Source organism: Desmodus rotundus, chromosome 8 (genome assembly GCF_022682495.2).
Source record: "Desmodus rotundus isolate HL8 chromosome 8, HLdesRot8A.1, whole genome shotgun sequence".
In the NCBI taxonomy this organism is placed as follows: Eukaryota; Metazoa; Chordata; class Mammalia; order Chiroptera; family Phyllostomidae; genus Desmodus; species Desmodus rotundus.
In genome coordinates, this window is record NC_071394.1 from 61007941 (window position 1) to 61080029 (window position 72089).

The 72089-nt window shown below is 40.0% G+C and overlaps 1 long non-coding RNA gene across 1 annotated transcript; it reads left to right on the plus strand.

Annotated features, from left to right (window-relative positions):
* The first annotated feature begins 310 nt into the window (after positions 1-310).
* LOC123478459 (uncharacterized) lies at positions 311-49658 on the plus strand. Its single transcript, XR_006653669.1, has 3 exons — positions 311-378; positions 46641-46756; positions 49552-49658. It is a non-coding gene; the product is annotated as an uncharacterized lncRNA (long non-coding RNA).
* The last annotated feature ends 22431 nt before the right edge of the window (positions 49659-72089 follow it).

The following is a 72089-nucleotide window of genomic DNA, read 5'->3' on the forward strand; positions in this document are numbered from 1 at the left end:
TAAAAACAATAAAAATTATTTTTACTCCTAAAGATCTGTATATCCCCTCACCTTTCTGTCTTCATGAGTTCACTATCGACTTTCCCATTCTCATCATAGGGGAGGAAAACATTTTTTTTGATCCTCTTAAAGTCCCTGGTTGGGTCCGAAAACTAAACTGACCGAGAGCAGAGTAACAGACAAAAAGCATACAAACGTTACTGAATTTTGACATGTCCCTGGAAGCCTTCACAACAGAATGAGGACTGAAGGAAGTGACCAGAGCAGGAAGTTTTAATATCTTTAAGAAAAAGAAACAATGAATTTGTGAAGACCTCACAAGACAAAGGGGTTTGGAGAAGAGGCTGAAAGTGGCAAAGAAGCAACTAGGAAGATGAGGTGAGTTTAACAAGGTTTGCAGATTCTTCTGGTGCCTTCTCTGGGCTGACAAGAATGTTTCCAGTAAAAGGAGAATTTATTTTTTGCCTTAGGAAGAAAATAGGAGTCTTTTTTTCTGCATTTACTCCTTAATTATTTTTAGCTCAAAATAATTTTTATGGCAAATAGGAACATTTGAAGGTGACATATTCTGGTGTCCTTCAGTGAATAGGTGTCCCAGAGAGACATGGAAGGCTCATTTGGTAGAAAGATCCAGGAGAAATAATTACAGATTCCTAGATTTTTTTATGGCTGGAAGGAACCTTAAACAGAAGTCAACCCCATAGCAGATATTTGAATCTCTTCAGAAGTGTGTAAAATTGATTTTAAAAACAACTTCTTGCTTTGTGAACCCTTAACTCCACAAGCCTAGTCCCTTCCCAGCCTTGAAACACTAAATTACCAGTTCCTAACTTGCAAGCCAATAATGTTTAAAAATGTCATAAATAATTATTGTGCATATCGCACAAAACTAACATTATATATTACTGCCTAAATTAAGTCTGTGATTTATTTTTCTTCAGAACAGTAATTCTTTCCCAAGATAATTGTCTGGTATACTTTTCTATTTTCACTTTCTTTATAGCAGTGAGAAAACAGACTTTATCTCTGTTTAGCTATTCCTTCCTTGGTTTAGATCTCAAAGGGCATTGAACCGGGAATTTCAGGAGCATAATTAGCAGAGAAAACAAAACAAGAAACAGCATATACAATAAGCTACTTAAAAAATCAAATTCTGAAGCCAGGTGGGACCTTAGTTAGAAACCACCTAGTAAAATACCTTCATTTTATAAGATTAAAAAAGACCGAGAGAATTTGTGTGACCTCTCCAAGGACATGCTGGTGGTCAGTGGTGGGGCCTCCGCTGGGTTCCCTCTCTTGACAGCCAGACAAGGCTGTGAGGAAGACCTCAAGAGAAACTTCAATGCATAAAAGGCACTTTGACTTTTCCTGGTTCCTGAAAACTTGTTTACTAGTCATTTGAATTCAAAGACTTGATTTCTTTTTTCTCTTTCTACTCCAATTTAAATTCTTTAATAGTAAGTATGAATCCCCTGACCCAACTCAATTCTCAGACAATTCTCAGTGTTTGGAAAGAATTGCATTGCCTCCCAGTTCTTGGCTGTTTACAATAATGAAAGGGAGTAGAAGTATAAGTAATCCAAAATAATAAATAATTCTTGAGAAATTTCAGGCTAATTTAAATATGAAAATCAATAACTAGTTTAAGTTATTAATGGGAGCATCCTTTCTAGGCAAGTCATGTATGCCAGAATGTTTAGGTCTTTGCTTTTCAAAGGAGGGAATCTATGTAACTCCCTCAAATGCCGTTCTTTCAGCTTGTAAGAGACATTTTAATAAGAGCAGCTGATGTTCTGGAATATACTTCAGATAGGAGACGTCTGAGCAATGGGTTATGGTTTATTTCAAAGGATGAAATGTATTCAGTATACATAGGGTAGTGGGTATTAGAGCTGATAAACTTTCTATGATAAAGTGCCTTAAATGGATCTCATTAGGAAATGTCAAAAAGTTGAGAGAGAAACCAAAAGGAATGATCACTTGTCACCACTTCCAGGAATATTATAAACAGAGTTGTCTCTTTGAATAATGGTGTTTATTACACCTGCCCCATCTAGTAAATTACTTTTTCAAATCCAGCCCTGGCTAGTGTGGCTCAGTTGGTTGGAGCATGGTCCTATGGACTTAAGGGTGATGGGTTTGATTCCTAGTGAGGGCACAGGCCTGGAGGATGCATGCTTGGGTTGTGGGTTGGGTTCTCAGTTGGGGTGCGTACACAAGTCGGCTGACTGATACTTCTTTCTCACATTGATGTTTCTTTTCCTCTCTCTCTCTCCCTCCCTTCTCTTCTCTAAGCATGTCCTTGAGTAAGAATTTTAAAATATGCAAACTCTATGCAACTCCTCTCTTTTTATTATTATCTTTATGGTTCTTACTGTTTGTTTTTTTTAAGAGAGTAGGAACTCTGCTGTTTCTATTGAAAAGGAACTATTGTACATCTCTTTGGAGATTTTTGCAACCTAGACTTATTGTGAATAATTGAGGATTTATTTTATTGGAAACATTTTTTTAAAGGATGCATCAATATATTGGAACTAAAAAAATGTTAATACGAAATAAAAAGATGAAGTTTCATTACCCGTCTTGAAGACCAGCGGGGATTTGTGACAGAGTCAGTGCAGACCACAGCCCTGTTTCATTTTAGTGCTGAGGGGTGGAAAGAATACAGCAGATAAAGTTCTTCCTCATTCTCTGCACATGGCATAGTTCCAGAGCCTTTAAACTCTCTTTTTAAGGATTGTTTTAGCCCTTGCATTTTCTGTTTTCTTCACATTGAATCTTAAGTAAAGCATTCCAGGATGAGACACCTTCAGGGACAGGCGTTTTCCTAAAAAGCAGTTCTTTTATCTACAGCCTTTTCTCCTCCAGGCTATTCCCACTTCCCATTTCTTAAATACCCCATTTCTCAGGTTTTGACCACTAGGTGTCATAAATTTATAAAAATGCCTCCAAAGCATAAAAATCAGCTTTCTCTTAAAATAATCCCTGAGGGTTCTGATTTTCCATCAGCAACCTTAGAATTGTGTGGGCCCACATATTACCCCCATTTATGAGTGATTCAAACTCAGAAAGTTCAGAAAAACTTACAAAATCAAGGAAAAATGTAATGGAAATCTCTGTGGTGTCTGAAAGGTTTGTCAAAGAAGAAAATCGGTGTAGGTTTGAATTCCCTCCCAACACGGCCCCCAAGGTGCCTTCAACCTCACTGCATGTGACTAATAGGCACGTCCTTCTAGGGATGGGCTTCACAAAACAAGTGCACACTTTGAACTACCTTTTAGAAATCTTTGAACTACTTTGTAACAGGGATATGTGAGACATCTGGGCCCACTCTCATTCTATGTATTTGTATTTCAGCTAAAAGAGCAAATGCATTAAAAATATTTTTAAATCATGGCGTTTTAAAGCTAGAAGGATTCTTTGAATGATTAATAACCTTTTCTTTTTATATTGGGGAGATGGTGCCTGAAGTGGTTCACTCATTGTCCAAAGATGGGTTCAACATTGGATGTCAGACACATGCCTCTCGACTCCAGGGCTTCCTACGTCTTCTCTGTACCTACTCTTCTCAGGATCGACTCTTGTATTTATCTTGGAGTTTGAAGGAAATAGAAACCAAACTATTCCTTAGACTGTATTCAACAATATAAGAAAAATCTTAGCTCAGTAAGCCTCCTTGGTAAAGATTTAATGTTAAACAAAAGCAACCTATTAGTTATTGGCACAGTGACAAGACACATATTTTTATGCTCTTGTTATACAACATTTGCAGAGTTCATCTTAATTCAGACAGATGGAATAACTCTTCTGTTTAGCTTTTCTTAATATTGCAAGTCAACCAGACCCATAGACATCTTTAATACATTTTTAAAAAGAAGATGATGATATTTAATGAAAAGATGGGATCAATCTATTGGTATTCTAAGTCAAAAAGAATATTATTGTTGTTTTCTCCAAGATGAAAAGGAAACTAGCTGAGTCATTTGGATATAAAAGCAGTAAGAACATTGTATTTTCAAAGTAGCTGTACCATCAAATAGTTGATTTTGTTTGTGTAATGTACTCCATTTCTTGGGGTGAGAGGGGCTGTCCCTGTACGACCAAAAAGCCTGGAGAGTCCATGTCCTTGGTGTTAGGACTCAGTTCCCAAGGAGAGAATCTTACATGTCCCACTGGTAAACATGGCCCTTTTCCTCATTCTGAATGAAATTTCCATGGGAAATTCGGGTGCAGATATTCTATGAGTAAGAATTTTCATGTAATTATACTAAACAATTGTTTTGGCTAAAATTCTTATAAAATTTTTGAAACACTGAATTACAAATTAATTCTATGGTTACAATGAGAGTGCATGGAAACTAGTTAAACTGGTTATTTTCAATAGGTGTTAGAGATGTTCTACAAAAAATTGTTGCAAGATCCAGAAAGTCAGGAAAATAGGTTATATACTTAACACCCTTTCTCAGACATTCATAATGCTTTTTATCATATTGCAAACTCTGAAAAATCCTGCAAATAAGAAAGTTGATCAACTGTGTTCAAGCTAATATTTTCCAAGGATAGTCAATCAGACACTATTGTAAAGTAGCAAATAACATCTTGTGAAAAGAGGTTGAGAAATATGGAGTGTCAAAATGACAAAAAATACTTCTTCACTAAATCAACCGCCTCTGTCTTGCAATATGCAAGTCTTCTATTAGACTTATATCTCATATATTGCCAGTGTCTTAACAGTATCCCCTTTGCCTCCACAGCCACTTTCTGGTTAAAAGCAATATTCAAAGTTGCAACATCCAAGACCCATACCATGTCAAGTTCATCCACATAATTTCCCAAGTATCAATGTCCTGCCAACAGAGGGATTATTCTAACTTTTGTTCTAACTATACTACTTTTGTGCATGTTATAAAACAGCTATTTCAGTTGATTTTCTTTAACCCATTTATTTTCTTTACTTAATGCGAAATTGTTTCATGTCACGGTCCAAGATTATTTACAAGAGGTCAAATAAGCCTGGACTAAAATCAGTTATTGTACTTCCTTGGAGTTGATTCTATGGTTGTTACTTGATGCTGGGAGAAGCTTGCACATTCAAGATAAAATCCTCACTTGTTGGTGTGGCATACAAAGCTGAGTGCATTTGTTTCCAAAATACCATGGATATAGTGGACCCAGAGCACCACTGGTAACAGGGATTTAGTACAAGAAATCAAGGCAGAACAAGGTAACTTGGGCTACTGTCTCACTTTCTTGTTATCAATTGGCCTGAGATCCTGGTACTTCCATAACTGGGTTGCTCCATAAGCTTCATGGAGAATCGTAACAACACTTTTGTACTATTTTGGATATAGACATAGCTAAAAACGATCTGCTCTCCCTGTGAGTATTTTCTATTTCCACATCCTGAGAGAGATGATTCAATTAGACTAGTTGTCACCATCCCCTGCCAGAAACTCTTACTAGTCAGTTTTATTACAAGCTACTGCAAAGGCCATAGACTACGCTCAAGTTCAAGTTCAATTTGGAACTTAGTGTCTCTGGAACAGCCCTATCCCTAACTCCATTTATTATGTGTAGAATATCAGCATTTTCTTCTACTGATATACATGCCATAAACCCTTGCAGAAAAGTCCATAAGAGGTACTTGCTCTTTCTGTCTTCAAAGGTGACATAATGATTATGATCTTGGGAACCTAGAGTTTCATACAATTTGTTTTGGTCCAAGACCTATTTTGATCTGGTAACCAACTGGCACTTCAACCGATCTCCCATGATCTTCTCTTTTCCTCATTAAAGATAAATAAATTGCCATTCTCCAATAAACTTTTTTCATTGTTGTTCAATTACAGTTGTCTGCATTTTCTCCCTACCCCACCACCCCACCCCAGCCAAACCCACCTCCCTCCTCTGCTTCCACCCTCCCCCTGGGTTTTGTCCATCTGTCCTTTATAGTAGTTCCTGAAAAGCCCTCTCCCCACTATCCCCTCCCCACTCCTCTTTGGCTATTGTTAGATTGCTGGTCTTTTTGGCTGCAGCCAACTCAGAGGTCCTAGCCCAGCTCTTATCCGTTCCTGACCAGCACTTGGGCAGCCTCCAGCCCAGCTCTCCAGCAGCCCCCAGACCCACAGGTTCAGGCATTCACCCTCCTGGGGCCTTCCATGGTGCACATACTCCCCAGTGCCTTGGATGTGGTCTCAGGTCCCTCTGAAGTGAGCACTCTCCCTGAAGCATCAGTTGTATGCCTGGAGGCCCTTCTTGGTGCGCACTCTCCCTGGTACTTTGGATTTGGGCTTGATGCCCCCCACACTCCTGAGGGAGCATCATGCAGCCGGGTGTGAGGAGACTGGAGCTGCTACTGCAGGAGAATTCCCCAAACTGCCCCCAAGTGTCTTTTTCTTTTTGAGAAAATCCTCCTGCTCAATCCTGCTGCTCCATACAAGGAAGGGCCTGTCCTCTCACACAGCCCACCTCTCCAGCTAGACAGGGGACTGTCTGGGTCAGGGCCCGACAAGCCCAATTCTCGGCTGTCCCTAGCTGGTGCACACAGTCTCCATGGGCTTACCACTTCGTCCTTATTCCCCTCCATGCAACTTCAAGCAGCCAGGTCTCTCTCTATGCTGCTCAAGCCATGTTTGGCAGGGAAGGGAGCTATTAACCCGGCTCTCTCCCAAGAGTCCTGTGGCAGGCCCTGCGGGCATGGGACTGGGGCTGCAGCCACGTTGGTCACCATGCTGGTCCCAGGGACCTTTTTGTCCTGAAGCAATCCCCTTATCGTCTGTTTTTTCAGTGTCCTCTATACTTTTTGGTCTCCTATCTTCATAAACACTGGGGTACTGTTGGCTGTTTGCTTTGTTCCTCAGTAGAGCAGCTAGGTGTTTCACCCGTGTGCAGGGGAAGTGGACTCTGCTCCCACCTATCTTGCTGCCATCTTCCCAATTTGGTTATTTATTTTGAAAAATCTCCTAGTAAACTCCCTTTTTTACATTCATCATCTTCAAAGTAGCAGGACAAAGAGGTAGGGTAAGGAAATCAAAACTTAGAACAATTTCATGCATGCACTGACCAAAATGGAAGAAAAAATTCTCATGGTGGAAGTCTAAATGCTTGAGTTTTAGAGATAAGTCAAATTTGTTTGGGGTCAGACATTTTCTTCAAATGTTGCTTGCGTAATGGGTTATCTTTTGGGGCAGTGGATTGTCTGGGCCCAGAGCAGCATGGAGGGTGAGGCAATGCTTGGCATTCTGGAGCCTGCCTGCCCCTGAGCCCAGGCTGTTGTGGTACACCCACTCAAAAGCTGGAAACTGTGGGAGTGAGGCTGTCATGGGGCCTACAGCTTTGGTACTGTTCCTATCTCCTCTGTGTTTCCAGAGCTGGTAAAGAGATGGTCTCTCTTCAATTTGAGCAGCAGGATGGGAAATAACCTGTCCAACAAGCGTGGTCTGTAGTGTCATCTGACACTGTAAACTAGAGTCTGAGTTAAGCCACATCTGGAAAAATCTGTTTCATTACCTTGAAAGCCTTTTTTTAACTCTAGTACCAGTAATGAGACTCTGTGGTGTGGCAGGAGAAAACTGCATGGGGCTGGTCCAGAAACCTGTAAGTAAAAAGGGGGAGTCATGAAACAAGTAGGGAATAGATCAGAACACCTAAATTTCCATCTTTAATCTTCTACTCTCCAGTTTCACAGCTTGGGACAAGATATGGAACCTGTGTGAACCTCGGTTTGAACCCTCCCGAGTAAAATCCAAATAATGACACCCAAGTTGTGGGATTGTTGTGATAGCTAAAAGTAAAGCGACAAATTAGCTCAGAGTCTGGGGCAGATGCTCAGATCTGATCATTTGTTATCACTGACACCTCGCATGCATTGAGAAAGTTTTAGTTGCAACTTGTGGGTAGAAAAATTCAGATACTGGCGTTCCTCTAGGATTTAAAGGAGATGTTTAAGGTCATTTAGAGTACATGATTTTTATAATGCCTGCTAAACAAGTAATTTAGAACTTCATTTCTAGACAAGAAGTTTAAAACTTCCTTCTTTTGGATGAAACATATATGGTAGGGACTGGAAAGCGAAAAACTACATTCCCCAGGCTTGTCCCCAAATTAGGGTATAAATGTGATTGAGGTTCTGCCTATCTAATGCACAAATACAAACTCAAATTAGTGTGAAAAGGAGTAGGGACAGAAACATAGAGGCAGTGGTGTGTAAATGTTGGGGAAACTTAAAAGCAAAATCTCTGGCAGCCCAGAAAATCTCCCCACAAAGGCAGAAAAAAAAAGAAAAGAGTTTTATTACTGAATAAGCATAAATCAGAAGTGATGTGAATTACAGGCACTCTGGTAAGAGATTGCAAAGACAGCAAGCAGTCTCTCCTCTTGGTAGAACCAAGCAGACACACCCATCCCACACATGTTCCCAAGATAAACAGTAACTACTCCCCAAAGGAAGAGGAGTGAACAGCACTATTCATCATAGTTTATCCTAAATTCACCTGGTAACTGGGGCAGCCACCTGTGTTTGTGCATTCCTTTATCCAAAGGAAGATTATATTTATAATATCAAATTGACAGGAGTTAGGTTTGCAATTTAAAGCTAGTGCTAGCTGAAAGGAGGCTCCTACTCTCTCCCTGAAATGGAGAGACAGCAATTATTAAGAGATAAACAAAGGGCTAAATATTATAAAGCTATAAATAATATTTGGACAGTTAATCTCACCTTGTGGTTGTATAAAATATTCACTTAGTGTTTTCTAAGTGTGCCTGTGTCCAAATTTCCACTTTACATAAGTGCCCATTGCTGGTGTCTGAGAATAGTTTATTGGGAACTTCCACACACACTGGGATCTCTAGAAGAACCTATTTACATGCTAAACATAAAGTCTGAAGTCCTTTCATAGAAAGGTATGGTTCTCTCATATGCTATTTAACACATTTATTTGTAGATTTTATTTGTCTATTTTATTCTTAGTTTTCCAAAACTCATTGAGGATTTAGTCACGGTTAATCATTTTTTGGCCCTGAAATATATTGCTGGTAGGGAGGTGTTATAGGTTTGGAATTTAATGATAATAGCTAACATTTACTAAAAAATTATGTACCAGGAACATAAGATCTTTATATAGATTATCTCATTTAATTTTTGAATTATTCTCATTTCACACATGAACAGGCAGAGACTGTGGGAGTTTCCATGAAAGTCAAGGTCAGTATCTAGTAATGATGAGGACAGAATTGGGATTTTGGCTGATTCTAACATCCAGGAATCACCATTATATAATTTTGCAAATCAAACAGTTTCGGTAAGCCCTGGATGGTGTGGCTCAATGGATTGAGTGCTGGCCTGCAAACCAAAAGGTCACTGGTTTGATTCCCAGTCAAGGCACATGCCTGGGTTGCAGGCCAGGTCCCCAGTCATGGGGCATGCAAGAGGCAACCACACACTAATGTTTCTCTTCCTCTCTTTCTCCCTCTCTTTCCCCACTCTCTAAAAAGAACAGATAAATAAAATCTTAAAAATAAAACAGTTTCACACCAATCCAAAAGAACCTGTGCACCCCAATGTTCATAGCAGCACACTTTACAATAGCCAAGTACTGGAAGCAACCTAAGTGCCCATCAGCAAACGAGTGGATCCAAAAACTATGGTATATTTACACAATGGAATTCTACACAGCAGAGAGAAAGAAGGAGCTTATACCCTTTGCAAAAGCATGGATGGAACTGGAGAGCATTATGCTAAGTGAAATAAGCCAGATGGTGAGGGACAAATACCATATGATCTCACCTTTAACTGGAACATAATAAATAGGGGAAAAAAAGCAAACAAAATATAACCAGAGACATTGAAGTTAAGAACAATCTAATAATGGGCAGGGGGGAAGTGAGGAGGGGACAGTGAGGAGAGGGGATTACAGGAACTACTATAAAGGACGCATGGACAAAATCAAGGGGAAGGGTGGAATTGGGGGAGGGACGGGGGTTTGGCTGGGGTGGGGTGGAGGGATGGGGAAAAAAGCCACACAACTGTAATTGAATAACAATAAAAAATTAAAATAAAAAAAAAGAACAGCTTCAGTAAATTAAGGTTGCACTAAAATTTGCCTTTCAGCTCCTTGCTTACAAATCAGTATCTTTTTTCATTTATAACTAGCAATTATCTGAAATAATTGCTGGATAGTAACAGCAACATTAGAGTTAAATGGCTGCATATCCTTGGCGAAGTTGCCAGTTCAGGAAGAGTCACAGGAAGAGGCAGAGGGTAGAAGCATAGGGACAGGTGGTCACCAATGAAGTTCTTCAGCTCACACACAACTGTGTAACTACTCTCCCTACCCCTCTTCTGAGAAACTCGGGTGGAATGGAGGGAATGGTCCTCTAATCGAGGGGACTGGAGGGACAGGCCCACTGCCTGGAGCTGACAGGCTGACAGCTGGCTCAGAAAGTCAGAGAAGTAGGACTTGGGGGAAGAGTCTAAATATTGTGTGGAAGGGACACTCTTTAGGTACAATCACTTCATTATGAAAAGGGTTATTTTTAATTTGTACTCAGATTAGTGCTCTTCTGGGTTATTTCATGCAAGACATTCAATGCTGAGAGATGTATCTGCATTGGGTTATAATTCTATTGATATAATGGGGGGAAGACATGACTGGCTCAAATAAACCTTATGTAGCTGGTAATGGATGAAAAAAGCTTCATCCTTTTCTTTCTGAAGTCCGGAGAGTGGTGAGAAGCTGGACAGGGGATATTACAGTATTCTTTGGTGAGCCGATGCTTCTGAGAACACTCCAGGCCTTACCACAACAAGAAGGCCCAGGGTAACCATGAGGAAATTCATCTGGCTATTAGTAACATTCTGCATTAGGAAATCTTCTATTTCAAAAAACATCAGCTTCCAAGAGGTTGACTGCTTTCTCAATATCTTTGAAACACCACAAACATCTTCCCTCCTATTTGAAGGGAAGGTAATTTGCTGTTTCCCTCCCTCTCTCCCTGATTGTGTGCAAATACTATGGCTTTTTAGCAATTTTTGATGGGCTTGGGAGCTATACACACCAGTCCTTTATGATCTTTTAAACTTGTTCTTTTCCTCCTGGAATGTGCTGAGGTGTTTGGGGCCCACATGTTAGATGGTAAAGTTGTTGTGTTGCTGACTGGGTAGGATGATGAATAGAGAATTATGGTCACTAGTTACATCCCAGCCAACAGGACACGGGTTTGTCCCATGGAAGCCAAAAGTTGTTTTGTGGGCCAATAAGCAAGGCTGAGAAATGGCCTGATCCCAACACGAGCATGTTCTGACTACACCCCTACTGCCTGCCCTGACAGCACCCCTGCTGCTTGCCCAGAAGCTGGGGTGACCTGCCCTCACTGCTGACACTGCACAGCCACTCACAAAGCTCCCTGTTGCCTCTTGGTACAGACCTCATATGCCTGCAGTAACACAGGGGGGTCACATGCAATAAAAACTAAGCGAATAACATAAAATATAATTCATATTTTTAAATGCTCATTTATCTGTATCCTGACTCTATTATTCACTTACAAGGTATGCAAACATGACAGCATGATATACTTTTGGTTCTGTGCAATGTACGCTAAAGGAGTCCCTTGCTTCCCTAGGCTTCACGGGCTACAGCTTATTTAGCTATCAATTCAACTATCAGGAAATATGCCACATAACTTATGGGATGAGTGGGAAGGGCACCGAGGATGAGCATTCATTCACACAAAACCTGGGGTTCTTCCTCTACTCCTGGTCCCCCGGTAACCTTATGCAAGTCTGAAGTGGGAAGTTTTGTCTTAACAACAACCAAAGACATACAGTATGGCCTAACAATGTCCCTCATGAATTGTCTACTTTACATCTTTAAATTAAAAATGCCTTCATAATCTAGTATGCTAACAAAACAATATTAAGTATTTATGCTGTAATAACTAAAAGCAAGCAGTTTGGGGTTACTAGATAAGAAGTGTTAACTACCTCAAGAATAACATCAATATTCAGTAAGTGCTGTTGAATTTTTCAATAGATTATTTTATTATCTTTCTATTATGACTGTATTCCCCCAAAAGAAAAAGACAAAACTCTAAATGTTTGTCATTATTATCTCATATGTCTGAACTTCCACATGGGAATGATTGTTATGAGTGTTTGGAGGTCAGCAAACTTAACCTCAATGTGCCTTTGCTTTCCCTTAGGAAAATGGTAATTATACCATTATATGCTAACCAACTAGTTCAAGTCCGTTCTGGAAACCAGATAGGTAGACATAATCTCAAAAGATTAATATGTAGAAAATGACATCCCTTCTACTCTGGAAAATGAGAGTGCTTTGAGCAGCCAAAGACTGGTTCTTGTACAGCTCATTTTCCTTCTGCATGGATCTATGTTCAAGTTGAGGAAGCACATTACTCCATCAAGGATAATGCAGAAAACAACGGGAAGGAGTGTGGGCGCAGAGAAATGCATGGCACTGAAGTATGAGTGTGAAAACTCTGCTCACAGGGGGAAGGGCTCTCTTTCTCTCCCTCTTATTTCTTCTGCCCCAAGAAAAGGCTTCTCTCTAAACAGTTTACACACGGCATCTCAAGACAACTATTTCTAACTCCTCTGTCTTCTGAAAAACTGCATTCTGATCCCTTCATTTTCTAAGGAAAACTTCCCAACAATTTGACTAGTTTCTAGATTCACTCCATGGAGGTGTGTTTAATACTGGGAAATCTCTTGTAATGTGTGTGTAAATCCTTAGAGAGAAATCTGTCGTGACCACAGCCTTTCTACACGTTACTCAACACAATGTACCATGGGTGTGTCAGGGGCTGGGATGTGATACTGCATTGAGAAATCTGGCCCAGATGCACTATAGATCAATGAGCTTTCTCAAGAGGTCCCCTATTTCCAGGCTAGAGATGGTCGGTAAGTGCCTACTTAAGAGGCTGAAAAAACACAAGGGAAACAAAATTCAGGGAATTTTCAAAGAACATGTCTTTTAAAATTCCTATAAGACTAGCTATTACATTCATAATGGTTTCGTAAAAAGATCTTATCTCTAGCACTGTATGTTCCAGAAATGCAACTACCTTAGAGAGTCAGATGGCTGGGCATTTGGCAGCTGGATTTTTTACTTGTTGACAACCATGACAATTGCCCTTTTCAAATAATTTTATAAATGATAAAATTTCAGTAAAATGGGAACAATTACGGAACATGAGCCAGTTTTCATGAAGTTATCAAAATAAGTAAGGAAATTTTGTTCTAATGAATGAAACAAGTTTAATCTTATCTGTGTGTCAGTTAAAAAGTAAAATATGTAAGTTCAAATGACTTAGGTAAGTGGCAAACCACAAGCACTCAAGCATATACAGCCGTGTGGAATTAACTGTAGCATTTCACTTCTTGGCTTAAAGACATCAGGTTTCTTGAAGAAAGTGTGGTAGCCCAGATATGCAGGGTAAGCAAGAACGTCTTCCCAACAAAGGATTTTTATGAGCAAGTGGCTTGCTGCCATTATTACTAAGCAGCAGCTATTTATCGAGCACTGTTCCTAGCACTTTTACATATCTGATCACACCACTCTTCTCAGCTGCTCTGTGAAGTTGGTATTATTACCTCTGTGTTTCATATGCTTGATTTGGGGGAAATTAGGTGAATTTTGCAAGGTCTCACCAATAGTACGTGACTTCAGACAATCCCAAGACATGCTGATTCCAGATCCCAAAGCCCATGCCAATGTACAAAAGAATATATTTGATTACAGGTAATAGAAAATCAATTATTTTTTTATTAAAACCACAACTTGTCAATTTTGGTAATTCTGAAAATTTATTATTTCAAGAATTCATTTTCAGTGAACTGGTTTGCCTCTCTATCCAGGACTCTAGTTAAAAATACAAACAAGACCATCGAGAATAATGGCACCATTTATTGTAAATAGACAATGAGCCAGCCTTGGGCTAAATCTGCTGCAGTAATTGTCTCCATTTAATTCAAATGATAACTGTTTGAATCAGGTATTATTATTCTCATTTTACAAAGGGGGATTTGAGGTTAATAATAGAAATTTCCTAAGGAGAAAGAATGAAGACAGCTTAGCTCAAAGGTGGCCAGGTATGGTTCCCAAGCTGTGGAATGCAAATGGAAATTACCCATCTCTGCCCTAGATCTATATAGACTGGGATGAGAAATGAGGTCACTCCAACTTCACTGCCTCAAAAGAAAGGGCTCAGTGTCACCATAGATTGCAGCATCTGGAGCAAATAGCAGGTGGACTGTGAAGATTCCCAGGCAGTGGCTCAGGGGGAGTGGTGGCAGGGAAGGTGGCACAGGTGATGAATCACATCCAGGCATCCCACTTGTAGGAGTGAGACATTGCCATCTCCTGGCAGTAGACGCAGTTCCACATTCTGTATAGTCACCTGCCTGCGGTCCCCAGTCCTCCGCACAAGTCTGCACTTTCTCTCTGTAGAGCCAGCAAGTCTGTCTGATGCAAAGCAATGCACTATGACTCCCAAAGGCAGCCTAGTGCTTTCTGGACTAATGCCACTTGCCCTGTAGGGCAGAAAGGAAAGGGAGAAGGTCTCTTGTCTTATAACCTCAAAGCATAGACCTGAAGGGCATGTGCTCAAGTCTGTTCCAGGGGCCCAGCTGTAAGGGAACAAGAGGGATACACAGGGCATGGTTTGACTGTTGTCCAGCAAACTATCATTTGGGTAGATGTTTGGGAATGTGATATCCCCAGGCTGACATGTTGTATGAGCCTTAGCTCTTTATTACTCATTAGACAAATACCCTTCTTCCACCCTTTCTGGTCATTTTCTATAACTGTCACTGACCAGCTAGGAGGGATTGCCCTGAATTTTTCTACTGCAGTGACAGATCAGGATATAACCAGTGATTGTTACATGCCCTGCCACAATTGGCACACACGTTTCCACTGTGGCTCCAGGAAGAATAGGGCTTGAGAAGAAAGGGAAAGGAACCCGGGAAGATTTCCTTTTATTTTCTGCTTGGGTTGCCATGATGCCATATCTATCAGATTGTTTTGTTCCAATTACTCATCTCAGACCTTCTCAGATCAAATGTCTGTAGTTAGTGAGATAGCAAGTATATATATAATTTTTACATTTATAATTCAGTGGTTTTTAATACATTCACAAATTTGTACAACCATCACCACTATCTAATAGGAGAACATTATCATAACCCTAAGGAATTTGTTCCCATTAATTCCCACTCTTCTTTCTCCTCAAGCCCCTGGCAACCACTCATCTCCTTTCTGTCTCTGTCTCCATAGATTTGCCTATTTTGGACACTTCATGAAAATAGAATCACAATATGTGGCCTTTCGTGTCTGGCTTCTCTCACTTAGCATAGTTTTTTCTATGTTCATCTGTGCTGCAGCATGTGTCAGGACTTTGTTCCTTTGTATGGTTGAATAATATTCCACTGTATGAATATACCACATTTGTTCATTCATTCACCAGCTGGTGGAAATTTTAGTTGTTCCGCATTTTGGCTATTATGAATAGTGTTGCTATAAACATTAATATACAGGTTTCTGTGGACATGTTTCCATTTCTCTGGGGTAACACCTTGGAGTGGAATTTCTGGATCGAATGGTAACTCTCTAGTTAACTTCCTGAAAAACTGCTAAATTGTTTTCCCCAGTCGCTGCACCATTTTGCATTCCACTAGCAATGACACAGAGTGAAGCAAGACAAAAAATTAGTGCCAAGTAAGGCAAGTAAGTTATTGAAATGAGAAATCTACAGTGTCATTAGTGTGTGAGATAAAAACAGAAAAATACTGCAGGTAATGGCTACAAGGCAAAAAACAGGATGGTGTGGCTTAAAGGAGAAATAAGAAAATATCTCAATTCATTGTGTGTCAGTGACCAAATGTGATTTATACCAATAACACTAAGCTAGGACGCTGCCTTCCACATGCAAGAATAAGAAACTAAGAGAAGAACGGATATGCTGAAATATAGCAGAAAGCTTCCTTTTTCTGTCAACCTGAGAAATAACAATAGGGGCTTGCAAGGAAGAGAGCTTTTAAATGTTTGTGGATTATTTTTGTTTTTGTCAAAATATTTTAGGCGAACAAAGGAAATCAATATAAATGATAGAGATCTCTGATACATTCAGGAAACAGAAAACAATGTCCAGCAGTAAGAGCTGGACAGATCCATACTGATTAAGACGTGGTGGAAAATTCCATCACCGGCTGAGTATTGACACCCTCTGAGACTGCACACCGCAGAATCTCCATGGCTCAGTCAGTGGATGTTCAGTCAGTGGATGCTGAGTTGGAATGATTGACTCAGTCAAATATACTAGTCAGCTTTTAGCCCTACATCCCAAAGCAGCTTCTCTCACAGGTGTTTTATGCATATACAGTACACTTGGGAAAGATGCTTTCTGAGGTGAGTATGGAGAAGGCTTGATTAAAATTACTCATAGGTATTCTGATAGTTCTGGGGCATTTGCTTAGCTATTAGGGAGGTTCTGCTTTAAGTTCCTAGACCGTTATGGGAATTAATACAACAAGTCACACCTGTGATCATCCAGGACAGAATTATATCCTCAAACCAAGGTTCTCTTGCCCATTGCCTGGCGCCAGTAGAATGAGGCTGAGTTCGGTAAGGCAGAGCAGAAACTTTATTCTTTGATCAAGGAATGGAGAAAGGTGGGCTTGCATTCTAACTTCACAGGCTGAAGGGATAGTGATTAATTTTTCAGGTGCTTAGTCATTCTTGTATTGCACTCGGCCCCTTTGCTCATGATGTCCCATCTCCACCTTGGTATTTGCACTCGACCCACCTCAGTTTCACTAGGGAACCCTTTTCAGCTCCTGTAGGCAAGCATAGCTTGTGACATAAAGTATTGAGAAACATTAAAATCCTTTAGATGATAGCCTGGTGCATTAAGACCACAGGGATGAAAAATGAACTTCTGGTCTCAACGCCACAGATGGAGAACATACTAGAACTATTCCTGGTTACTGTCAGAGCCATTTTTTGGATCTGTCTTTTTTTTTTATTGTTATTCAATTACAGTTGTATGCCTTTTCTCCCCTTCCCTCCCCCCACCCCGGCTGAACCCACCTCCCTCCCCTACCCCCACCATCCCCCCCGATTTTGTCCATGTGTCCTTTATAATAGTTCCTGCAATCCCCTCTTCCCACCGTCCCCACCTCACACCCCCCTGACCACCACCAGACAATTCCCCCCCTCAATGTCTCTGGTGGTATTTTGCTTGCTTTTTTCTTTTGTTGATTATGTTGCAGTTAAAGGTGAGATTATATGGTATTTGTCCCTCACCGCCTGGCTTATTTCACTTAGCATAATGCTCTCCAGTTTCATCCGTGCTGTTGCAAAGGGTATAAGCTCCTTCTTTCTCTCTGCTGCGTAGAATTCCATTGTGTAAATATACCACAGTTTTTGGATCCACTCGTTTGCTGATGGGCACTTAGGTTGCTTCCAGTACTTGGCTATTGTAAAGTGTGCTGCTATGAACATTGGGATGCACAGGCTCTTTTGGATTGGTGTTTCAGGGTTCTTAGGGTATAATCCCAGCAGCGGAATTGCTGGGTCAAAGGGCAGTTCCATTTTTAGTTTCTGAGGAAATTCCATACTGTTTTCCACAGTGGCCTCACCAGTCTGCATTCCCACCAACAGTGCACTAGGGTTCCCTTTTCTCCTCATCCTCTCCAACATTTGTTTGTGGATTTGTTTATGCTGGCCACTCTGACTGGTGTGAGATGGTACCTCATTGTGATTTTAATTTGCATCTCTCTGATGGCTAGTGATGCTGAGCATCTTTTCACATGTCTCTGGGACCTCTGTATGTCTTCCTTGGAGAAGTGTCTGTTCAAGTCCTTTGCCCATTTTTTAATTGGGTTGTTTGTCTTCCTGGAGTGGAGTCGTGTGAGTTCTTTATATATTTTGGAGATCAGGCCCTTGTCTGAGGTATCATTGGCAAATATGATTTCCCATACTGTTGGTTCTCTTTGTAATTTGGTGCTATTTTCTTTAGCCATGCAGAAGCTTTTGATTTTGATGAGGTCCCATTTGTTTATTCTTTCCTTTATGTCCCTTGCTTTAGGGGACATGTCTGTGAGGATGTTGCTGCGTGGAATGTCTGAGATTTTCCTGCCAATGTTTTCCTCGAGGACTTTTATGTTGTTACAACTTATATTTAAGTCTTTTATCCATCTTGAGTTTATTGTTGTGTGTGGCGTAAGTTGGTGATCAAGTTTCATTTTTTTTTGCACGTAGCTGTCCAGATCTCCCAACACCATCTGTTGAAGAGGTTGTTTTTGCTCCATTTTATGCTCCTGCCTCCTTTGCCAAATATTAATTGACCGTAAAGACTTGAGTTTATTTCTGGGCTCTCTGTTCTGTTCCATTGGTCTATGTGCCTGTTTTTGTGTCAGTACCACGCTGTTTTGATTACAGTGGCCTTGAAATACAGTTTGATATCAGGTATTGTGATCCCTCCTGCTTTGTTCTTCTTTCTCAAAATTGCTGCAGCTATTCGGGGTCGTTTATGGTTCCATATGAATTTCTGCAATGTTTGTTCTATATCTGTGAAATATGTCATGGGTACTCTAATAGGGATTGCATTGAATCTATAAATTGCTTTGGGTAGTATGGCCATTTTGATGATGTTAATTCTTCCAATCCATGAACATGGTACATGCTTCCATTTGTTTGTATCTTCCTTAATTTCTTTCTTCAGTGTTGTGTAGTTTTCTGAGTACAGGTCTTTTACCTCCTTGGTTAGGTTTATTCCTAGGTACTTTATTTTTCTTGTTGCTAAATCGAATGGGATTTTTTTCCTGATTTCTGTTTCTGCAGTTTTGTTGCTGGTGTACAGGAATGCCTTTGATTTCTGGGTATTGACTCTGTATCCAGCTGTTTTGCCAAATTCATTTCTTAGGTGGAGTAGTTTTTTGGTGGAGTCTATAGGGTTTTCCATGTACACTATCATGTCGTCTGCAAACAGTGACAGTTTCATTTCCTCCTTTCCAATCTGGATGCCTTTTATTGCTTTTTCTTGTCTGATTGCTGTGGCTAGGACTTCCAATACTATGTTGAATAGGAGTGGTGAGAGAGGGCATCCTTGTCTTGTTCCTAATCTTAGTGGGAAAGCTCTAAGTTTTTATCCATTGAGTATGATGTTGGCTGTAGGTCTCTCATATATTATGTTGAGGAATGCTCCCTCTATTCCCACTTTGCTGAGTGTTTTTATCAGAAATGGGTGCTGTACCTTATAAAATGCTTTTTCCGCATCTATTGATATGATCATGTGATTTTTATCTTTGCTGTTGTTGATGTGATGTATTATGTTTATTGATTTGCGAATATTGTACCATCCTTGCATCCCTGGGATGAATCCCACTTGGTCATGGTGGATGATCTTTTTAATGTATTGCTGGATGCGGTTTGCCAATATTTTGTTGAGAATTTTACCGTCTATGTTCATCAGCGATATTGGCCTGAAGTTTTCTTTTTTCGTTGTGTCTTTGTCTGGTTTTGGGATTAGTATGGTGCTGGCTTCATAAGAAGAGTTTGGGAGTCTTCCATCAGTTTGGATTTTTTCGAATAGTCTGTGGAGGATAGGGGTTAGCTTTTCCTTAAATGCTTTGTAGAATTCTCCTGTAAAACCATCTGGTCCAGGGCTTTTGTGTGTTGGGAGTTTTTTGATGACTGCTTCAGTTTCGTCTGCTGTTACTGGTCTGTTCAGGTTTTCTGCTTCTTCTTCATTCAGTTTTGGAAGATTATATTTTTCTAGAAATGTGTCCATTTCACCTAGGTTTTCAAATTTCTTGGCATACAGTTCTTTGTAGTAATTTCTTACGATCCTTTGTATTTCTGTGGTATCAGTTGTAATCTCTCCTCTTTCATTTCTAATTGTGTTTATTTGGATCCTCTCTCTTTTTGTCTTGATGAGCCTACTTAAAGGCTTGTCGATTTTGTTTATCTTTTCAAAGAACAAGCTCCTGGATTCATTGATCCTTACAATTGTGCTTTTAGTCTCTATGTCATTTAGTTCTGCTCTGATCTTGTTTATTTCCTTCCTTCTGCTTGCTCTGGGCTGTCTTTGTTCTTGTTCCTCCAGTTCTTGTAGGCATAGGGTTAGGTTGTTTGTTTGAACTGTTTCTATCTTCTTAAGGTAGGCCTGTATTGCTATGAACTTCCCTCTCAGGACTGCCTTTGCTGTGTCCCATAGGTTTTGGGTTGTTGTGAGTTCATTTTCATTTGTTTCCAGAAAGTTTTTGATTTCTTCCCTAATCTCGTTCTTGACCCATTCATTGTTTAATAGCATGCTATTCAGTCTCCATGATTTTGAGTGTTTTGGGTTTTTTCCTTTGGGGTTGGTTTCTAGTTTCAGCCCCTTGTGGTCAGAGAAAATGCTTGATATGATTTCAATTTTCTTGAATTTGTTGAGGCTTGCTTTGTGTCCTATCATGTGGTCTATCTTTGAAAAAGTTCCATGGACACTTGAAAAGAATGTGTATTTTGCTTCTTTGGGATGAAAAGCTCTGTATATATCAGTTAAGTCCATTTCCTCTAGGGTATTTTTAAGTGACACAATATCCTTCTTGATATTTTGTCTGGAAGACCTGTCCATTTTTGATAGTGGGGTGTTAAAGTCCCCTACTATAATTGTGTTGCTGTCAATATCTTTCTTGAAATCCTCCAAGATTTTCTTTATGTATTTGGGTGCTCCTATGTTCGGTGCATACATATTTACAATGTTTATGTCTTCTTGGTGGATTCTTCCTTTGAGTATTATGAAGTGACCTTCTGGGTCTCTCTTTATGGCCCTTCTTCTGAAGTCTATTTTGTCTGATATGAGTATTCCTACCCCTGCTTTTTTTTCCTGTCCATTTGCTTGGAAAATTTGTTTCCAGCCCTTCACTTTCAGTCTGTGTAAGTCTTTTGTCCTGAAATGGGTCTCTTGTAGGCAGCATATGTGTGGGTCATGTTTTCTTATCCATTCAGATATTCTATGTCTTTTGATTGGAGCATTTAATCCATTTACGTTTAAGGTTATTATCGATAGGAAGTTATTCATTGCCTTTAATCCTACCTGTGTTCCTCTGTCTTTCTCTTTTCCTTCCTTTCCTTAAAGCAGTCCCTGTAGCATCTCTTGCAGAGCTGGTTTGGTGGAAGTGTATTCTTTTAGACTTCTTTTGTCTGGGAAACTCTTTATCTGGCCTTCTATCTTGATTGAGAGCCTTGCTGGGTAAAGTAGTCTTGTTTGCAGGCCTCTGTTTCTCATTACTTGGAATATTTTTTGCCATTCTCTTCTGGCTTGGAGCGTTTCCATTGAGAAGTAAGTTGTTAACCTTATTGGTGCTCCCTTGTACATTACTTCCTTTTTCTCCCTTGCTGCTTTTAAGATCCTCTCTTTGTCTTGGAAATTTGCCATTTTAATTATGATGTTTCTTGCAGTGGGCCTCTTTGGGTACCTCTTGCTTGGGACTCTCTGTGTTTCCTGGATTTTGGTGACTTATTCTCACATCAGATTAGGGAAATTTTCCATCATTACTTTTTCAAACAGGTTTTCTATCCCTTGCTCTTCTTCTTCTCCTTCTGGTATTCCTATTATACGGATATTGTTACGTTTCATGTTGTCCTGCATTTCCCTTATTGCCTCTTCATTCTTTCTGAGCCTCTTTTCCTTTTCTTGCTCTTCCTGGGTGTTTTTTTCTACTTTGTCCTCCAGCTCGCTGATCCGATCTTCTGTTTCATCAAGTCTGCTTTTCATTCCTTCTACTGTGTTCTTTAATTCAGAAATTGTATTCTTTATTTCCTCTTGGACTTTGTTGATAGTTTCTATTTCCTTTTTCATGTTGATATAGTTTGCGCTGAGTTCATTGTAGTTTCCCTGTAGTTTCTGGTAGTTCTCTTTGACCTCAGAGAGCTCAGTGAGCTTCCTGATAACCATTGCTTTGAACTCAGTATCTGATAGTTGACTTGCCTCTTTTTCAGTTAGCATTCTTTCTGAGACTTCCTCCTTTCCTTTCATTTGGGAATTGTTTCTTTGTCTTCCCATTGTTTGTGAGACTCTTCTTGTTGGCCTCTGCTTCTTAAATTGCTCTATTCTGACTCCCTGGGTTTATGGTATGAACTTCTATTGTAGAATGCCAGTGGGATTCGGTGGTGCTGTCTCCTTAATCTCCTGTGCTCAGTGGTCTTGAGCTGACGTTTATGGGTGTAACACGGTCTAACTCTGGTCTTTTCAGCACTCCAGGTTTTGTTGTCTCACCTGTGGGAAAAAGAGAAAGGGGGGAAGAAAGAGAAAAAAAAAGGGGGAAGGAGGGAAGAAGGAATAAAGAAAGATCAGAGGCAAGATAAGAAGGAATTTTAACAAAAATTAAAACATAGAAATAGATAAAAGAAGGTAGGAAGAAGACATACAAAAGGTAAAGGATGGGAGGAAGAAGGAATGAAAAAAAGAAAAAAAAAGAAAGGAAGAAGGAATTCAGGGGGAAAGGAGGAAAGGAAAAAAAAATCTTCTGCTGGCTTTAAACCGGTCAGGTTAGTTCTGCTGGTCGTTCTGTCTGTGCAACAGGAGGGGGTGGTTGGAAGGATTGGTTTCAGTTTTCTCCCTTCCTGGGCCACACTCTTCGCTGTTTTTCAGCCTGCAGTCTCCCCCAGCCCTGCAGCTCCCCTCTGCTGGTTGTTCTGCCTTTGTCCTAGAGAGCTAGTAGGCCCTGCAGGGCTCTATGTGCAGGTGTTAGGTAGGCGTTGTAGGTGTGGTCCCTGGCAGGCAATCAGGCCGTTGGTCAGCCAATCCAGCCGCTTTGTGCTTGGGGGGACAATCCAGCCACCCTGGGCTTGAGTCTCTCGGGCGGGCGGGGCCGCGCTGGGACTGAATCACGTGGCACTCAGGTCCGAGGTTTTGGGCCTGTGGGTGGAGCAGCTAGCCTCTGCTCCAAATGCGTTCCTACCCGAGGTTTCAGGTATGGGCGCCCCTCCGGGGTTTCATGTGTGGGCCCCCAGTTCGCTAATCTGCGTGCGTACAACCGGGCCTCAGGTGAGCGCCGGGGCTCCGGGGCTGCTTATCCCGTGCTGGCAGTCCTGGGGCGAAGGGGGGAGGGGCGCCAGGGGCCTCGGCTGCTGGCGAGAGTTCTCTAACTAGCCCGAGTGCCTCTATTTTCTTTTTCTTTTTGAGAAATTCCTCCTATTCAAACCCCCCTGGTCCAAACAAGCACCTGGCTGCTCACAGCTCAGCCTGGCCCTCTCCCAAGACTCCTGCAGCAGCCCCTGCGCCTGGGCTGGCACTTCTGCCACCCTTGTACCGCGCAGGTCCCGGGTCCTGGGGACCTTATTGTCCTTAAGCACTCTTCTTACCGTCAGATCTTTCAATGTCCTCTATCTTTGGTCTCTGATCTTCATATATGCTGGAATACTGTTGGCTGTTCGCTCTGCTCCTCAGATCAGCTAGGTATTTCCCTGGCGTTGAGGGGAAGTGGACTCTGCTCCCACCTATGTTGCCACCATCTTCCCCTCTCCTTGGATCTGTCTTTACATAAACCTTTACACAAACCATGGCTTTACATAAACCTTTTACAAAATTACATCATATTTTGGCTTTTCCCCATGTTTTTGGAGACTGGGCTTCATGGAATGTTTCAGAGTCCAGGGGTACACAATGCAGTGTGATGTGCAACTCTGACCCATGGTGTGTGCTCAGGGGCTCAGCTACCCTGAGTCGGTGGGCAACCTTCCTTTGTGTGTGCCCTCCTCCCGAAGTGCAGCCCTCATGTCTGTGTCCAGGCAGCGGTGGGAGGGAGAGAGTAAGGGTGGCAGCAGGTGCCAGAGCTTCTTCTTTAACAGCAGGGACAAGCTGCCCAAGAAAACTTCCACTTGCATCTCATTGGCCAAAACAGAATTACAGTCTTATGGCCACAAACAACAAGGAAGTCTCGAAATGCAATTTTAATTTCTAAAACCATTTGTCCAGCAAAAAATATGGACTTTTCCAGTTTGGTAATTTATTTCAATTACCATGAAATAAAGGGAGAACAAATACTGGGGGACAGACTTCAGTATTTGCAACATTTGGGAAGTACAGGGTTAGTCTATGAAATGCCATTCTTTTTTCCCATTTCCCTACATTTGCCTCTTTTGAGCTTCAGCATTGCCTTACACTTTTAATGTAACTATCTTGATATCTTTTCAGAGTAATTTAATGCTCTGGAGAGCTCTGGCTGAGGAAATGGGAATAGATAGGGCTGCACTTAGTGGAGTTAACTTAGCACATGTTTTCCCGTTTCTGGGTGAGCCCTTTCCTCCTGGGTGCCCTGCCCTTGGGTCTTTGTTCTGCTGGGAGCTCTCCATTCTCCTGCGAGGCCCTGCTCAGGTCTGACCTGCCTCACAAGGTCTTCAAAGTTTCCTCAGCCTGAAATTACCATGTTCTCCATTTTCATCATCTCTGGTCTTTCATTACTATTTTTATTATCATGGACTTCTTTGCATTCACCTCACATACTTGTCTCCACTGCTGAACTATAAAGTCTGAAAGGGAAGGAATTGAGAAACCTGGGCTATAGACTCAGCTGTTAGTAACTGTGGGGCCCAGAGAGACAGTAATCCTCCCAGGGTCCCATTTCTCACCTGTTACAATATTTATGAAAACAAATAGGCAAGGTCTATGAGACTCATGAAGAAAGTATAACCTGTGTTACCCCTATGTTCTGAAAGTTAGAAACACACATTCTCTCTTCCCTATATGAATTAAAATGAATATCCCAAGTAAGCTGTTTATTGTCTCCCAAGAAACACAAGCCTAGTAGAAAAGTAAAAAATGTGTTCATTGAAGTATATGAGTTAAACACTGAAAATCATAAATCAGAGTGATTAATATAGAATATTAAATTCCAGGGACTGTTTAATTATTATACTAAGACCTTCCATTCTAGCAAATAACTTACAAGGTATATTCCATGAACATTTATTGTGGTCTTTCAAATTAAATAGAATCTTTTACATGTTCTTAAAGTATTCTTTATGGCATGAGCTATGTCATAACATATGTTATGATATGTTAGTAAGATTGGGAAGAGCTTGAGACTTTATTTGACCAGTTAAAATATTCAGTACATAATCACCAGATGTCCACCTAGGAAAGAATTTCATTTAAATCCAGTCAAAGTAGGTTTTACTATTCAAGAGGATACAATTGTTTTTTGAATAAATCTTTTATTCAAAGTGTTGTAGCAAGAATTAAATAAAGCCCAGGAGCTTAATATTTTAATGGAAATTTTTCTTTCAAAAACTGGAAATAAAAATAGAAATAAGTTAACCTTATAAACTCATGGAAATGAGCTTATAAAATTCTCAGACCACAAATGTTAAGGTACACTCACATAAAAAGAGGAAATAAAAAGATTCATAGGAAGTTTTAGTTTTATTTTTATTTGGTTTGGTTCTATGCAAATACCTTTTAAAAACCTGGATAAAATAAAGAATGTTGCTTTGAAGAATGTAACTTACAAAAACTCAATCAGAAGGTAAAAAAAAAGAAAAATCTAGGCATATAGAATTCCAAAGAAGAAATGGAAAAAGTAATCATAAAATTGCTTTTGTTCCTTTAAAGGTTTCCCCAGGGGAATTCGATAAAACATTTAGAAAACTTGTAATCCAATGTTATTTAAGTTGTTTCAGATCATAAAAAAAGGAAAGTCCCTAAGTACATTTTTTGAAGCAAATATAACATTGATACCAAAGGAATGCCAAAGATCACAAGCAAGGAAATCCATAGACCAATCTTACCTACTAGAAAAGTACAAAATCCAAAATAAAATATTAACCAAGAGAACTCAGTAGTTCCTTAAAATAATAGTAAATCACTACCAAGTGGATTTCTTCTAGAAGTGTAAAGTAAGTCAATATCATGAACTATAAACTATCATTTTATAGGGTCAATAAGAAAAGTATGCGACTATCATTAACAATGCTGAAAAACAGCACTGAGTCAGCATCATGTTTTATGGGAAAACTCAAGCATCATTCTGTTGATGTCAGGAAAATTTAAACAATGTCCACTGTCACATTACAGTTTAATGTTGGACTAAAATATCAACCAATGTGTTTAAGAAAAGAAAAAAATTAGAGATTCGCATATTATTGGGAGGAGTTAAGATATCTTAATTATTATTTCATACTTAGAAAACTACAGAATAATTAATAATTACTGAAATATTGCTAATTTTAGCAATATATTGACTGCTAGTATATTTAGCATATAATGACTGCTGTTATTAATATTGTTATTAATGATGGCAGTACTCAAAACTGTTAAAAACCAAATCTTTGGCTTTGTCTAGAGCTGGGTTCAAGTATCTGCTCCTTCACTAACTAGCTAGATGTCCTGAAGTTGCTTGACTTCTCTGGATCTTTTCCATCACTCTACAATGTTAATGATAATAGTGCCTACTTTTATAGGTAGTTGACTTGAGGATTAAATGAGACAATAGATGTGAATTGTTTAGTACAGTACCTGGCACATCCAAAGGACTCAAACAGTATTAACACTAAACTTTTTCTCATTTGACATCACTTTTTTGGTCTCCTATTCAATCTTATTGTGAAATATTAGTACTTTTATATTTATAGTTGTCCTTTCCTTTCCATACCACACTTCTTTTTTCTGATCTCTGTGTTCCTAGAAATTGTGTCTACAGCAAGGAAACCTCAGCTGTGGGATGCAGTGGAGTTGGAAGGATGACAGAGGACCTAGCGTTTGGGTTTCTTGGAAGAGAATTAACTGGGATGTTGATCAGGAAATGTTACCAACACTATTTGTCATGCTAGGAGGTGACCTGACCCAATGGAAGGAACCACGGGGACCAGGAAAGGAGAGCAAAGAGGTTCTGGCTGGTTCTCAATTAAGAGTTCTCATTAGCAGTCATCAGGAGCAGACATGCTGGCTGTGTTCTGAGAAACTTCCAATTTGTGTGAGAGAAAGAATCACTGAGAAAGTGTTACTTGAGATTTCCTGTCACGCCTGGGCATGTCAGCAGGTTGGTTGCTATGACTCTAAATCTGATTATAGGTTGGCACATATAAACCACCATGTGCCCTCATGATTTAGCTCAGTCTTTATGACAGTATGGATTTAGCATAGTCATTTGGATGTTTTTAGCTTAGATGAACGGTGAGTAAATTATGTCTTCGTAACATATATTATGAAGATTAGTGGTACTGAGCAGTTTATAATGTATATTGTTCCTAAAGGAAAATTCTATGGAAATTTTAATATTACATCTATTACAATGAATCTGAAATTTGCTTACTCTCCCCTTTTTCTAAAATAAGTAATGCTGAGCTCATTTTCAATAGAACAGAATGGATGGCTTTTGATCAGCTTGCCTAACAAAGCAATCTTAGACCTAACTAGTGCCTGGAAGAATCCAGCCAGCTCCCAGAAAACTTAGTAATGTTGCCAGACATTGAACACAAAACCAGTGATTTCTGGGACCATCAGGAAAGTTACCAAAAGATATAACAGCAGATTGTGGACTAAACTACTACTCAGCATCCTATTTTTTCTCAGCATCGTGTCTCTTTAGCGTCTTCTAACACATTCCTTTTCCCCTTTCAGTAACATCTGTCCAACTGCCTCAGAAAAATTCTTGCACACACATACACATGTGCACCTTGATCGTTACACATCTGCCATATTTCTCTATCATTTCCTCAGCCCTTTCCCTTTGCTTAAAAAACTGGTAAGCTTTAGGCATCACATTATTAATGTGATTTTTTCCTATTGACATCTAAACTTATTACTAGATAATTATGCATTAATTAGTATTTCAGGAAACTAGCAACCTCATATATAAGAAGTAACTCTCTTGGATTAATAAAAAGTATACAAGGCATAGGAAATGCAATGACGCTAAAGAAACACTTGTTTCTTTTTTAAGTATATTTTATTGATTATATTATTATAGTTGTCCCATTTTTTTCTCCCCAACTACCCTGCACCCCTTTCCTCCAGCATCCCCCCCTCTTAGTTCATGTCCATAGGTTGTACCTATGAGATCTTTGTCTTCTCCATTTCCTATACTTTTCTTAACCTCTCCCTGCCTATTTTGTACCTACCATTTATGCTTCTTATTCCCTGTACCTTTTCCCCTATTCTCCCCTCTCCCCCTCCCCATTGATAAGCCTCCACATGATCTCCATTTTTGTGATTCTATTGCTGTTCTAGTTGTTCACTTAGTTTATTTTTGTTTTTTAGGTTCAGTTGTTGATAGCTGTGAGTTCATTGTCATTTTAATGTTCATAGTTTTAATCTCCTTCTTTTTCTTAGGTAAGTCCCTTTAACATTTCATATAATAAAGGTTTGGTGATGATGAAATCCTTTAACTTTACCTTATCTGGGAAGCATTTTATCTGCTCTTTCATTCTAATTGATAGCTTTGCTAGATAGAGTAATCTCAGTTGTAGGACCTTGTTTTTCATGACTTTGAATACTTGTTTCCAACACCTTCTTGCCTATAAGTTTTCTCTTGAGAAATCAGCTGATAATCTTATGGAAACTCCTTTGTAGGTAACTGTCTCCTTTTCTGTTGCTGCTTTTAAGATTCTCTCCTTATCTTTTATCTTGGGTAATTTAATTATGATGTGCCTTGTTGTGTTCCTCCTCTGGTCCAACTTCTTTGGGACTCTCTGAAGTTCCTGGGCTTGTATGTCCATTTCCTTTGCCAGATTGGAGAAGTTTTCCTTCATTATTTGTTCAAATAAGTTTTCAATTTCTTGCTCTTCCTCTTCTCCTTCTGGCACCCCTATGATTCAGATGTTGGAGTACTTAAAGTTGTCCTGGAGGTTCCTAAATCTTTCCTCATTTTTTCAAACTCTTGTTTCTTCATTCTGTTCCAGTTGAACGTTTATTTCTTTCTTTGTTCCAAATAATTGATTTGAGTCCTGTTTTCCCTCCCTTCACTGTTGGTTCTCTGTATATTTTTCTTTATTTCATTTTGTATAGCCTTCACTTCTTCCTTTATTTTGCATCCATACTCAATCATTTCTGTGAGCATCCTGATTACCAGTGTTCTGAACTCTACATCTGATAGGTTGGCTATCTTCTTGTAGCTTAGTTCTTTTTTTGAAGTTTTGATGTGTTCTTTCATTTGGGCCATATTTCTTTGTCTCGGCATACCTGTCATGTTGTAAGGGAGGAACCTTGGGTATTAGCCAGAGTGGGGCAATCCATTTTGTTGCATGTGGCACTATATTTGGGGGATGGGTCAGAGAGGGAACAATGCACTTTGCTCGGCTCTTTCCTTGTTTTCCATTACTTTCCCTACTACCGACAAGCAAATTGTGCATTTCTGGTGCTGATTCCCAGGTGGATGAGGTTGTGTATGGTCTAGGATCCCATGGGTCCCTCCAACAGACTCTCCTGTGAGAATGGGAGTTTCTCCCACCACCAAAACCTCCACAGGTTTTTACAGCCATAGGTTTTGAAGCTTTATTTCCCCACAATGGAACCCTGGGTTGCATGGTCTGCCTCATTCCCCAGTTGTTCTTCCTGATTTACCTGTACATGAATGTGGGACTACCTGGTCCTCCAGCCACTGCCTTCATGTGCTTCCTTTCTGCCCCAACTGCCAGTCATTACCCCTCTTACCAGTCTGGATGAGTGTTGAACCATACAGTTCATTTTCTGACAGTTCTGGTTGATTTTTGTTTTTAAATTAGTTATTGTCCTTCTTTTGGTGTGTGAGGAAGTGAAATGTATCTACCTACACCTCCATCTTGAAAGGAAGTTGTCAAACACTTTTTTCTTTAGAGTGGTTGTCTAATTCTTCTGAAGCTACAAGCTATTTAAAGGCCAGGATTGTGTCTACTTTTCCTGCCATTGTGTAGTCCACACTTTGAATAGTGCCCCCTGTAGAGTAAGCACTTCATAAATATTTGCAAAATGGGTGGTCTCATGTAACACCCACTGTATGTCAAGCACTGAGTCAGATCCTGTATGAAATGAAATGTCAACATTGAAGGTGATCACAGTCTATAAAGGGCTGTGGGAATACCAATAGAAGCAGTTGCCTCTGCTCATGATGTTATGGTACAAAACACAGGGAACACTATGGAGAGGATTTGAATTTTAATCTGGACCTGGACCAGTGAGTAGGTATGCCCTAGATAAAATGGGAACGTGGAGAGAATATGCTAAATAAAGAGAATAGGATTACAAAAGGCACAGAAGCTTGGCAGTGCCTTTGGGAACCCTAAATGAAAAGAGTAGCCAGAGTGTAGGCTGCATGTAGAGGTGTGAAACAAAGAAGGCTTAGAAGGTGGCTAAAGAGTTTGAACTTCACCCAGTAGAGGGAGCCACCTAAGACTGTTGCAATAGAATGATAAAAGAACAAGAGTAGGGCTTCCGACCAAGATGGAGGCGTAGGTAGACACACCGCACCTCCTCGCACAACCAAAAGAAGGACAACAACAATTTAAAAACAAAAAACAACCAGAACTGACAGAAAATCAAACTGCATGGAAGTCCAACAACCAAGGAGATAAAGAAGAAACATTCATCCAGACCCGTAGGAGGGGCGGAGACAGGCAGCTGGGGCAGAGAGGACTCACGGCAAGCTGGCAGCTGGTGGACCCAGAGAGGTGGCGGATTGTGGGGGCAGGCAGTGCGACAGCTAGCAGACCCCACGGCCCCACATTAGCACATAGATAAACCAGGAGGAACAGCGGGGGAGTGAAACAGACCACGCAACCCAGGGCTCCAGTGCAGGGAAATAAAGCCTCAAACCTCTGATTGGGGACACCTGTGGGGGTTGAGGTGGTGGTGGGAGAGGCTCCTAGCCTCACAGGAGAGTTCGTTGGGGAGACCCACGGGGGTCTGGAGCATGTGCGGGCCCACCCACTCGGGAATTGGCACTAGAGGGGTCCAGTTAGATTGTGGGTGGTGGAGGGAGTGACTGAAATCCAGCAGAGAGTGTAGCAAGCACCATTGCTCCCTCTCGGCCCCTCTCCCACATACAGTGTCACAGTGCAGCAAGCGGCATTACCCCACCCCGGTGGACACCTAAGGCTCCGTCCCTTTATGTAAGAGGAGTGCCAAGACAAAAAAAAAAAAATGGCCCAAATGAAAGAACAGATCAAAGCTCCAGAAAAAATACAACTAAGCAATGAAGAGATATCCAACAAAAAGATATCCTATCAGATGTACAGTTCAAAACACTGGTAATCAGGAAGCTCACAGAATTGGTTGAATTTGGTCACAAATTAGATGAAAAAATGAAATCTATGCTAAGAGAAACAAAGGAAAATGTACAGGGAACCAATAGTGATGGGAAGGAAACTGGGACTCAAATCAATGGTGTGGACCAGAAGGAAGAAAGAAACATCCAACCAGAAAAGAATGAAGAAACAAGAATTCAGAAAAATGAGGAGAGGCTTAGGAACCTCCAGGACATCTTTAAATGTTCCAACATCCGAATCCTAGGGGTGCCAGAAGGAGAAGAGGAAGAACAAAAAATTGAAAACTTATTTGAACAAACAATGAAGTAGAACTTCCCCTATCTGGCAAAGGAAATAGACTTCCAGGAAGTCCAGGAAGCTCAGAGAGTCCCAAAGAAGCTGGACCCAAAGAGGAACACACCAAGGCACATCATAATTACATTACCCAAGATTAAGCGGAAGGTGAGAATCTTAGAAGCAGCAAGAGAAAAGGAGACAGTTACCTACAAAGGACTTCCCATAAGACTGTCAGCTGATTTCTCCAAAGAGACCTTACAGGCAAGAAGGGGTTAGCAAGAAGTATTCCAAGTCATGAAAGGCAAGGACCTATATCCAAGATTACTGTATCCAGCAAAGCTATCATTTAGAATGGAAGGGAAGATAAAGTGCTTCTCAGATAAGGTCAAGTTAAAGGAGTTCATCATCACCAAGCCCTTATTATATGAAATGTTAAAGGAATTTATCCAAGAAAAAGCAGATCAAAAATATGAACAGTAAAAATGACAGCAAACTCACAGTTATTAACAACCACACCTAAAACAAAAACAAAAGCAAACTAAGCAAACAACTAGAATAGGAACAGAACCACAGAAATGGAGATCACATGGAGGGTTATCAACAGGGGAGTTGGGGGGGAAGGTACAGAGAATAAGTAGTATAAATGGTAGGTAGAAAATAGACAGGGGGAGAGTAAGAATAGTGTAGGAAATGTAGAAGCCAAAGAAGTTATATGTATGACCCATGGACATGAACTCTAGGGGGGGAATTTGGGAGGGAGGGGGTGGGCAGGATGGAGTGGAGTGAAGTGGGGGAAATGGGACAACAGTAATAGCATAATCAATAAATATATTTTAAAAAGAGCAAAAGTAAACACTAAATGTTGGGAAATGTCTCCTTTTAATGAAGAATGGAGAAACCAAAAGAGGGAAATATCACAGAGAAAAGTAAAGTCACATGGTCAAATGTTGCAAAAGCCTGATGACTTAGTAGAACACCTTTGGTATTTAGAAGTTCAGGTGATTTTGGAAACTCTAGTTCATTGGTGGCTATGGAATTCAAATTAAAAGGAGTGAAGAAGCTACTATAAGATCACAAACAAAGCCTCTGAGCATTTTTACTATTCCATGAAGATTTAGCAATGAGAGGAAAGGAAGACACTTGAGAGCTTGATGAGGTAGTGCTCTCTGAGAATTGTCCAGTAGAATAATAATCAGAAGAAAAGACTGAACATTACAGAGAGATATTACTCATGGGACAATCCCAAGGAATGAAAGAAGGAAGTGGGGTTTACTTCCTGGTTCTCAAAATGATTAAATCCATTCCACCGCTGTTTTCAGATAATGGAAATTGTGAGTTCTTGGAGGTCCAGAAACCATAAATGTGTTCTAGAGAATGTTTATTAGGTTACGATTATAAAAGAACCATGGTGTTTTGAGGACTTTTTTAGGGGTGACACCTCAGAATACATGGGAATATGATTGGGTCTAGCCTGAATTGGGAAGTCAGCAGCCAAGACTTTGCTTTGCAGACTGCCTTTCCTCATGGACACTCCGTTTCTTAGAGAAAGGAAAGTGACTGAATATAGTTCATTGAACTTGGATCTGCAGTAGAAGGAAGTTAATTCCTGGTAATAATGTAGTTTTAAAAACACTTTTCACATGTGAATTGGGTAGGTGGTGGGCTGAGAGATTTAAAAATTCTGAAAACATTTCTTCTGGTGCTTTGAACCAAATTTGGCATGGTAATACCAGAGCATGAATGAAAACTGTGATTGAAAATTAACAATGGACCAATGAATGCACTGATGACGCTTTCAGGTAATGTGGAAGCACAGGGTGCTTCCTAGCATACTTTCCAACATACTTCCTAGGAAAAGTAAGCAAAGACAGGTTGGTGACATTTGCATTCGACTAATGTATTTGGTTGTAGAGAAAGAGCTTGTGAACTCAAGACACTAGCAACAATAACCAGGTTAAAAAAAAATGGGGTTGGGCAGTTATATGATTGGCTGTTACCTGAACTTTATGTTGGATTAAATTCTGTTCTTCAAAGCATGAAATGTACTAGATCTCATCATGCTTTTCTAAGTGGAGGTTTTGTAGAAAGAATGACTTTCAGTAATTAAAATACCTGATGAATATCAAAACCAGCATGGCAGTAAAACAGGGGAGGATAAGAACGTACAAGTTTTTCCACTTCTAAGCCAAAGGGGAGTTTCAGATTTAAAAGAGCTAAATCCTTGGCTGTTTGAACAAGCTTGGTGTCACCTAAGTTGCTAACTGAAGAATGTTTCAAAGGAGAAGAGAAAGGAAAGAGTAGATTGCTAAGTAAAATATTTTAAACTTATTTTTAAGAAAGTAGTATTTCTGAAAATAAACCAAGGAAAGAATCAATAAGTAGAAAATCAACAATATAAGATTCTGAGTGTTCCTGTGTTTTGGGTAGTATATATTATACTGACTGACCTTTAATTTCAGGCTCTTTGGGGCATGGCTTTTTTGCTACAGTGGGGTGAGGCACACAGATAATTTGGGTCAGAAAAAAGTTACTCATAACTCATATTTAATGATGAACAGAGATGTTCGGAAGAACTGAAGATCTCAAGTAAAAGACAAAACAGGGCATTAAGGCAATAAGGACACCCAGATACCTGAGGGTTGTGTCCTTTTAATCTTTTTGTTTCTAGGATTTACATCACTTTCAGGTTTTCTGTCCATACAGAATTTCCTGGAAAATTTGTTGACTAAAGGAAGACCAGGTCAAAAGTGATTTTGACAAGTAAACTACAGTGATGGGGAAATTCAGGGATAGAGGTGCTCAGAAATTCAGGCTCTTGGAATTATAACACAACATCTGTTAGTAGATAATGGAGGACAAAACTCATCAGGGGCTCAGGATCAAGCCCACGTCCTAAGAGAACAGAACTAGTCCTAGAGGTTCAGATACTAAAGGAAATTTGCCAAAGTAAGGTTAAGGCCTAGGGATTAAGGTTGAAGCCCATTCACCAGTCTCCAAAGAAATACATTTTATGTCCTATTTCTGTAGAAAACTAAAGGATTAGCCTGCTGGATTAATAGCAAGCAAGTGTTACTGAAATTATGATGAGGGCAGCCTAAAAAGTCCGTGTTAGTTAAGGAACATAATGATGGAATCAGAAATATTGGTGTTGACAGGTTTGGGCACAGAGCTGGTTATCTTAGGGTTCACTGTTAGCAACTTCCTACGTGACCACTACTGATGTCTAAACACAGCTCCTCTTTTGAGAATCACTCTTTCTATGTGTATGTAGATATATGTATTTTATACACATGTATTGTTAACTGTTGAAGTAAAATTCCTCATGTAACTTGACCTTTATATAAAGATAATTAAAGAGAAATGAAGTCTACATTTAAGAAACAAAAGTGATCTTGTATGTTGTAATTCTGGGTTGTCTACTCTCTCCACTCCCCATTTACTAAACCAGATGTAGGGCTCAAATCTTGCCCCACGTAACTACTAGAGAAAGGACAGAGGGAACTTACAGAACTGGGTACCCAATGGAGACATTTCTACACCAACCTCTATTTGCACAAAGTTACTGAGCTTGTTAATTTTTAATTATTTTTAAATCCTGAGCACCATTTAATCTTGAGCTGGGACACATTCCTGGTTCTTCTCCTACATGGAAAACTGCAGTGGAGTAATATATGGATGGTACATGTTGTTTCTATCCACCTCCTCTAGAAAACATTACCCCTTAAGTTGGGAGGGCTCAGAACTCTCTAGGAATTAATTTGCATCCTCTTTTATATTCATCATAAACCAAACCCAGGTTTCCCTGAGTGTAAGTTCAGTTGTTCAGCCCCTGCTTAGCACAGCTGGTTTATCAGACAGGGTATTGTGGTATCTAAATAGAAACAGAAAGCTTTTTGATTTGAGAAGTTTTCATGAGAAGTCATTAAATATATTGTGATATTTCTCATTATGCAGAAAAGAACCAGATTACCATCTGATAATAGATCAGCACATTTATAAATGGTGAATGCTGAACTGAAGGCAACATGTGATTGGACACAATTTATAATTGGTTTGCTTTATTGTGTTCATTGCAAGGACAGCAAAAGGTAACGAGGCTCTGATCTCCTCTGTAGGAGGCTGAGGTAGCAGGGAGACTGGTAGAGGTAGCCTGTCCCTGGGGGCACACACCAGACCCCCGAGGCGGGATCTGAGCAGTTGCTGAGAGGCTGTGTGGACAGGTGGTAGCACTGAATGTGCAGATTCAGAGAGAAAGGCGGGGGATAGAGGAAGCAGATGGCCTGGTGGGTTAATCTGCACTTGGGCTGACAGGTGTCCCTATCACCCCAGTGCATATCGATATGGTGGGGCCTATGGTGATAAAGATGGAACTACAGCTGGGAAGGAAAGATGAGCTATGGGAGTTGTTTAGGAGGAAAGTGGCAAGGCCCCTGAGTATTTACTTGAACAATCAGGTTGACAATCAGGAAGATGTAAATGCCCAGGAGACAAAGTGCTAGTTGCTCCAGAGGTAAGAGGAGGTTCACTTCCCTGGAGGTGAGTCACACCAACCATACTTTTTCTTTGTATGCTGTAATGAAAAAGTCAAACAACACACACACACATTTTTATTAAGTAGAATACACACACAGAAGAGTGAATGTAAGTGTGTGAAGAATTTATAGACAGCATCTGACAATGCACAGCTCTATAAATATTTTTAAATGAATGAATGAATGGTCCTTTGTAGAATATGATTGTGATGATGGTGATGATGCATTTATTAAAGAGAAAACTATGGACTGAAGGACAAATTGTGTCGTTTAATTACTAATTAGTAATTAAACGACACAATTGCAACAGATTCACAAGAATGTGGCTTGTTATCTTCAAAAATATTTTTAAGCAAAGAGAGGCCATGGAAGGCTGACTGAACTCAGAGTACAGGTGTATCCTACAAGTCAGAGCTGGTCCGACACTTCGTCTTCCATTTTGCAGTAACTAAAAGGAAAAAGAATGGTTAAATTCGCTCAAAAAGCAATACATACACTATTATAAAGAGTTTCCTCCATATGTTTTTTGGTGGGAAAATCATGTAATCTCTTGCTTCTCTGTCCCTCTTGGGCATAATGAATATGTTTTTGATGGCTCTGAGCCATTTTGCTTTATTCCTTATAAGGAAGAAATATGAACTAGGAAATTTTCTCAAGAATCCTGGCTGCTGTTTTAGTAGCTAAAAAAATACTTGTTTGTTTTTTCTTAAATATCTGTTACATATATTAGGTAAATCTACTGCTTTAAGAAGACAGCAACAAAGTCATTCAGAAAGGCTGACCAAAAAAGAAAGAACAAAAACAACCCAGACAAATGCCACACAATGAAACCAATGATGGTCATATTTATTTCAGTCAAGTCCAAATTCAAAGAAAAGTGAATTAAACGAGGCAAAGGAGGGGATTTTTTAGTGGTAAACATTATGACCACAGTGAAGAATATGTATGTACCAATAAGCATAATGTGACATAAATCATAAATTTAAAAGTACCAGAACTACAAGGAGAAATAGATAGAAACTCAGTAGTCATAGGCTTTTGTAGCACATGACCAAACAACTTATCAAAAAATAGTAAGGATGTGAAAAACCTAAGTTATCAAACAATTACAAAAATTGATCATTAATTTTGCTACCAAGAAAATTGTAAGTAATTCTCAAGGTAGAGGGAGCACAGAGGACATTCAGTGAGACACGGATATACCTCATTTCAATGTGGTTGAATTTATAAGGATTTTTCTGAGAATATTTGTGCTTCTGGTGTTCCATTATAGAAATCCTTTAAGATTGCAATAATAAAGGCATTCTTCTAAATTTTCTTGTAAAAGTTTTATACAGATGCTTCTCAACTTACAGTGGGGTTATGCCCTGATAAGCCCATTGTAAATAAAAATATTGATAACTTGAAAATGTATTTAGTTCACCTAACCTACTGAACATCATAACTTGTCCTAGCTGAACTTAAATATGTTCGGAGTGCCTGAATTAGCCCACAGTTGGACAAAATCTTCTATCACAATGAACACACTATAGATTATCAGGTGTTAACCCTTGTGATCTTAGGGTTAGTGGGGAGCTGTGACTCGATGCGGATGCCCAGCATCAAAAGAGTATCTAATATCTATAGCCTGCGGAAAAGATCAACATTCAAAATTCGAAGCACAGCTTCTGCTGAATGCATATAAATTTCATACCATCGTGAATTTGAAAATTGTAAGTTGAACCCTTGTAAGTCGGGGGCCATCTGTAGTTTTATCTTATATTTATGTCTTCAATCCACTTGAAATCAAGATTTTTTGCATGATGTAAGGTAGGTATTCTATCTGATCATTTGTTTATCTCACAAGGAAAATCAATTATTATAGTCCGTTTTTGCCTTCCTGATTTGCAATGCTTTTTCTGTCATAAACCAGGTTTCTGCATATGTGCAGGTCTCTTTCCTGGGTTCTCTGATCTGGCCTGTATAAATATGAAGATATGCCTACCTCATTAATCATAGAAATGCTGATTAAAACCATTTCACATCTACTAGCTTGGCAAAATTAAAAGGCCAGATAATATTGGTTATTTACACAGATATGAAACAATAGAGGTATTCACCTGTGCTGGGGCGAGAGTAAACTGATAAAGCTCTGTTAGAATAGTCTGGACTTGCCTAGTAAATTTGAACTCTGACTCAGAAACTCAATTCCTAGACATATTCTTCAAAGGAACCTTGTACATGTACAGCAGGAGGCATACATACAAATGTTCACAATAGTATTGCTTGTTAACTAAAAACCTGGAAACACTCCAAATGCCTGTGCCAGAAAGTCTGAGTAAATAATTTATGTTACAGTCATATCATGAAAGATACCCAGCAGTGAGCTGAATTAACTTCAGTTACATGCACCAGCAAGGAGAAATTTCAAAAGTACACCATGAGAGCAAGAAGCAGTCACTGAAGAATATGTAAAGTATACGATGTGTAGAATAGGTGATTTGGGGGTGTACACTGAAGTGATAACATTATAAAGAAAGGCAAGGGGATTGTTAATAGTGCAGGATGATGATTATCTCCGGAGAGGGTTGGAATGAAAGTGAGATGTGATCATGGAATTTGTAAACTGAATGGAGGGTACTTTATTTAAAAAATTATTCATTCTTTATCTTTTAAAGTATATTTTATTGATCATGCTATTACAGTTGTCCCAAGTTTTTTCCCCTTTATCCCCCTCTGCCATGCACCCCCACCCTCCAGCATTCCTCTCCCTCCTTAGTTCATGTCCATGGGTTGTACATCTAAGCTCTTTGGCTTCTCTATTTCCTATACTGTTCTTAACCTCCTCATGCCTATTTTATGCCTACCAATTATGTTTCTTATTCCCTGTAATTCCTTAAACTACACCTATAAATATACATGATTTTTCTTATACGTGATGTATTTTTCAATAAAATTACTTTAAAAAGGAATTGACTATAATACAATATGATAAATGCTATGTAAGAATTAATTTTTTAAGTTAATCATGGAAGGAGATCAGAATAATTTATCCAGTTGCTAAGAAAGCAAATCAAGGTTTGCAGTGGGCAGAGTAAGCCAGGAACCAGGGCAAAGGGAGTTGGATGGCTTTGTGGTCAGGGCCACAAGGAACCTGAGAAAGCCAAGTAACCCTCCCTAAGCTCAGACAGAGAAATAGAGAGTCAGAGGACAAATGACCCTTAAGAAACCTCTAGGTAGTGCTAAAAATGCACTGGTTCCACTTATAGGTGAGATCATATAGTATTTGTCTTTCACTGCTTGGCTTATTTCACTTAGCATAACGCTCTTGAGTTCCATATGATCTCACCTATAAGTGGAGCCTAATCAACAAAACAAACAAGAAAGCAAAATATAACCAGAGACACTGAAATTAAGAACAATCTGACAGTAGCCAGAGGGGAGGTGGGAGGGGAGAATAGGGGGGAAAGGGGGAAGAGTTTTCAGGAACATGTATAAAGGACACATGGACAAATCCAAAGAGGGATAAGATCAAGGGTGGGAAGTGGGGATGGCTGGGGTGAGGGGGGAGTAGCGGGGTGGGGAGGATGGAGACAAGTGTACTTGAACAACAATAACAAAATGTGGGAAAAATGCACTAGTAATTTTATTACCTAATTGCCATTTACCCTTTTGAGTACACTAATTATTAAAATCTCACTGCTCCTTTATTCTAACATAATTTAAAAATGCATTATAAATCCCATGTTTGCAGAATCATTCTCATTGGTTACATTTTCTGTTGGCTGCTTTAGAGAAAGCCACTTTCAACTTTTCCATAAAATTTCTCCAAATTCCTTCATAAAATTAGTTGTTTCTTATATTTCCACAAACCATGTACTGAAGAACCTTGTTTGATTTTTAAATTAACAAAAAGTTACTTCCTCAACATCCCTAAATTTAGTCATCTATTTGTGGTTCTCAGTGTGGTCGACTCCTTCCAGTAAGTAAAGTCGGCTGTGCATAATTTTCTCAAGAAGGCAGTAAAGTTAGCTTGGTCATATGGAAAAATATTTGATTGAAAGATGTTTTTGGACAAAGACAACAAGGGAGGAGGATTGAATGTGGGAGGTGGGGGTGCATAGGGCAGGGGAGAGTAATTGGGGAAAATGGGGACAAACTGTAATTGACAATAATAAAAAATTTAAAAGAAAGGTTTTTTTAGTTGTTTCTCTCCAAAGAAAGGTTAAATTTGGTACTGGATTAGTTGCTTTTACAAACAATCTGTGTGTCTTGAAGCTACAAATGAACAAATGTGTTTAGTGCTGTTGTTACTAGTATTTCCAGATCAGCTTTTCCAGGGTTCTTCAACCCTGTGCCCCGCAAAGGAGGTGATGTAGCAAGAAGTTCTCTCCCTCTTCTCATCCAAATCATTTTGTTCAACGCTGCACATATTACTTCACTTACCCTCCACCTACTTCCTGTGGAAATAGGGCAATTGTATTGGACTGAACTTATGGACTGTAGGAGGTGCAACGATCCTGGAATCATGCTGGTGGTTCAGCCTCAGATAGTTGTTGGAGTTTTTATCAATTTCGTTCAGAAGCTGGATACAGATGCCATGTATGCTCAAGGCCAGCTCCTTAGAACTCCTTTTCTCTCTCTTTTTTTTCTCTGAATTCCCTTAGTCTTAGCATTTTAGTTTTCTGGGAACTCTTCAGGATACAATGGTCAAAGTAAACAACAGGGAGTGGAACTGAGCCCACATTCTGATTCTGAGAAAACTCCACCCCCCTGGCAAGAATTCAAGCATGGAGTGGGAGGAGAAAAAAAGAGGCAAATTGTTCAACCAGCTCTCTCCAATGCTGAAGAAAATTACCTCAGTTATTGGCAGAAAGAGAGATTCCTCTAGCACTTTGGGTCCCCATAGATGTTTCTCTTTCAGCTGAGGATTTAGGCTATTTTTTCGAGGTAATTGACTGATTTATTTTTGACTTCTCAGCATTCATACTTAGCACATTTACAATAGTCCTTGTTACATGGGAATCCTTTCCAAGGAAAATCTGTAAGAGAAGTTCAAGATGGTCAAGTAACAACAATCTACTCTGAAAAAAAGACAACTTCTCTTTCACTTAGTGCTAAAAATGTGACTGGGTGATGTTAGTCCCTGGGACTATTTACAAATAGCCTATGTCAAAAGCATTTAAGGAACAATCAATGAAGGTTTTGCAGAAGTCACATAATGTTGCTAGCAGAAATTCAATAAAAATGCTTAAAATTGTATTGTTAGGAATTCCATCAAAATTGATTATGAACTGATGAGATGGGGAAAATGGAAACCAGACATAAAAATAAATTCATTCCATTTGTAGAGCCTATAATGAATCCAGAGAAGCCTAAATAAAGTCAGCAATGGATATGATGAAAAGGGGCCATATAATAAACCTGAGAAGCTCAGTGACCAAAAGTAACCTCACAGGATGGTGAGATCACAAATTCCTACCAGGGCAGGTCATGGCAGGTTGTCACGTCCCAGGCCTACAACCTCCTTAGTAAAGGCCAGTCTTTACCTTAATGAGCCTGTTCACTGTTCTTACTCTTCTAGAATAACATACCTTTGAAATGTCAGGATAATTTTCTTTTCTAGACCCCTCAGGGCACAACCACAGGCACCAGAGCATGAAACTCCTTATTGTAATCTTGTTCCCCACACACCATCCATCTCCATCTACTGTAAATGTTAATTGTTAACTATCCTGTACTCACCAATCCTAGAGATTCCTTCCCATTTGCTTTTTCCCTCCTCCATAATCTACCATCAATGGATTTCATGTACCTTCCTATGCTTTCTTCTTTGGCTCTAAATGTATAAAATAAGCTGCACAACTGCCATTCTCAAGATCATTTTTTTCATTTCATCAAGATCTTGCTTCTGGGCATATCCTCAAAATTTTAGCTCAAATAAACTCATAAAATTTTTCCATAGGTTTAGAAGTCCTTTCATTGACATTGAGAACCAAGCTGTTAGACTTCCAGAAACATGTCCAGCAACATGCAATGTGAAAGTCAATGCCTTTCTTTCTTTATCTCTCTGTCTCCCTTTTGTTTCCTCCCTCCCTCCCTCCCTCCCTCCTTCCCTCCCTCCCTCCCTCTCTCCCTCCCTCCCTTCCTTCCTTCTTCTCTTCTTTCTTTCTTTCTTTCTTTCTTTCTTTCTTTCTTTCTTTCTTTCTTTCTTTCTTTCTTTCTTTCTCTCTCTCTCTCTTTTCTTTTTTTTTATCCTTACTGAGGACATGCCCATTGATTTTAAAGAGAGGAGAAGGGAGGAGGAGAGGGAGAGAAACATCCATGTGAGAGAAAAACATCAATTGGTTGTCTTGCATACACACCTTGACCAGAGGCCAAACCCGCAATGTAGGTATGTGTCCTGACTGAATCAAACCTGAGACCTTTAGGTTTTGGGGATGATGTCCAACCAACTGAGCCACACTGGCCAGGGCCAGTGCCTTACTTTCTTAAAAGCTAGTTTTTGAGACTCTTGAAATAATAAAATAAAAGCTGATTTCATTAACTTATACTCCAGTAAATTTTAAAAATCTATCAATTTATCTGAAATTAACAAAAATGATGTCATACTCTTAACCACTTTCTTATATATTAAATACCTTAAACTAAGTTTCTTGTTTTAAAGGAGTTTTAATTCCCTTTTCACGTAGTTTTCTTGAAAGCTTGTATTTGGGGGAAATACAAAATAGGAGGCATTTGGGAAACATTTACTGCGTGGCACTTAGGCTTTCCTAGGAAAATGAAATAATTCAAAGAACTCAAGACTTTCATTGCTGGATTAGACAATGAGGTTAAAGACTAAGGGAAAGAAGTGGATGTGGTTAGAAAGGAGAGAAGCAGGGAGAAGTGGAACCTGGGAGATGCAAATTTTCTGAACTGATTATCATTTTTTGAAGCTTATTTAAACACACAAAAGGTTAAGTAATTTACAAACTGCATGAGGCCCCCCTCCATTGTATTGCCAGTTCCTTCCCTAAGGTCCCTGCCTCCTTGATAAAGTGTACTGCACACAGCCTTTTTTCCCATTTTACTATTTTTGAACAATAACAAAGAACTCTGGGGGTGTGTCTTGAGTCTGCAGCTTCCAGAGTATTGTTCTGTCTGCTGGATGTGATGGTGGACACTGGGAATTCAGCTGTGACAATGGTGAGGACTTCTGGCAGGCAGCTTATAGAGACCTCTGGGGCTTGCGTGACACAGGATATGTTTTTCTGAACGAAAGGGAAGCAAGTCAAGGTTTTATTACCTCACCTTTGAAAAGCAATCTGTCATGGATACAGACAGTGATTAGAACAAGAAAAATGATTGTATGATACAGGAGCAATGGCTGTTTGAGCAGAAGACACAAAGTAGAGATGGGGGAGTCATCAAAGGGAAGTGGAAAGGCAGAGTTGTGGCGTTGTTATTTAAAAAACGGAATGGAAATACTTTCTGATGTTACTGTAAAATGAGACAGATGAAGAGCATCTTAAAAATACTTAATAATTAGGAGGAACTTGAGGCTTCTTTTATGATTCAGAGGCAACATTGATCCATTTTCTTAAATGGTAGGAAAAGAAGAAGCATCCCCAAATTCTTCCATGTTTCTATTTCTTTGATTTATTCTTTGCAGTAGCATGAGAAATGGAACAATTTGATCAACAGTGAGAACCCTTCCCCTCCCTGAATCCAGATTCTCCAGACACAGCTGGCAGGAGAGCTCACTTCATGCCAGAAATCTCACCTCCCCCAAATATCCATGCCACCAAATGTAAACCCCCAGTATTAGTTCTAGTAAGGAATTAGGTACAACTTCTCCACATGGCCGTTGACCATCTCTTATTGTTTATCACAGGAGAATACTCTCTTAGGGGGAAATAAGACATTATCAAGCCCTGTTGGAGGGAGTGAGTCTGAGTCCAAGAGTGGTCACAATACAGGCCTGGGAAGGGAACAGACATTCCAGAGGGAGTGGGTGGGACTCTTGAATTGTTTGCACAGTTCCAGCTCCTTCATTACTCTTTGGTGAGTATAAATGTTGGAATTCTATACTGCTCCAGTCTAAGAGGTAGCCATCAACTTCAAGTGAGACATCACTAACTTTGGCTCTTGGAAAATCAAATCTGGGGATTTTTTTGGTATGGGATAGTAAAGAAATAAGTTGAACATTATTTTGTCTTCTGAAAAAGCACTGCTGAGCCCATGGTTCTGTTCAGATAAAAACTGGCCAAGAACCAATCTTTGGCTCTCCATCAGTTTCCCCAGGTCATGGAAATACTCCAGAAATGACAGCTTTCTTCCTGCATGTTATCAGGTGTGGGCTCCACCCTGCTGTTCTGGCTGAAATGGGTTAGTTACTGAGAAAGAATACAAGAAAATATATATGTGTATATATGCAGGTACTTGCCTTCTCACTAGGCCTTGATTATATATCTAAAACAAACACGAGGCATGGAAATCTCACACAAAGAAGTGATTTGGTGCAGCCAGAAGCACTGGTGAGGTCACGAAGGCACTGCCATGGTAGTGAGCATCTTATGAGTGTAAGTGCATACATATGCCCTTTCTGTATAAAAGAGTTCATATTTTTCATCAGCTTCTCAAATGAAACCATCACCCCAAAAAAGTGAAAAACCATCATGTATGTTAAGCTTTGAGATAGTGACTCTGCTCTGTGGGGAAAAGACTAGAAAGGAGGAATTTCTAATGAACACAGTTTAATAATGCCACCTGTGCAGCATTGTGTAAAACAGACACTAGAATATGCAATCATAATTATTTTGATTTGTATCACTAACATGGACAGCCACATAGCTCTGGTGTGGTATACAGAATCTCTTTACACATGAAATAGTAGGACAACTTTCCAGTAAAGACCTCATAAGTATTCTCATAAGAAAAATAAACTCTGTTTGAGAACCCAGCAGACATCCCCTCGAAATGGTCCTTTGATCTCATGGAAAGTCTGCCATCATTCCAGTCCACAGTCCTGTTCCTCTGACCTAAAATGTTTGCTTGTAGTTTCACCCAATAGGAGATAAGACATGAAAACATGGAGAGACACAGATCCTTTTGAAATGCCCAGCAGAGTTGGAGATGCTGTCTGACAAAGACAAGGTTTATGTTTAATTTTTGAATTTTTACATCTCATCTATAAAGCCTCCCCCTTCAGAGTTGATTTTGGAAATCATGTTAACAGTTCAGATTTCTCCTTGCTGTTTTAAGATGTTTGTTTCTGAAGAATTAATGAAGGTATGTTTTCTGTGTGTAACAGAGGGTTTTCTCTTTTGTCTTCCTTCTCTTGAACTGAAATATTGGAAATGACCTTCCATTCTGGTCTCTTTGAGCACAAGCTCTGACAGGAGGTTAAAGGAGAAAGAGCTCTCTCTCTGGGGGGTACCCTGTTTGGTGCCAAAAAGGACACACAGTAATTCACAGTGACAAAACACACTGGTTTTAAATGCTTTGAAACATTTAGATCCTGAAACACCAATCCAAAAGAACCTATGCATCTCAATCTTCATAGCAGCACAATTTACAATAGCCAAGTGCTGGAAGCAACCTAAGTGCCCATCAGCAAATGAGTGGATCAAAAAAACTATGCTACATTTACATGATGGAATACTATGCAACAGAAAGAAAGAAGGAGCTCCTACCCTTTGCAACAGCATGGATGGAACTGGAAAGCATTATGCTAAGTGAAATAATCCAGGCAGTGAAAGGAAATACCATATGATCTCACTTCTAAGTGGAACCTAATCAAATAAATTATTTTATTTAGAATTTTAGATAAGATAAGAAAGAGAACTCTATGAAAGCACATCACTTGGGATGTAAACTTGGCAGCTGGTGCAGCAGTGGGCTAAAGAAGATGGATAGTTATTCTCTCATGCTAAAGTCTAAGCCATAGAGCAACTGTCCTCAATGAGGACAGCAGGGCCACAGGTTCCTTCATCTCCCTGGCTCCTTTTTTTTCCCCAGGACCTTGCTTTCATAGATATGGTACAAAATGTCTTAGTACAAATTTTACATTCTAGACAACAGATAAGGGTTCAAAGGAAAGGGAGGTACACCCCTTCCTTTAATGCCGTGACCCTTTAAGATTTTATCTATTTATTTTTAGAGAGAGGAGAAGGGAGGGAGAAAGAAAGGGAGAGAAACATCAATGTGTGGTTGCCTCTCACTCCCCACCCCCACTAGGGACCTGGTCTACAACCCAGGCATGTGCCCTGACTGGGAATCAAACCTGCAACCCTTTGGTTCACAGGCTAGCACTCAATCCACTGAGCCCCACCAGCCAGGGTAAATGATGTGACCCTTTAGGTAAGGTGGATTACATTCACATCCATGGACCAGAACTCAGTCACATGACCACATAAAGCTACAAAGGTGTTTGAAAATATCATCTTTATTCTGACAAATTCCATCTTTATTCCTGCTGGTCATGTGCCAAACTAAAATTCAAGTCATTCCTAGGAGTTAAAAGAAAAGAACAAAGGAATCACCTCTGCCTCTGTAGCAGATGGGATGCCAGTGACAGTTTTAAGCAAATCTGGTAACTCCAGTGTTTTCTAACCCACCCCAGGCTCGTGGCTGGATGTGTATTGTGATGTAGGCAGAGGAAAGCCATTCCTGAACTTCTGTGTAATTTCCACCTGAGGAATCACCAAAGCTGTCTGTGTCTAAACCTCTATAATTGAGGTAGGAACAATCACATTAACTACAGGAAAGCTCAAGAAATATTTGTTGACTTGATGAATTTTAGATGAGAATTTTAAAATCCTGACATATTCTTTAAAACTAACTAAACCATGGAGTTGGCAGTATTTTCAAAAATAGTTGATTTTTTGTCACTGATTGTAACTAGTGTTTAAAAAGTGAATGTTGTGTTTTTATCAATGAGTTCACCTCTTGGATAAAGGTAACCATTTTCATTTTTAAGTCAGATTTCAGAACCTAGAGGACTATGTATTTCTCAAATTTAGGAGATGCTTCTCAGGCTAAAATGGCCACTTTGTATGATAATATGTGTGTTAAAAAATTGATGAAAAATTTTGGTATAGTTTAAAGAATGATAAAGAAAATTAAATTAGAAAAATGTTTAAATCCTTGCTATTAGGAATAACCAAATAAGGAATAGTCAAACATCTAATCTTTCATTCAACATATATTTATTGAGCACCTACTTTGTTCTGGGCTAAAATCTGGATATGCAAGAATAATAAAGGCAAACAAGACTCCTGCCTTGAGACTTTGCATGCTGCTGGGGGAGACAGGCAATAAACAAGTAAACAAAACATGGAATAATTCAATAACATAGTAATAGCTGGTATAAATAAGCAAATGACATAGAACATTAATTAAACAAATAAAATAAAAGATTAGCAAGGGGCATCTACTTTTATTGGTTTTTAATCCTCACCCAAGGATATGTTTTTTTTTCCAAATTGATTTTAGAGAGAGAAGGAGGGTGGAGGGGAGAGAGGGAGAAAAAGAGAAAAAGAAACATTGATGTGAGAGAGAAACATCAATTGGTTGCCTCTTATATGCACCAGGGATCAAAACTGAAACCTTCTGGTGTGCTGGACCATGTTCTAACTAACTGATCCACCTGGCCAGGGCAATGGGCATCTACTTCAGATAACATGGTCAAGGAAGCCCTTTTCCCAAGGTTGACATTAAATCAGAGACTGAAGGAGAAAATACCAGATTTGGAAAGAGGAGAACTCCAGGCACAGAACACAAAGATCTGGGGTAGATTTGTAGGCACATTCAGCAAAAATAGCAAGACTAACAACAAACCAATATATTTGTTTGCAGAGTGAGTCTCAGAAAAGTCTTCGTGGTCTAGAATTTTTACCCATTGTCTCCTCATGTTCACTGTAATGCCTATTATTTTTTATTAGTTAAATAATAGAATTTAAAAATAAATCAGTACAAAGTATTAAAATGTGATGGTCAAAAGAGGGTGTATACACATAGAAGCTCTGGTATACTATATTTCAGAAGTATAAAGAACAAATTACCAAAATGTAAAGAGCAAAAATACTGGACCATGGTTGATTTTAAGTTTTTTAGGTAATCCTGGCTGTTGCCAGTGTTTGATGGAGTCTTCCTAAAACAGGTCTCAATTGATTCTGATGGGCTGCTGTCTCTCTCATGTCTAGCTGGGGGTATGTTTATTTTACAATGGGAAGAGTTGTCCATTCCTAGTTCTGCAGGCTGGTTTCTCCATCTTGGGCACAGGGACATCTTCCAACTCATGACCCAGGGAGCCACACACAGCTGTATCGAGAAATCCCATCACAGTGAACACACCATGGGGAATCAGCACTTCCGTGCTTTGAACACAGTCCCTCACTCACAAAACAGATGCTGGAGATATGGTTGGAGTCTGCACCATCCCTGAGTGCCAGCCCTTCCTTTGAATTTTGAGGAGGAAAACATTTTGGAAATTGTATCAAGAGGATTTGCATTCCCAAACTTACTCAGTAACTTCCTAAATTGCCAAATTGCCTTTCACCCTGTTACTCTTAAAAGGAACCTATAGAAATATGGTAATGGAATTTGTTTTGTCAAAGATGTTCTAATTCTTTTTTCCTTTCATGGGTGGTCTGCTGAAGACTCACCTGCAGTTAGAACAGAAGTCTGGTCACAGATGCTCAGTATTTGACCTTTCCACGAGCACACTGGGCAGCTCCAGACATGGAGGGAACTGCACCTGGCAATGGTTTGGCAGAGAAACTGTTCTCTGAAAAACTTGTCTGTCTGTTCCTAATGAGAAACCCACAAAAGTGAGCTGTTTTGGAAGCTATAATAAACTTTGGAAAACATCAAACAGAAATGGAAATATATAAAGCAAATGTGGCTTTTGCCTAGAAAGAGATCTCTTCAGAAAGTGTGGTGTCATATCTGACTGACTGTTGTGAAATGTGTGGACTTGGTGAAACAGATGCTAAAAATTTCCTAGAGTAGGGGTCCCCAAACCCCGACCATGACTGGTACCAGTCCGTGGCCTTTTAGAAACTGGGCCACACAGCATGAGATGAGCGGCGGGCAAGTGAGCAAAGCTTTGCTTACATTACTGCTTGAGTTCTGCCTCCTGTCTGCCCCACCCCCATCCCAGTCTGTAGAAAAATTGTCTTCCATGAAACTGGTCCCTGGTGCCAAAAAAGGTTGGGGACTGCTCTCCTAGAGGACTGACCTGTGGTGGGGTCACAGTTGACCACCTGACCCAGCCAGCTTCCTGCTTGAGAGCCTGTAGAGACCACTCTCAGGACACCATGTGCATGGTTGGCTTTCCCATCTTCCCTTGCTTAGGATTATGTTCAGTTCCTACTTAAAAAGGAGGCCAAATACCTTTATGAAAAGCTAATAGATCCCTTTGTATGTCCCTGTCATTGGGGGATGAAATCAGAAAAGGTGACTACAAATTACACAACTGATTTCCACTTTTTCCAGTGACTTCTATTTTATTTCCTGGCCTTATTCTGCAGCCCTGCCATTCTGGTTTTAGAGCTTCTGTCTGATCATCATGGCTTAGGAGGAAAGGAGTCAGAGAACAAGTGGTATGTGATTTGGAGCCTGTCACTTAACATCTAACAACCATAACTTCCCCATCTGTAACATGAGAACTGGGATCCCAGCCTACTGTATCTCAGGGATGCTTCGAGCACCAATTGGACATGATTATGAAAGTATGTAGTAAGTAGTAAAAGGTTAAACAAGTGTTGGTTGTCCTGTATTTGTCTTATATCAGCTTGGAGGGAGAGGGTTGATTTCTAGATTGTTAATTCCTTGGATTACAGTGGATGACAATAGAAATGAAAATACCAAAAAGGATCAACTGTCCTAAGCTACTCCGTCATCAGGACAAAGTATAAAGTTAGGAGGATATTCTATGTACTGTCACATGTACAGGAATCACCTGGAGCACCTCATTAAGTGCAGATTCTGACTCAGCAGATCTGGGCAGGGCCCAAGACTCTGCCTTTCTAAAAGCTCCCTGAGGATGCTCATACTACTGGTCCCTAGACTGCATGCTGAATAGCAGTGGATCAAAGAGACAGGGTCAAGGGAGGAGGTGACACAGGTGGAAGAATGAGAAAGACAGAGCCTTCCTGTCTGTGGTCCCTTCTTCTTGGTACCATGGTGGTGAAATGAACTAGAGGAACCCTACATTGTTAAGAAATTGCATTGGTAACATTGTTGAGTATCTGAACATGGCTTGTTCTTCTTACTTGAGTGTATTTCTTGGGGAGTAAATCTAGGGCAAGAGATACATAGAAGGTCCTCAAATGCGGAACATACCAGCCCTTTCAGGATCTTCTATGCTCACAGTAGGAAGCCAGGAAACTCAGTTTGTAAAAGCAGTCTGTATTCTGCCAGCTGGGAACTGATCCAGCAATGATAAGATCATTCACCTCTGTGACCTTAGCTGTATTTAAAGTGTTTTCTCTTGGGACCCCAGTATAACATATCTTGATTGGACATTGTGAAATAACATCCTTGTCATTCACATTTAGAACCAAATGACTTCCTTTGGACGTTTTCTCAGTGGTTTGGTAGCCTGCCATGACATTATGCATTGTTCAGAATAATTTTCCATGTCACTGAGGTTGATTCTCCTGACTTATAGCTATTTATGAAATCTAGCTCTCCAAAGTGGGTAAAGAGTCAGGAAAATCACTTTATAATAAACCACTCTAAACAAAGAGCAGATAGTGAAATTCTTAAAATATGGTAATAATTCTATAAGGGTATAAGCTTATGATATATAGCTCTTGCAGACCCAATTGAAATGTGCAAGTCTTGCACATATTATTTAAGTGCAGTGATGCTTTGGCTCTTTATTTTGTTATTATGAAAATAACCACTCCTGAAAACATGCTGTTGTGATTTGTAATAAAGCTAAACACGCATAAACTATGTTGAGGCAACACTCTCTAAGATTTGCTGCTTATTTGGTCACTCCACTTGGATACCAGACCCTTGATTAAAATGATCTATATAGGGGACTCCCTTTGTTGAGTGAACCTCAATCATGTAATGAGAACTCTACCGTAGTTCTATACTTTTGTTTATTTTAAAGTTTTAAAAATCACAAATATGGAGAATATCAGAAAATAGAAATACTCAATCGTTTAGTTCTAACATTAATTTCCTATTATGTTGGAAAGAATCCTTGAAGCTCTTAGCAGAGTATTGTTCAAGGGCAGGTCTGTGTGATGGTGTAGTCTATATCCAACTGGCACTTCAAGGTCAATGTTACCCTTTATTGCCCTAGAGTGATCAATTTCATGTATGGGGATTTTTACCGATGGTGAAAAATTCTCAATCTCACAGTTTGTAATCGTTCAAAGGTGTAGTACCAAGTCTTCACCACGTATACAAGGTCTGTCCCGAAAAAGACCAGCCACTATTAATATAATGAGAATGGTTTGCATGACATCGATGATGTAACATGGCAGCCAAGGAGAGTGGACTGGATGGAATACACATGCATGAGCACTGACGACTTCGCTGTACTAGTCAGTGGTGGTGGTAGATGCTACTGAACAAGCACATGTAGTGTGTGTCCATCACACTCAAAATGACTGAGCGAATAGAGCAACAAATCTGCATCAAATTTTGCATTAAGCTTGAACATTCCTGTGCAGAAACTATTCAAATGATTCAGAAGGCCACAGCTATAGGCACCTGGTGATTGGCAGCTTCATCATAACAATGTACCCACTCACGCATCATGTCTCATGCAGAGTTTTTTGGCGAAACATCAAATCACCCAGGTGACTCAGTGCCCTACAGCCCAGATTTGGTGCCCTGTGACTTCTGGCTTTTCCCAAAACTAAAATCACCTTTGAAAGGGAAGAGATTTCAGACTGTCAATGAGATTCAAGAAAATATGACGGGGCAGCTGATGGTGATTGAAAGAAAACTATGTGAGGTCCCAAGGTGCCTACTTTGAAGGGGACTGAGGTGTCATTATCTTGTGTACAATGTTTCTTGTATCTCCTATCTTTAATAAATGTCTCTATTATTCATATTATATGGCTGGATGCCTTCTGGGAAGACCTCATATTTCTACAACTTCATCTGTTTCTGTTATTTTTTTATAATTTTTTTTATTGATTTTAGAAAGACAGGAATAGAGGTGGAAGGAGAGAATGAATGTCAATTTATTGTTCCACCAATTTTTATGCATTATTGGTTAATTCTTGTGTGTGTCCTGACTGGGGATCAGACTTGCAACCTTGCATATTGGGGTGACACTATAACCAACTGAACTACCCAGCCAGGGTCATCTGTTTCTGGTTTTGACTACACAGAACTGAAAGGGGTGCCTGCCTCCAAAAAGAGCATTGTGGGTGCCTGTCAACAACTCATTACTACATGGGTGGCCTCCTGCTTTCGAGGAATGCTTCACCTGACTCCAGGACCAGTGACATCGCTTCCATGCTGAAGGTGGTAGAAAAAGCAACTTCCAAGATGATTCCAAGTTCAAAAAATCTTCTTTTATTCTCCAATATACTCTCTGGATAAATCCACTAAACCACCCCTTTGACCTACCTATGAAGGACAGCTTTCATTTCCTAGCCACAATTGAACAGGTTGCACAGGCTGTGAGACCCATGAGAGGAAATGGTTTTATTGTGACTATTTCCCTTTTTACCAACATCATTTTGTGAAGATAAAGTTTTCCATGATATCTGTAGAAAAAGCAAATTAGTCAATAAAAAGCTTCCTCCTCAACATACAAATATTTTTCTGGCATATCAACAATTAATATTCATTTGGGGAAATGTAAAATACAGAAAATTATGCCTAAGTTCCCCCAAATTGCACCTTACAGAAATAGTTATTTTTTGGTGATTTCTTCATATTCTTGGGCACATAATTCAGTCTTTCACTTTCCCAGATCTGTAAAATGGGAACAAAAATGGTACCTACCCCTGAGGGTTGTTTTTGAGATTTACATGAGTTAATACATAAAACATGTAACTTCATGCATTACTAAGTAGTTAATAAATATTTATTAATAAACATAGTCACTATATATACACATTTATCCCCAAAATGGGATAAAATTCTGCATGTTATTTTGTAAACTTTTTCACCCAGTAATATGTTGTAGTTATCTTTCCTGTCAATAGATATAGATCTATGTCACTGTTTTCAACGTGCTGTTATATAAATGAACACAAATGTTTAAAAAATCTGGTTTTTCCTTGATCTTCTCACTGACACATCTTTGCAAATTTCTTTAAACTAAGTCCCTAGATGTGAAATAGCAGGTCAAACCATACAATATTTTTTAAAGAAAATGTTTTTAATAGCTTAGCTTAAGCTATTTAAGCTAACTTAATATCTCAGCTTGGCTTAATTTTACTAAAATATGCCATTTAGTAATCATATTTGATGAACAAATGAGAGAAGCCTGGTATCTGGCTGTGTGTGCAGTGGTCACTAGCACTGGCTGTAAGGAAGCTGACCTGATTCAAACTCCAGGTCTGCTACTTACCAATTGTATGACCTTGAGCAAGGCCCTAACCACTATGTGTCTCAGTTGTCCTGCCTATAAAATAGATTTTTTTAAAGGCTACTTTCTAGGTTATTATAAGAATAAAACAAGATTATGTATGTCATACACTTAGAATAGTTTCTAGCTTTTAAAAGCTCAATGAATATTATTTATATTTTTACATAGGCAAAGTTAAGTAGAGAAGTTCTTGTCTATTGAAGTTGATCTTTATGTAACTTAAAAGAAGTGATATAAATTTGCACAACTTCCCCCAAAGAATTATTAAAAAATATTTCAGTCCATTTAAGATTACTTTTTCTCCTTTCCTCATTCCATGTATGCTGTAAAATTAATTATGCAACGACTTTAGATTGAAGTGGTTCTAACGTCCTAGCAGCCTATGGAAGCAAACTAAAACCTAAGCTTGTAAATGCCTCAAGGTTAATAAATCAAAACCTAAGGACACTCAATCATAAACAGTCACTGGGCTTTTCCAAATGAGGTCAATGCTAAGTTACAGACAATCAAATCATTTTCCTGCTTTGTTTCTGTCTCTTCTCTATAAAAGGCTCTCCCTGAGCTCCTGTGGGTGGGGCATATCTAACCACTTCCCATTTGGGGCTGCCGGATTCAAATCTTTTTTTCTTAAATAAACTCTTAAAATTTTATTTTGCCTCAGTTTACCTTGTAGTAATGTCAATATAGAATCACTGGAGGAAGAGCTTTAATTTGCTGGGTATGAGGGCACCAGATTGTCTACCCAGGAGCTGTGACTTCCCTAAGTAGAGTGGGTTCTGTCAAGTTATTTGCACTCAAGTTGCTCTAAACTCTAAGACACTAATGGAAAGAAATCTTTCCTTTGCTCCCTCTGATTCTTGACAATAGACATAAAAAATATTTTTAAGACATTGAAAAGTACCAGCTAAAACAACTTAGTCTGTATTGTTCTATAAAAAGTTTGTTTCCAGAACATAGCCTATTAATCAAGTATAATGTTAGCAAGGAATGTACTTTAGGAAAGCTTGTAACTGTATGTTTTAATTAAATTCTTTTTTAAACATTTAAAATTTATCTTGCTTTTGGTTCGGCATTCTTCAGACTATCTCAGTTAATGCCTTTTACTAAGCACGCAGGCTATCTAGTAAAGAAAAAGCAGAATTTGACCTTTGCACTTAAGTGGCTTCCCAGATCAACCTAATTTGGTAAAAACAGAGACGACCCACACTGAGTGTCATAAGGGTTCCTACTGTACCAGATAATGAAAAGTGACATGGGGTCCAGTTGTTACTGCCATGTATACGCATAACACATTTGAAGATTTGTGGGAGAAAGAAATAGGTTTTTATTAACAGCGTTCCCAATTTGAGGGGGCTGGGAGCACTCCTGCCAACCTCTCCTGCAAAACATAGAAAACCAGCCACCCCCAGGAAGATTAAAGTCCAAATCCATGCCCAGAAGTTCCCCATTATTGCTTATGTGTAGCCCAAAGTTGTTATTTGAATGGGTCACCATCTCTCCAGCTCCGAGCCATCTCTCTATCTGGTGCCCGAGTCACCATTTTCCAATAGCGACTCTCTCTCTCTCAGGGTCTGGGGTGTGCTGCTGGATCACTCCAGGAGGCCATGCAGGGGAAGCTCCATTTGCAGGGGAACTTCCCAGCTCATGTGCTGCTCTCAGCCCCCATGTACTGTTTTCAGGGTGAGAGAGTGGAAGCTGTCCAGGACCCATATGCCATGCTGCACTGGGCCTTAGCGTCTTAAGGGCTGGCGCACAGCAAGGCACACATCCCGCGTGGGACCCTGCCACTGGGAGCTGACTTTCAACTGTGCGGGGCCTGAGGCGGTCCTGGCATCTGCCTTTCTTGCCAGTGTGAGGCAAAAAGCCAGAGAGAGTGGCTGCTGCCCACCTTCTGTTTAAAAATCATCTCCCAAAATCACAAGTGTGCTGGAAGCCAGTGGGAGTGTCTACCTTTCCAACCAATGACGGCCAGCATCCGCCACGTTGCCTTTGCCGCTTTTACTGCCTCCGTGTTGCATAAAGGGGCAAAGTCTTGAACCAGGCATTCTCTATACAAGCTTCCTTCTGCTGAGTCACAAGCTGCATGTCTGCCCTCAGCAAGCTCCTTCCTCCTGCAGCCCCTCTCTTCACAGGGAGGGCAAGCTGCTTTTAATCTTCGATTCCACTTTGGGGTTTTTCTCCCCACCCCCTGCATTTGGCCCCACTCCTCTGTCACATCTTCTTTCAACCCAGGAAGATTTTCCATGTACTTATGAAACCCCCACCTTGGTCATGTTTAGCCATGAGACTGCCACAGGCAGACGAGACACTCATTTCTGTGAAGACCCTCAAGCATCCTGGTCTGTGACCATAGGGCAGAGTAAGTAATTTGCCTGCAACAAGGTCCTGCTGAGCCACACAGAAGTCCTAAGGGAAACGCTGATTTAAGTTGTGTTATGAAGGCCCAGGTATAGAAATGCCAGTGGTATCACCTCTAAGGAGTCTTCTTTGCCTTTAGGAAAAATTGTTAATGAAAGACAGTGGATGATATAGGACAGGACTACTGAACATTTATGCTTAAGAAGATCATGTCTACTATCACCCTTAAACCTATCCTCAAAGAACAACAAACGACTCTGTAGAGTAAGTGGAGACAGTCTGGCTTCCTCATCCAGGTGTCTGGGTAACTATGAGAAGCAGTGTTCCCATAGCCTTGGAGGGGCCTGATAAGTAGTGTTCCCATAGCCATGAGACTGGGTCCGATAAATTGTTCCCATAACATGAAGTGGGTTTGCATGTGCAGAATTGTGTTATGTTATGTAATGTTCTGGCAGTTTCCCAGCTTTGTTCCCCTCTAGTACTTAAACAGGCAGGGACTCCCTGCTGAGGGCAATGATGGGAGACATGCAAGGGGACAGGTGCCACAATGGATGACACGCTGAGGAGCAGGGGCCATGACGTGTGCCATGCTAGGAGCTTGGACATGCAGCTTGCAGTGTGCATGGTTCGCCCACCTGTGAATAAAGGCATGTCAAGCATCCCCATGGCTCTGTGCGTTTTCTTCCGTCTGCACAAATGCCATGAACCTGCCAGGCCTTGAAGGGTCGCAGCACAAACTCATTAAAGTTGTATGTTTTGTTCTCAATGAACTACCCTCAACATGTTTTTGTCCTCCAGGTCTCTCTGAAGTTACTTAGTTAAAAGAAGGCAGAGCGTTCTCTCATCATCGTTGTTTAGCAATAATGTTTGCTGATCGAACGACTGTGAATTGAATTCAGGCTGTTGTTTACTGGGCAGGGCACTAGGTGAAGGTGGTGTTTAACACAATGTTGTCGTTAACAACGACTGTATGGAAAGAATGTGTTTTTCACTTTATTCATTGGGATCAAGAAAGCTGAGTGAAGAAATTATTTGGTGTTCTTGTGGTTTATGAACATCCTTTTACTTTCTGGAGTACCTGCTGCCAAAAGTCACAGACCCAGCGGGATATTTGATGATACTTCTTTCTACCCTCCCCAGGGAGGAGAGCCTCTTTCATCAGGATAGATTTATGTCTTTTCTGTGTACCTGGGAGTTATTTCAAATACCTTCTCTCCATCTCGCCCACTGTCTATTGAGAGTTTTGACCCAAATGAGGCCAAGATGCTTCTGTGTAGACATTAGCTGTCTGTGGATTGGGCTCACTGAAAGCGATCTCATACACCTGACTCAGTAAAACAGATACAAATCAGCAGGCTGACTGTGGGTCTCTGATGAATCCTGCAAGAATTCTAGATTGAACGAGCTATAAATACAGCTCACAAGTACACAGGGAACTGAAAGGAAGTTCAGTCTGTGCTTTTCCGCTGATTCCTGTGTCCTCTCCGTCCAAATATTTTGGCACTCATGTCAACAATTCAAAAAATCTAAAATCAACATGAATTCTATACAGAGTGTGCAGTTGGCATGGTAGATGTCACTTATACTCCACGTTACATGTTCAATTAAATCTGAATCATATTACTAGTCCATGGACTGGCCTGACTTACATGATTTCTAAGTAAGAGTATCCCTTGAGTTTCCCTGTGGAATCGGGAATTTAACAGGAATCCTGTATGTAATCATCCTTGGGCTCAGCACGTGACTACCAGAGACACAAGGACAGATTTCCTGTTTATAGTTTAACATTCCAGACCTAACCATTTCAAAAGAAAAGCAGGGAACATTAGATGTGACAACATATTCTAACAGTGGCTTCTCACTCTTTTTCATTGTCTGTGAAATTCCGAGAAAATAATTTACCTTGACTAACCTGTGTGAAGTCTCCCATTTATTTTCAAACTCAGCATGGAGGTGCCTTTCGTGCAGGATGCTGTGGTCAGTATTGGTGAATGTTATTCATTAATACATTCATTTATTCAACAAACATTTACAAAGTTTCTTTAAGGAATCCAACACTGTGGGCTGGAAATTTTAAAAATTTAAAAATTATAAATTAAAAATTTCTCCAATTGAGCTCTCAATCTAGAGTTAGTGATGTCACTACATTGTTATATTGCAGCTGTAAGACAGCGGAGGGAGTTATTAAATTCTCCTCCTTGGAGACAATTCAGAGAAGTCATCATGGGATTGAAGGATGACAAGAGATCTATTGGATGGAAAATTGGTGGGGTGAGATGGGGAAGGGAAAAATATAAAATGCTTATCTGTCTATACACAACTTCTAGAAGTTTGGGAAGCAGGCAGCTATTAAAATAGAAAAGTTTACAAACATCATAGTTATTTCAGTATTAAATAGCCAATTATATTAAATACTGAGGCAGGATAGTATGAAGCTAGGAAAATTCTTTGGCAAGTGGACTAGGGAAACAGACAGATAGGTGAACAAACTGGCTGAGCAATTTACAGCCAGATGCAGAAGGTCACCTCCCCAGAGATAACATCTAGGTCTCAGTTGTATTTCAGCTCCAAGCCCAGAAAAGCAGAAAAACCAGGTGGGTGACCCCAGGACCAGCTGCAGTGACTAATGACCCCCTGCTCTGGCACTGACCAATCAGTAGAGATTGTGACCCTAGAAGGGCACACCTGGAGAACTGATGAATATTCTGCAGAAACCCTCTCCTGAGAACTCCAAGATTCCCACCCGCAAGAGAGAGATAAAAACCTCAAACACAGGACACAGCTCACAGGCTCCTTCTGGGGAGCAGCCAGTGCCATTTCCCTCCTCTTTCCCCCACAGGCATTCATCTTCTAAACTCTAAGGGACCCTGAGTCTTGCAATCAGGGGAGCAATGGGCAGTGGCAGCTTTCCCCAGGCTAATTCCCTGAACCTGTCCCCAAGGCCTCTTTTTCTCTGACTTCTCAGTGAGCTAAGACAGCCTATGCTCTCCTGTTGCTTCTTCTATGCTAAACCCTTCCTTGTTTTTCTGTTCCCAGCATAGTCACCCAGACTCATGCTGTGAAATCTTTCCTACACAAAGTCAAGAACCCACACACTACATGTCAGCCCTAAGCAGACTCACTCAAGACCAGGCCCCCTTTTTGGTAACAATATAATTATATAAAATTTTAAAATAATTGAGATCTGAAAAAATATCCAGGTCAGCCCCCCTTTTAAAGATGAAGAAACTGGGGCTTAGCGATGGTAAGTGAGTTACTCAAGGTGACCCAGCTCTGGAGAACATTATGCTAAGTGAAATAAGCCAGGCAGTGAGGGACAAATACCATATGATCTCACCTTTAACTGGAACATAATCAATAGAAGAAAAAAGCAAACAAAATATAACCAGAGACATTGAAGTTAAGAACAATCTAATAATAGCTAGGGGGGGGGGACAGTGGGAAAAGGGGATTACAGGAACTAGTATAAAGGACACATGGACAAAACCAAGGGGGAGGGTGGAGGTGGGGGAGGGAGGTGGGTTCAGCTGGGGTGGGGTGGAGGGATGGGGAGAAAAGGCATACAACTGTAATTGAATAACAATAAAAATTAAAAAAAAAAGAGAACCAGGCCTTCAGATGCTGAAGCCTATTATCTATCTGTTTTCGTTACTAGTGGAATGAATCAAGACTGTAATATAGTTGACTTTATTCTCTCCATTTTTTTTAACAACTAATCATTCAGGAGCCTCTTAAAAATAACGGTTCTATATACAGTCATTATTTGGAGCACCCTTATAAAAAATAACACTCAAAAACAAAAATATCCCTATATACTGAATATAAGGATTCATATTTATATGGGACATAATAATAGACATATTGATCATATTTATGTATGAATAATGCTTTACACTTTACAAAGTGCTTTCAAGCACATCATATTTTTTCCTCCACGACCCAATGTGTCTGGAAGTTACTTTTGCCCCATCACACACATTAGGAAATTGCAAGTGAGAGTTTGTGACCTAATGCCATACAGGCAATAAGTGGCCACACAGGTAATAAGTGACCAAACCAAGTTCAAACCCATGTTTTCCCATGACACTTGGGGGATTTTTGCTATTACTCTCCCACTGCCTCTCTAGCACATGGCATATGCAATAAGTGCCCTGAACCTTCCCAGATCAGTCAAGTATTTAATGAATAGTTGTCTGCGATCTCACATTTTCTGGAAGCGTTCATGGACACAGAGCAGTGTAGGATTTGGTCTGATCTTCAGCATACAATCTAGCTGAAAGAGAAGGGGCTGAAATATATAAAATGTGGCATAATGCAAGATAGGTTTGAATAAAAATCTAAATTGGTACTGGCTCTTACTACAGTGAGTGTTCTCCAGATGCCAAATTTACAAGCCCCTCAATGATTTATTTTGGAAATCCTAAAATTGAAATTTATCATCAATTTATTCTACATTACTTAAAATATTTGATGCAATTCATATGCATTAATAATATGAAAAAATGTAATTATAGCAGATCAAGAACAATGGTACTCTAATGACAAATGCCTGATTATGCAAAAAATCCTGTTCATTTTAAATTCTAACAATACAATGATCTTGTTAATGGACATAAAACTTACACTTGTCACAGATCTTGTTTTTAAGACCCTTTAACCATAGGAGCATCAACCCTTTGGTGCTGCTGGGATGTTCACTTTGTACTACCAGACCAAGTGAACTGTTGTGAACAACCATTTACTAAGGGTAGAATTTCATGCTGCAATAAATGTGCCAAAATTGCAGTCCCAGATAACAGGCACCTGAAATTTTGCGATCCATCGTGGATCTCCCTTTTAAAAATATTTTTCTTATCTTCACCCAAGGACTTTTTTTATTTCATTAATTTTTAGAGAGAGAGGAAGAAAGAGAGAGAAACATCCATGTGAGAGAGAAACACTGACTGGTTGCCTCCCATACATGCCTCAACTGGAATCAAACTTGCAACCTAGGTATGCACCTTGACCAGGGATTGAACCTGCCACCCTTTGGTTCATGGGATGATGCTCCAACCAAGTGAACCATACTGGCTAGGGTCAATCCTTCTATAAATAAAATAATAGTAATAATAATAATAATAATAAACAAATAGCAAGCTAAATGTGGAAATGCTATTTCAAACATAATTCCCATACTGCATTTTAGAAGTAATTTGACCTTACTTTCTAAGTTCTGCTAAATGATGACTTATATTTTCAAAGGTTTAGCATTATTTTATAGTTTTTTCCCTTTCTTGATCCAATTTGGGTATTTTTAAAACTTCACTTTTTCCATACATCACGGATAATGGCTAGTTGGGTTGCTCCCATGGAAATGACAAAAATAAGAAGTAAACACTTGCTTTCACAAATAAAGGACTTGATTACATCTGGGTTGATTTTATGGTAGTATTTTCACTACCTACTCTTACTTAGTGTCACACTGGGGACATTTGGTACTCCTGACTTTGATGACTTTTCACTCCATGTTAACTGATGGCAACATGATAATAGCCTATGTTAAATTTCTAACTTTGGAAGACTTGGTACAGTGGTTCTCAAATGTGACATGCATTGGAATCACTTTGGTGGTTTAAGAAAAACATTGATGACTGGGTCTCACCCATCACCCATAGATTATGACTCAGTAGGTCTTAGGGTTGGGATATCAAAAAACTTTCAGATGATTCTACTGCATAGCCATACTTAGAGAGGTGCCATCTGGTTTAGAAGAAATAATCTCAAAATCTAAGCAGGAGTGGTGTTTCAAGAAATTACAAAGAAATTCTTTAGTCAAAAATTAAAAAATATATGATCAATACGAAACTAAGACTCTCATTAATAAATCCAAGTACTATGCTACTTCTGGGAAGTGGTGTGTGAACAAGTGTTTCAAACCACTTACTCAAGAAACAAAAGCCTAACCAGTTGTATTTTGAGTATTTCCCTAGTGTAAATTCTTCCATCATGGCTAATTTCATGCTACAAATAGTTTAACAACCAACATGCCAATTTCATGAAAAAGTAACAATCAGCTTTTATGGGACAATTTAAACCAGTTCAGCACACCACTGCTTCTAAGAGAAGTACATTGGGTATGTCAATGACTGTCTGATTGACATTAGATAAATTACATATCTTTTGGGGATTAAATGTACTTATTTAGGTTGCAGTAGATACTCATCAACTGCAAAAAAGTTGCCATTTTAAAAAGTTGCTTAAATTAGGAGTTCCAGCCAAGATGGAGGCATAAGTAGAAACGTGCTGCATCCTCACACAACCAAAAGAAGGATAACAACCAATTTAAAAACAATGAACAACCAGGACTACCAGAAAATCAAACTGCAGGGAACTCTGGCAACCAAGGAATTAAAGAAACTTTTATCCAGTCCAGTAGGAGGGGCTGAGATGGACAGGTGTTGGGGGACAGGACCCGAAGCAAGGCAGCAGACCATGTGACTGCCTGGGGCTGGCTGACTGGGAGACTAAAGACTCAAATCCTCTAGCAGTAAAATTTTGTGGTGGTTGCAAAAGCGGGAGAAACTCTCAGTGTCACAGGAGAGTTCATTGGAAAGTGGGACTAGAATGGAGATAGCGAGCGGCATTGTTCCCTTTCTGACCCTGTCCTCACAGACACTGCCACAACAGAGCAAAGAGGATTGCCCCACCCTGAAAATTACCTAAGGCTCTGCCCCCTTACAACATAACAGGTGCACTGAGACAAAGAAATAGGGCCCAAATGAAAGAACAGAGCAAAACTCCAGAAAGAGAGCTAAACAATGAGGAGATAGCCAACCTATCTGATGTAGAGTTCAAAGCCCTGGTAATCAAAATGCTCACATAATTGATTGAGCTTGGTCACAAAATGAAGAAAGAAATGAAGGCTATACAAAGTGAAATAAAGAAAAATATACAGGGAACCAACTGTGCAGGAAAGGAAACCAAGACTCAAATCAATGATTTGGAACAAAAGGAAAAAATAAACATCCACCTGGAACAGAATAAAGAAACAAGAATTCAAAAAAATGAGGAGAGGGTTAGGAACCTCCAAGACAACTTTAAATACTCCAACATCTGAATCATAGGGGTGCCAGAGGGAGAATAGGAAGAGCAAGAAATTGAAAAAGTTATTTGAAAAAATAATGAAGGAAAACTTCCCCAATCTGTCAAAGGAAGTAGACTTGCAAGTCCAGGAATCTCAGAGAGTCCCAAAGAAATTGGACCCAAAGAGGAACACACGCAGGGACATTGTAATTAAGTTACCCAAGATTAAAGATAAGGAGAGAATCTGAAAAGCAGCAAGAGAAAAGGAGAGGGTAACCTACAAAGGAGTCCCCATAAGATTGTCAGCTGGTTTCTCAAACTTTGCTGGCTAGAAGGGATTGGCAAGAAATATCCAAAATCATGAAAAGCAAGAGCCTACAGCCAGGATTGCTCTACCCAGCAAAGATATCATTTAGAATTGAAGGGCAGATAAAGAGCTTCCCAGACAAGAAAAAACTAAAGGAGTTCATCATCACCAAAACATTGCTATATGAAATGTTAAAGGGACTTATTTAAGAAAAAGAAGGTCAAAACGATGAACAATAAAGTGGCAATAAATAAATATCTATCAACAATTGAATATAAAAACAAACTAAGCAAACAAGTAGAACAGATACAGAACCATAGATATGGAGAGCATTTTGATGGTTGCCAGATGGGAGGGTGGTGTGGAGTAATGGGTGAGGAGGTAATGGGGTTAAGGAGTAAAAATAGGTAGATACAGAATAGCCATGGGGATGTCAAGTACAGTATAAGAAATGGAGTAGACAAAGAATGTACACATGACATGGACATGAACAATGTTGTGGGGACTGCCTGAGGGAGTGGGGGTTGCTGGATGGAGGGGGACAAAGGGGAAAAAATCAAGACAACTGTAATAGCATAATCAATTAAATATAATTTTGGAAAAACTGCCATTTTTAGTAGTTTATGGTAATATGACTTGCTATAAAATGTATTCTTCAATAAATGTAGTTGCACTTTTATTAAAAATCATAGGTACTTTTTGCTTTCATAACAGGAAATATGGGACTACACTGATAATGAGAAAAGTAAAATAATTATTTCAGCAGGTGATACATATTGCTAGATTTGAAATATATTTTCAAACTTCCTGAAAGGTGGAGATAGAGGGTGACTAGAGTTTTGCAGTATTCAAAAACAGTCCCAGAAAATAATTTTGATTTTTTATATAAGGTGATGGTTAAGAGCAGTCAGACAGCCTAGTTCAAAGTCCAGTTTACTACTTACTAGTGTGTGTCATTGGACAAGTTACTTAACCTCTCTGCCCTTGAGTTCCTTCATCCATAAAGATAGGGATAAGGAACATACCTCAGAATTGTGAGTAATAGATAGGCTGATGTATGCAAAGTGCTTAAAATAGTGCTTGGCAGAGGAGAAGCATGATAGATGTATCTCATGTCATTATTATTTATCTGGTAATGCGCATGATATTCAAATAGATTATTTTAGTCTATCTCAACATGAAGAGAACTGCACGAGATCTCAGAGCTCTTGATGTTTATTTGCACACCAAGTGAACAAATTTACTAAAAATATTATTTAGACAAAGGAAAAAGAATAAAAAACATATTAAGATAGATCCACAGAAAGTGAACATTGTTATATAACTCTGCTAATCTAAGCAACTATTTAAAGTACATTTTATTGATTATACCATTACAGTTGTCTGAATTTTTTCTCCCCTTTATCTCCCCTTCACCACACACCCTCCTCACCCTCCAGCCTTCCCACCCCTTAGTTCATGTCCATGGGTTGTACATATAAGTTCTTTGGCTTCTACATTTCCTATACTATTCTTAACCTCCCCTGACTATTTTATGCCTACCAATTGTGCTTCTTATTCCCTGTACCTTTCCTCCCCATTCTCCCTCTCCTCCTCCCCACTGATAACCCCCCACGTGATCTCCATTTCTGTGATTCTGTTCCTGTTCTAGTGGTTTGCTTAGTTTTTGTTTTTGTTTTTTTAGGTTCAGGTGTTGATAGTTATGAGTTTGATGTCTTTTTACCATTCATAGCTTTTATTTTCTTCTATATGTTAAATAAGTCCCTGTAACATTTCATATAGTAATGATTTGGTGATGATGAACTCCTTTAGTTTTTTCTTGTCTGGGAAGCTCTTTATCTGCCCTTCAATTCTAAATGATATCTTTGCTGGGTAGAGCAATCCTGGCTGTAGGCTCTTGCTTTTCATGATTTTGGATATTTCTTGCCAATCCCTTCTAGCCAGCAAAGTTTGAGAAACCAGCTGACAGTCTTATGGGAACTCCTCTGTAGGTAACTCTCTGCTTTTCTCTTGCTGCTTGTAAGATTCTCTCTACCTTTAATCCTAGGCATTTTAATTATGATGTGTGTTGGTGTGGTCTTCTTAGGGTCCAAATTGATTGGAACTCTCTGGGCTTCCTGGGCTTGCATGTATATTTCTATCACCAAATTAGGGAAGTTTTCTTTCACTACTTTTTCAAATAGATTTCCAATTTTTTGTTTTCTCTTCTCCTTCTGGCACCCCTATGATGAGCATGTTGGAATGCTGGGAGTTGTCCCAGAGACTGTTTATACTATCCTCATTTTTTTTTAAATTCTTTTTTCTTCTTGTTCTGCATGGTTGTATTTGCTGCCTTATGTTCCATATCATTGATTTGATTTGTGGCTTCATCCACTCTACTGTTGTTTCCCTGTAAATTGTTCTTTATTTTAATTAGTGTATCCTTCATTTCTGACTGGGTCTTTTTATGCTGCTGAGGTCCTCACTAAGTTCCTTGAGCATCCTTATAAACAGTGTTTTGTACTCTTCATCTGTAGATTGTTTATCTCCCTTTGCTTAGCTCTTTTTCTGGACTTTTGATCGGTTCTTTCATATGGGCCAAAGTTTCTTTGTCTCTTCATCTTGGCAGCCTCCCTGTGTTTGTTTCTATGTATTAGGTAGAGCTGCTTTGACTCCATGTCTTGGTAGGGTGGCCTAATGTAGTAGGTGTCCTGTAGGGTCCAGTGGCACAGCCTCCCATATCACCCAAGCTGGGTACCAGAGGTGCATCCTTCATGTGTGCACCTCTGGTAGTTGAGCCTTTGTTGGCTATTGGCAGGTCAGTGGGAGGAATTTACCCAGGCCAGTCAGCTACAAGGACTAGCTATGACCACTGACCACCAAACTCCACCCTCCACAGAGGATCAGCTGTGCAGGGGCAGGGTGGTGGTGCTCTGACATGGTCTGTAGCTATCTGCTGGGTGCCTTAGCCCTAGGGTTTGCCAGGTAGTTCAGGCCAAAGTCAACTCCCACCTTTGTTCTTCCCAGGGCCACCCTGCATGAACTATAAAGCGGTTAGAGATGGCTGCCACTTGCATTGGGCTTGGAGACTCCCAGGTGAAACCAAGCAGTGAATCTAGGGTGGCTGCTGCTAGTGCTCAGCCTGGGGTTACTTAACAAGCCATACAGGAGCTGGGGGCTCACTGAGTCTAGCTATTGCTTGTTTGATAGGATTTAGGAAGTTGTGAAGCTTGAACCAAGGCCAGCTATTCATATGGAAAAGTCATGGTTAACAGTTTGGGTGTGCCAGTAAGTTGGGTGTGATAGTCTCAGGGGATCTCCAGGGTGGGGCAAACAGTGTTAGCCAGGTTGATGGAGTCTCAGCTATGACACCCACCAGCTGCCTCTGTGGCTATATGGGGGGATGGTTCAGAATAGAGACAATGGCCTCCGCCTGTCTTTCTGTGTGGGAGAAAGCAGTCTCCCAGCTCTCACCTTGATGCCAGACAGTTCATTTCCTCCATGTATGCCACTGGTGCCTTTCAAGCTGCTATCCCAGTGCTAGAGCTCAGAGGGAGTGAGTCTGAGTAAATCCAGGTGTGGGTTCTTTAAGAGGAACTGCTTTGGACTCTAGGAGTTTCTTCCATCAACTCAATCCCTGCTGGTTTTTGCAGCCAGAAGTCATGGGTAGTTACCTTCCTGGCACTGGAATCCTGGGCTGGGGAGCCTGGTGTGGGGCCGGGACTCCTCGATCCTAATATATACCTCCTGAATTTTTATCCACCACACATCAATGTGGGACCAGCCCATTCCAAGTCTCTACCCCTCCTACCAGTCTGGGTAGATGTGGTTTCTTCAATTCTATAGTTGTCAGACTTCCATTCAACATGATTTCTGACATACCTAAGTTATGGTTTATTATTGACACTCCCAGACACATGTTGACCGAACGCTCAGAGGCAGAGAAGGTCTTGCCAGGTGTAGCTTTTATTTTTTTTTAAATTTTGTTTGGAAATAACTTCAAACTTGCTGAGTAGTTTCAAAAATCAGACTAAGTCAAAGAACATAAAGCTTTTACTTAGATCCATCTGTTGTTAAAAATTTCCCCATTTTCTTTAATTACTCTCTGTATGTATGTATGTATGTATGTAATATGTGTACACATAAAATCCTTTCTTCTGAAATTTCTGAGAGTAAATTGTATACATTTTGAACTGTTGCCCCAAAATACTTCAGTGTATATTTCCCAATAATGACATTCTCATGTAATAACAATAAAAACTTCTTATCCAATTTGCCATCTTTATTCCAACTTCTCAGTTAATCTAATACTGTCCTTTGGAGTATATATATTTTTTAAATCTCTATTACAGGGTCCAGTCAAGAATCATTACATTTACTCATCATGTATTTTTGGTATAATTTAATGTGGAACATTTCCCCAGAGGCTGCTTTGTCTTCTGTAACATTGGCATTTTTGAAGAATTCAATCAACACCCTCTTTACCTTTTCTAATAGAAAATCCCTCATTTGGAATTTGTCTGCTCTTTCCTCATGATCATACTCAGACATGGATTCCAGGCCAGAATACTACATAGGTGATTTCACATCTTTCTCGGGGTGTCACATTGGAAGCCACACGTTTTCATCACCTTCATTGGGAAGGTGAATTTCAATTACCCAAACAGTCGTCCAATTTTTCCACTGCATAGTAACTACTTCTTCCTTGTAGCTAATAAGCAATCTGTGTGGAGATACTTTAAGACCAAGCTAATATCCTGCTCCTAATCAAAATTTCCCTCTAGCTTTTTAAAAATTTTTTTAAATTTTTTATTTAGTTACAATTGTCTGCATTTTCTCCCCATCCCTCCATTTCTCTCTAGCTTTAACATCCATTGATAATTCCTGCCTGAGCCATTACTTACTGTGGTGGTTAAAAAAATGATGATTTTAAAAAATTCTGGCACTTCTTCCATATTTACCATTGAGTGGCATTCTACAGTACGGAAGATAATTTCTTCTACTTTCTCTCTCTGTTTCTTTCCCTCCCTACAGTGTGTACTCACAGATTCCTATTTTTCCCCAATAGTTTATAATTTATGCCTTTTTTCTATTATTTTTCTCCTCAAATTATTCCAGTTTAGGTCAATGGGAGCACCTTCAAGCTCATTCCCATATTTGAGCAACATACCTCAAATATTTATTTGAACACTTTCTTACTTTCTAACACAACAAGATATTTTAGGCTCAGATTGTTCCTACTCTGCCTTCACATTGAAATTGGCCTTTTTCCCAAGGAGCCCTCCTTCATTTTAGTTGGGCATGTTGGACACCAAGATCTGGGCTCTGGGTGTACTAATTCCTACTGAGGGTTTGCTGCTTCTAAGCTCTTTGGGCAGATAGAGCTAGGAAATACCTGAATGCATATACTACAGTAGTTTCTCCTTATCTGTGATTTTGCTTTCTGTGGTTTCAGATAGTTACCTGCAGTCAACCAAGGTCCCAAAATATTAAATGAATAATTTCAGAAATAAACAATTCATAAATTTTAAATTACATGTGGTTCTGAGTAGCATGATGAAATCTCATGCCATTCTGCCCCATCCAACCTGGGATGTGAATCCTTCCTTTGTCCAACATCTCCATGCTGTAGAGCTCCCTACCCATTAGTTACTTAGTAGTCATCATCTGTTATCAGATCACACTGCTTGTGTTCAAATAACCTTTATTTTACTTAATAACAGCCTCAAAACACAAGAGTAGTGGGGCTGACAAAAAGTAGATATGCCAAAGAGAAGCCGCAACATGCTCCTTTGAAGTGAAAAGGTGAGTATAAGATATTTGGGAGAGAGATAAACCATGTTCATGTAACTTTTATTACAGTATATTGTTTTTTTTTAGAAATGTATTTTTAATATATTTATTGATTATGCTATTACAGTTGTCCCATTTCCCCCCCACTCCACTCCATCCTGCCCACCCCCTCCCTCCCACATTCCCCCCCTATAGTTCATGTCCATGGGTCATACTTATAAGTTCTTTGGCTTCTACATTTCCTACACTATTCTTACCCTCCCCCTTTCTATTTTCCACCTATCATCTATGCTACTTATTCTCTGTACCTTTCCCCCCCTCTCCCTCTCCCACTCCCCTATTGACACCCCTCCATGTGATCTCCATCTCTATGGTTCTGTTCCTGTTCTAGTTGTTTGCCTAGTTTGCTCTTGTTTTTGTTTTAGGTGTGGTTGTTAATAACTGTGAGTTTGCTGTCATTTTTACTGTTCCTATTTTTGATCTTCTTTTTCTTAGGTAACTCCCTTTAACATTTCATATAATAAGGGCTTGGTGATGATGAACTTCTTTAACTTGACCTTATCTGAGAAGCACTTTATCTTCCCTTCCATTCTAAATGATAGCTTTGCTGGATACAGTAATCTTGGATGTGGGTCCTTGCGTTTAATCTTGGGTAATGTAATTATGATGTGCCTTGATGTGTTCCTCCTTGGGTCCAGTTTCTTTGGGACTCTCTGAGCTTCCTGGACTTCCTGGAAGTCTATTTCCTTTGCCAGATTAGGGAACTTCTCCTTCATTATTTGTTCAAATAAGTTTTCAAGTTTTTGTTCTTCCTCTTCTCCTTCTGGCACCCCTATAATTCGGATGTTGGAACATTTCGAGATGTCCTGGAGGTTCCTATGCCTCTCCTCATTTTTCCAAGTTCTCGTTTCTTCATTCTTTTCTGGTTGGATGTTTCTTTCTTCCTTCTGGTCCACACCGTTGATTTGAGTCCCAGTTTCCTTCGCACCACTATTGGTTCCCTGTATATTTTCCTTTGTTTCTATTTGCATAGGCTTCATTTTTTCATCTACTTTTCGAACAGATTCAACCAATTCTGTGAGCATATTGATAACCAGTGCTTTGAACTGTGCATCTGATAGGTTGGCTATCTCTTCATTGCTTAGTTGTATTTTTTCTGGAGCTTTGAAGTGGTCTGTCATTTGGGCCTTTTTTTTTTTTTTTTTTTTTTGTCTTGGCGCTTCTGTTACTTTAAGGGGTGGAGCCTTAGGTGTTCACCGGGGTAGGGTAACGCTGGTCGCTGTTCAGTGACGCTGTACTTGGGGGAGGGGCCGAGAGGGAGCAATGGCGCCCGCCTCACTCTCCTTCGGATTTCAGTCTTTCACTCTGATACCCACAATCAAACTGGGCCCCTCTGGTGCTGGTTCCCCAGTGAGTGGGCTTGTGCACACTCTAGGCCCCTGTGGGTCTCTCCAACGACCTCTCCCGTGAGGCTTGGAGTCTCTCCTGCTGCTCCCCAACCCCCTCGGGCGTTTTCAATCAGAGGTCTGAGGCTTTATTTCCCGGAGCTTGAGCCCTGGGTTGCGCAGTCTGCTACGCTCCCTGCCGTTCGCCTGGTTTATCTGTGTGTGAATGTGGGGCCCAGGGGTGCTACCCACTGCTCTGCCTGCCCCGCTCTCCGCCACTCTGAGTCTGGCCCTCTCGGTTTATCTGCACAAATGTAGGGTTGCAGGGTCTGCTAGTGCTCGGACTGCCTGCCCCGTTCATCCCACACTCCGCCAGTCTCAGTCCCGCCACGGCCACGAGAGTCCTCTCCACCCTGGTGCCCATCTCCGCCCCTCCTACCGGTCTGGATGAATGTTTTTTTGTATTTCCTTGGTGTCGGACTTCCTTGCCGTTCGATTTTCTGTCAGTTCTGGTTGTGCGAGGAGGCGCAGTGTGTCTACCTATGCCGCCATCTTGGTTCTCTCCACAGTATATTGTTATAATTGTTCTATTTTATTGTCAGTTATTGTTGTTAATATCTTTCTGTGCCTAATTTATAAATCAGAGTTTATCATAGGTATGTATGTATAGGAAAAAAAACAGTATATATAGGATTTGGTACTACCTGTGATTTCAGGCATCCACTGAAGGTCTTGGAATGAATCCCTCAAGGATAAGTGGGAACTACTGTATATGTACATAGAAGGTATCCAGCCATGTAATATGAAAAATAGAGGCTTCCAATCCAGATGGCAATATAAACAGACATGGCTCACCTCTTCAGACAACCACATCAAAGTTACAACTAAAATAAAGAATAAGCATCACTTAGGAATGTCAGAAATCAAGTTGAATGGAGGTCTGACAACTACACAATTCAAGAAGCCACACACATCCATCCAGACTGGTTGGGACATGGATGCAGAATGGGCTGGTCCCACCCACACGTGGATGACAATTTGAGAGGGATACCTCGGGAAGGAGGAGTCCCAGCCTCAGACCAGGCCCCCCAGTCCAAGATTCCAGTGCCAGGAAGATAGCCCCTACAACTTCTGGCTGTGAAAACCAGTGGGGGTTGAGTCCAAGAAGGAGGCTGCTGGAGCCCTAAGAAGTTTCTCTTCAGGGACCCACACACAGACTCACCTCCTCAGACTCACTCCCTCTGAGATCTAGCACTGGGGTGACATCTGGAAGGGCACCAGTGGTACACAGGGAGACATTGAAGTGTCTGGCATTGGGGGAAAACAGAGGCCATTGTACCTTTGCTGAGCCCTGCCCCCACAGAGCCCATAGGCTGGTGCCATATCTGAGACTCAATCAACCTGGCTAACACTGTGTGACCCACCTTGGAGATCCACAGCAGTTCTACTGCACCCACCTTACAGGCCCACACAAGCTGCTTTTCCAAGATTGACTGGTCTTGGCTGCCAAGTCCTATCAAAGAAGCAACAGATGGCTTCAGTGAGCCCTAGTTGCAGCCACCCTAGAGTCACTACTTGGTTTCACCTGGGAGTCTCCAAGCCCAATGCAAG